We start from the raw sequence: 72,089 nt of genomic DNA on the forward strand, positions 1-72,089 counted from the left end.
ATATGCCTATAATTTTACAGAAAATAAGGGATAATTAACCTTTTTACTGATCACTGACTTTCAGCTGGGAGGATATGTATTTCCTCATGAACTGATTGTAGTTAGTCACAGAAAGAGTACAAAACTCCAACCCCTTTTGGAGTTCTAAAATAGCACACCTGATATGAAGGATATCTGACTTGTTGCCTGTTTTGGCTACCTGAGGCACAGGAAGCTGGTCTGAGGCAACCATCTAGGTGGCCTCTATGCTCACCATCCATCCCAGAACAATTAATCACATCTTAAAAATTATGTCTACAATTGAGACTTGAGGTACAAATGCATCTGTTTACTCCAGCAGGTGTCTACACAGCTTTAGCCTAGCATTTAAACGGATAAAATTAAGCGGGATGAATGCAACCCAACTAGCTATAGGATGTCATGATTAAGATACAAACTTCATTTGCACAACTGTATCAGCACTGTCACATCTTCTCAGTGAAAGAAGAACTTAATGTCTCAGACTGACAGCTCAGTAGTGCTGTCATACCTGCCTCTACACACCGTGTATCACAAATTCAGTGACAGTCAATGACAGTCATTCTGTCAAACGACCTGATTCTGTTTGACATGTAATGCCCTTTACCCCACTTTGGCGGTGGCAAGAAGCCACACAGATGATGTAAATAATATTTAAACAGACCTCAGGGCATCTAAACATTACCTGAATGGCATAACACTGGCCTTGTATAAGAGAGAATCAAGCCTGGAGAATTTTGTCCTTGAATTCAGAGGATGTAGGATGGATCACAGATTTTCTTACAGAGAGATTAGACCAGCTGAATAATAGCAGCATTTATTATTCATCACATTATATTTTGTTAGGACTAATAGATGTAACACAGTTCCCTGAATTCACACTTTAGGTTGCATTTTGTCTTTTCAATGTGCACAGCTTTAAAAAAAATTCCGTATGCATTGGAGCAGGAATATATTCTGCCATCCCAGTGGTCTCAATAGTGATTTAATTGTTCCTCACTTGATGTGGCAACATTGGCGTTTTTCTGCATGTGTTTAAAGCACTCAGGTTTCCAGGTTGCCATTGCTCATGCACAGGAGAAGCACAACTCATCTGAGCTGTTTTGGCTTTTCATGGCTGCATACATGACGGTGTACAAGAGCTATGTTATAAGGATAAATAACTGTGGGATTATACCCCCAGTAGGAAGAACAGGAGTGATATTTTTAAGTGTCTGAAAGGAACACAGCTAGGGCCCAAATGAAAGCATCTTTTATTTTTCAACTTAATCGATCAAAAGCTTCTGTGTGTAACATGCTAAATGACATCTGACATATCTGAAAAGCTGGGATAAAACACCAACAGCAAAAAAGCCCAACCAATAACAGGCAAGGTTTTACTGCTAGTAAAGCAGGTTCTCTGCTGAGGAGAAATGTTAAAACTGCGTGAATTACACCCAAGCAACTGACAACTTTACTTAGCTATTCCATACATTAGAGGATAAATCTCCATTCTAGGAAGTTTCAATGCCATTTTAGTTATCCATTTAATCCACCTATTCATTTAGCAGGAATGGTAATTACGGGAAAATTGCTGCCAAACTATGATGTGCAATTAAAATTCAGGCTATTTTGTGTGATGCAAAATCTCCCTTTTTTACTATCATCTTACAAATCCTCTGATAGAAAGTTGGTGCCTTTTTGAAACAGAGCTTGTAATAATAAGCCATCTGGCTTACTTAAACATGAAAGATTAAAATGATATACAGTATGAAGGCTTCCTATTCAATTGCTAATGTCCAAGAACTCAACTCCAGTGGTGAAAGCTGTCATTTGGGGGGAAGAGGTAATTAAAAGATTTCCTTGTAGAGATGGGTCCTAGAGCAGGGGACTGGCACATCCAACAAGCAAAACTAATTTTCCAAAAGAAAGCAATGCTGGCCAAATGTCTTGCAAGATAATCTGCTGTATCCTTTAGTTCGCTCACAACTGCTTGAGTGGGACTGAAAGGTGGGTTGATGACTGGTGGGACAAAAGCAACCAAACCTTGCTTTATTTACCATACTAAGCCAGCAGTGCTTTGTAACACAGGCTTGACTGAGGTGGACAACAATGAGGGAAAATGCATTGTGATTTAACAGCGACCCTTTCTTTTTAAAGAGATGTGGAAAGCGGTTGCAAATGTTTTAGGGAAACAGCAATGCAGAAATGGAAAATCTGGATTCTGAGAGGCGACACAGAAAGGCACTCTTCTGAGACGGACTTTTGAAAGAAATGCATGTAACTCCTTTATAATTGGCAAGAAGCTAATTGGGGGCATGGTACTTGGGCTTGAGCAGCATGCAGACCATCTGAAAAAATGGAGTTATTCTCAACCGGGTGAAGAGGGAAAACAAGGGACACCTCAGCTGTGACAGTGGTACGTCCTGTTGATTTCAGCCTCCCTCTGCCTTCCACCTCTGACTGATGAATTTCCAAAGGGGAAGCCACTGAAAATACTGTTGATCAGACGAAGGTCCCACCCTTGGGTCTGAGCCTTAAGTGGAAGCAGAGCTGGGTATGAATCGTTACCAGACAGTGCTCCATATGGTCTGGAGTACTTGTACGGAGTGCCGTACCTTCAACTTACAAAGAAAAGCCTAGATGTTATTACATGTATACTGTAACCCTCCCAGATGAAGAGATCATGTCTCATTCCTTATAGGAAGAAGAATTTAATATAGAATGTAAAACTCTCTAAATAATTTTGAGCTCCATGTATCATTTATAGCAGGGATCTACTTCTCAGTTGAGTTTTATAGAACTGCTTCACAAATCTGGAGAAACATAAATTTCCTTTTTTTAAAATTTTATCGCCACTGTTGTTCCTACAGAAGCCTACTCAATTACAACTGAACTGTATTATCTCTGTCTTTATCAGACTTTTTCAAAAGAGAGATGTTTTAAAGTGCCATGTGCAGGTACAGTACTCCATAAATAAAGAAAGAGTGCTAAAATGAGAACCCTCCCATTAAAGACACTATCCTCATCTGCTCCTTTTCAGAAGAGCCATTTTAACGAAGATCCGATTGCTATTAATTCTACTTTCAGGCTCCATTTAGGCTGAGAGGAGGAAATAATGAATCATGACATAATGGAAGTCCCTGTAAAACACTCAGCTTACCACACCGGAAACCAGACTTGCATGTGCATTTGTTTTTGTTTTTAAGACTAGTTCTAACAATAGCAGCCAATGGGAGCCTATTAACTTCATTGTGTCTTAACTTTCTCTTTGGTCTTTGGCTATCTTCCAGCTTAATTCCTCTGAGTCAGCAACACATTCAAATCAGGTTAAATGAACTCTTGGATAAGAACCTCAGCTAAAGGAATAATTGATCTTTCCACCCCAGCTCATCACTCCTTCCAAAAAAGCCAAAAAACCTCAATGAACCAACCAACCAAAAAATGCACTGCAAAGGCACCAGTTTAATACACAGTCCAATTCAGAGGTGGCAGGGTGGGCAAGAATGGGGTGTGGGTATGGGTGGGTTGGGGAAGCAACTGTGTTAGTGTTGTTAAGCAGCTGACATGAAAAGTAATGCACACTTTGGCAGAAGTGAGAAGAAAGGGCTGTAGGACTGTGGGAAGTGGATAGACTATATTTGTTTCTCTTAAGGAGCTCCCATTTGCCTTTAGCACAGTTTCTCATCATCTGATTTTCTGACACCCTTGCCTTTTTATTCTCTGTAAGTCCATCTCATAAAATGATGGAGATTGACATGAACCTTTCTTGTCAGAGGAGAGAGGGTCTCCCTCTGCTCAGGAGCACAGTTATAGGAAGAGGGGGCTAATCCACTCCTCTCTTGGCCTAGATCTTCACCCAGGAGGACAGAGTGAGGAGGGGAGCAGCTCACTGGCTGAGCATCTGCTGACCTTTCTGTAAGGGGAGGGGAGGGAGTACCCAGGCAAACAGATCATTAAGGACAGAGCATTGAAAACATGCAAAAGTAAAACGTGAGAATTTACTTTGGCCTTAACCAAACATCATGTCTGTTGCAGGCCTCATTTTTTCTGTATTTAATGGAGACAGATGCAAGGATAGATGAATGGACCAGCCAGGCAAGAATAGGCTCTATTTAAAACAAATCAGACCTAGAGAAAATTGGCTTAGTAGCTGTTATGCTGTGATCCCAGTTCATTAAACTTCAGTAGTGACCTTCTAAGACAACACATTTATTGTCCTCTGGCCTCCCCACTGCTTTATCCATATGTACATAGTGCATGAAGACTTAGGGTCACTACCTAAAAATCTGCACATATACTCCAGGGTGGTAGTTTTGTTGTCTAAAATTGAACTTTTCACTTTAAGGGTGAAGTGTGTCAATAAACTAAAACCAACTTTTTTGAGGACTTCTCTGCAATCCCCATGAAGAACTTAGAGACATCATAAACTTCAAGTTCCTCTCCAAAACTCAGGCACATCTGAAAGGAAGAATAAGCCATGTGCAATAGAGATGTGTCCATCATCAGATGACAGTTCTGCTGCTGAGGTCTCTGCTGAAAAGTGTGTAGGTTACATGGTGATGGGAACATTGAAAGAACCCGGAGAAGATACAACAGAATTATACAACACTTCCTTGTGATCTCCACCTTGGTTTGCTGCATCATATCAGAGGCTCTTTGAGGAAAGGACTGGTGCTTCCTTCTGTGTTTTCCTAGAGATGACACAATAAGGTTGCACTGTTGACTGGGATTTCAAGGTAGTACCAGAATAAAAATGTGGAGTGATGTGTTCCAAGGATGTAATTCTCACTCTAGAAAATTCCTGCTCTTTGCAGAGAACTTTCAGACACAGAATAATAATTTTTACTGAAAGTTTTATTTGTGAGAGATTATTTGCCTGTTGAAAGGCTGGTTGTGGGGGGAACGGGGTGACACTGTGTGTCTGACCTTTCTAGGCTTTTCTCTGCTAGCTATATGTATGGCTGTGTAGACCAAATGACTGACCAGACCTTAGTCCCTTCACTGCTTGACCTATCTATTCATCTCTTCAGTCTTCAGAAGAATTAGCAACTTGAGAACCTTTTAAGGTGTATAACACAGAATACACTGAATATTTTTTTCCAGGAGGTGATTGTTCACATTGTAAAACATGTGGTAAAACCCCAAAGAATTACTCTCTGAAGGGTATCTGTCTCCCATAACTCTCATTTGTGGAAGAACTGAGAGAAGTAATTTCTCCTCTGACACTCCTGTTTCCCCCCACTGTGTGGGTGGGGGGACACCTATTGGATCCCAGTGCAGGGACTCATTGGGAAGGAAATGATAAAGTCTAGTGACTTCAACTCTGATGTCTTTACAGAGGCTTGCATTTCCTTCGGGAGAAATCCAGTGTATCTGATACAGGCGAGAAGATTGTGAAGAATTATTTTTTTCACTCTCTTTTTGACCCAAATTATATGTCTGTCCCAGCAAGGCTAGAGGCTCGGGAAAGGAGTCATCAGTGGAAGTGGCACAGCTCGGCATCCTGAACGTCAACAAGTGCAGAAGCGTTGTAGGTCTTTCAGCAACGGCACTTGCAATTGTGGTTCACTCAGAGAGATCTGACACTACAGAGATGTTCCCATGGCAGCTGATTTGACTGATCACTGACACATGCCATAATGAATCTGTCAGGTTAGCTGAGGGACACAAAATGATCAAGACAGCAAGGAGAGGATGGAAGGAAGGCTTTCTGAGGCAAAAAGTGGTGGAGCTGAGAACCTGTTCTACTTTTAGAGAGATCTGAGAAGAAAAAGGTATATGAAGTAGTGTAGTAGAGCTGTTGCTGCTTCATCTGGAGGTAAGGGAAAACAATGGAGAATAGCTCTTACTTACAGAGTGGCTCAACAGGTAGGAAGGATACTTTGAAAGAAAGGTTTCCTTAAGGTTAATAAAATTCATTATGTGGCTTAAATGAAGAGGAATTTATCTTGATTTGATGACATAGCTTGAAAATGAGAAGAAAAACAACACCTGAAGGCTACTCATTAACTAATTTGCTGTCCAAAGCAAACCAAATATACTGCTATGCTGCCCACCCTTCACTTTCTTCTTCCAGCAGTGTCCGTTTTAATAGTTTATTTGGTTTATCTTTTTATTTTAGCATGTTCTGAATTGTTTGTATGCTCCTATAACGTTTGTGCCCACAATAAAAGCACCTAACAAACTACTGTTCTTCAAACCCCTCCTTAAGCTTCCCTTCTGTCACAGTCCTTTGAAGCACTGGGCAGTGGTTAGGCTGTCCTAATAGTGGTCTTGATGCTGATCCTTATCCTACTAGAGGAACTACTTTGTCTCCTCCTTTAGTCTCCTCTTGTCTCCTTGGCCCCCTCATTTTTTCCTCTTCCATCTTTAATTGCTACATCCAGCAGCTGCAAACTATGTGGGGCAATGACAGTCCCTAATTCTAGGAGCTATTGCAATTCAAAACTAATGAAAAGTGACTAATAGTTAATTCAGTAGACTGTCACTGCACAAGGTAAATGAGGGGGTCCGAACTGTGCTACCAGTTACAATTAAGCAACCCCAACAAAGTCAACACCTGCTCCATATCAACATTAAACTTCTAGAAGACTTCATGAAATGCTTCAAGCACAAATAAGGACAGTATGCTGGTGATGCATGCTGCTCTTATTTGAAGCAGACACTGACTCCAGTTATCACGGAAACAGAAAGATGTGTTTGAAGGGAAGCTGGTTCAAATGCAGCTCAGAGAAAATGGTTATGCCCTCCAGCACCAAGAAGTATTTCAAAGCCAGTTCCTGAGAGAGTCCTGAAGTTGGTGGGTTCCTCATAGTAGGTGTGGTGGCAGGCAAAGCCATACAGTTGCTTGATTTTGGTAGTCACGTTAATGAAATAAATGTTCTCGTCTATCACCTTGAGCAAAATACATAATCTCCTGTTCTCGAAGAAAAAGATCTGAGTGCAACCATGCACATTTTATGAGAGTTAATTATAGCAAAGCTTCATGGTCCAGACTGGCATTTGAAGATTTAAGGGCAGTCCACTGTATTGCATTGGTAGCTGACTTCCATTTCAAATTATGCAGAGGACTAGACCCTCACTAGATCAAGAGCTTTTTCTGTCCTCCTTTGGAGTTTACAAACCACTGATGCAAGTGGAGGACACAGCTGCTGTAGTAGGTCAAGCAACAGCAATAGGGCTTGTGCTGGTAAACTCCCACTTTCCCTCATAACGGCATCTCTAGAAAATTTTATAATGTGCCTAGGAAAGGACCTTAGTGGGACTGGGAGAGAGAGTCCACTGCTCTTCCACATTTCCACTGCTCTGGGGATCTACAAGGAAATCTGCATTATCCCACCTCATAGGTTTAGAGCTGAGCTTTAGCCAGGGCTGTTGGCTCTATCAAGGCTCAAGGCATCAGGCTTTTTCCAGTTTAAAAAGAGTCATTGCAATGAGTGGCAGCAGCAAAAGAGTCAAAATAGCAGATATTCATATGAAATGTATCTTGGATAAGATGCTTCTCCTTCTGCAGCCAATCTAATTACATGGAGGCTTTTTGTTACATCATTCTTTCTTGCTAACTTGCTTTATCACCACAGTGACTTCTGTCACCATGTGAAGCATTTGTTTTCTGAGGTAGGGCTTTTCTGAACCCAGAGCGTTCCCTGAGAACATGGCCATTTTAGTGGCATGAGAAATTCAAACCCAGATCTTGCTTTTTGCCCTATTTGTAGATATGCTGCATGCATGACACAATGCCACTTCGTGAAGAAAAGTGTAACTCACTGTCCTTGTGCTTTACGGCATTACCTGCTTCTGCTTTGAATTTATTTTGTTATTAATGCTGGCTGCTTTCCAATAGCTTCTGGCCACAATGACTGCTGCAATCTTTTGTCAGCTAAATCAGACACAACCTGCAGACAGAAACATATTATCGTGTACATCATTTTCAAATAAAGCAATGTGCATACAACACACTGTTGTTTTATGTGGAGGTGTACTGAATTAAATTGAGAATGCTGTCCATCTAAAAGAATAGCTGTAAAAAGGCATAATAAGATGATACATCATCTGAGTTTCAAATGGAATAAATATAGGAAAATAAGGCTTTAAAGTTATAATCTCTAAAAGAAGTCAGGTAATTAAATATGATTCTCTATTCCTCCACCTATAGAAGAATTTAAGGGAAATATAAGATTAGTAGATTAAAATAATAGACAAGTGCATATCTCTTTCAATGCTAAAAAGTAGAGTATGTAAAACAACAGAAATCTTATACCCTGTGAGAAACGTTTTGTGATTTGAGGGTTGATGCTATTTTTGTTAAAGTCAATGAGTATTTTTCCTTTATTTTTCATGGGAATAATGTTGTGTCTCCATTGCTTCAACAACATTTTCTCTGGCATTGGCAAATGCAATCTCTCTGCCCTTACATCCATTCCAAAAACTGCTGCAGAGATGATCATTCTCCTAGTCCATGGCTTTGAGTTCCCTCCTTGGACTCTCTCTGCTTTTTTACCTTCAATTTAAGCTACTTGTTCTCACTTTCTACACCCTCCATGGCCTACCACTGCCCATTCTACCATCACAGCTTTGACTTCTGCCAAACAGAAGGCAGCTTGGGGTAAACAGCAAAGGTATTTGGTCCAGAACCTAAACTTTCAAGCAAACTTCAACTGTTTGTTTCTAGGGAAGTTTTCTCAAGGCCAGTGGGTAGCATCCTTTGAGTTTTGAACAGCTCTGGAGAAGTTTATTCAATCTTTTGAAATTCTTGTCTTTTCTGTCAGCAGGCAGCTCTGAGAAGCCTTTTCCAGGCGGAGTATGGTGGCAGTTCACAAGCTGTGAGGGGGCAATGGCTCATAGCATCATAGAATGATTTTGGTTGGAAAAGACCTCTAAGATCATCAAGTCCAACCATAACCTAATGCTGGCACTAAACCATGTCCCTAAGAACCTCATCTACGTGCCTTTTAAACACCTCCAGGTATGGCGACTCAACCTCTTTCCTGGGCAGCCTGTTGCAATGCCTGGCAACCCTTTCTGAGAAGAAATATTTCCTACTATCCAATCTAAACCTCCCCTGGTGCAACTTGAGGCCATTTCCTCTGGTCCTGCTTCTTGCTATTTGGGACAAGAAATCAACCCCCTCCATGCTACACCCTCCTTTCAGGTGGTTGCAGACAGCGATAAGGTCTCCCCTCAGCCTCCTTTTCTCCAGGCTGAACAGCCCCAGCTCCCTCAGCTGCTCCTCATCAGACTTGTGCTCCAGGCCCCTCAGCAGCTTCATTGCTCTTCTCATGTGCACCTGGCTAACACTCACAGCCGTCAGTCCAGCCCCAGCACATGCCCGCCTGGCAGCCTGACCCTCCTGGACCCTTGTGCCCTCCCAGACTGTCAAGAAGGGGTCCTGCTTTGTGCATGAGGGAGGCTATTGCTGCTTCTGTCGGGAGCACAACAACACAGAGCAGCAATTGGGACCCATACAGAGGCCAGAGAGAGGCACAAACGAAGAAGCCTGGGTGAGCAAAAAAATCAGCGGATGTCTGTGATAGCATTGACATGAAGCAAACTGACCTGTGCTGGCGGATGAAAGTGAAGGAAAGGCAGAATCAATATTCTTGGAGCAAGGAGAGACAATGAGGGAGACGGGATGCCCGAGTGTTTAGCACAGGGCCCCAGACCTGGCCATCGCTCTGTGCGGCTGTAGCTTCAGCATGGTTGCTACATGCTTTCAGTATTTTTTGCTTAAAACATGCGGTCATTGCTCTCATCCTTTACAATTGCTTCAGAAGGATGATTCAGTACCGTAAACCACATAATCTGTGAGCAAAGCTGTGAGGGCTGTGTTTGGGTACAGCGGCTCAAGGAAGGTGCCACCTCACACACCCTCACTGAGGGCCACTGGCCACCACCCTATGTTTACCGGTTTGAAGTACCCCAGACTTCAGGGAAGCTCCAGAACTCGTGAACCTTTGATGGTACAAAGGGTGGGGGAAGGCAGGGGAGGAGATGCCAGGAATTACCAGATTTTGTCTGGATTTTCAAGGCACATGTGCTGACTGCTGGTAGGACGGCAGGTCAGCGCAATGGGATCAAAGGTCCCGGTTTAACAGAACACCTGTGTTTGTAGGAAATCTGTTACCCCTCACTTTTCTCTGGTCAGCTTCTAGTGATTTAGATGGAAGAAGAATAGCAAAATAACATCATTACTCTTATATCCCTTTTAAATTCTGCATGAGGGATCTCCCTCTCCCAGGCACGTCTCCATGTGGGAAACAAAGATATGGTCCTGACACGAAGCTTTTGCCTTTGTATAAAATTTTGCCTCCAGTTGACTGCTAACATTCTTTGGCTTTGCAAAAACCCAACAATCCTACCCCAAAAAGAGCAGGAATGAAAAACAACAGGGGTTCATGGTTTGCATCATTAACTAAAACTGTTGCTCAGTGCAGCATTACAGCCTCCTGCTGAAATGTGTGACCAGAAATGAGCCCATTACCTGCCACCACCAAGATATACATAATGGGCTCACATGAGAGAAAAAAGGCATGGAAATTGTTAAAAAAATGGTCTTGGTCAAAAAGGGGATGGGCGTTCATGTCACAGATCCACTGGGACTCAGTGGGAGCATCTCTACTGAGGCAGTGGCTGGCGAAAAGCCTCTTGAAGCTGGTTGAAAGTCTTCCATGGGTTTTGGCAGTGGATGGATCAGACCGTTATTGAATTCCCAACCTGTTTGCAGACCTGGAGCTGAAACAAATTGATGCTGTGAGCAGGAGAGGTCTGTGCTGCCATTGCCCAGGCTGTCCAGGTCCTGTGGATGAAGCCAGAACTTGCCAGTGCAAAATTTTTAGTTAATTTTAAACTTCCTCAACAAAATCCTCTTCCTTTCCAGACAAGATTCGTTTGTCTCAGTCGGTGCCTCCAACATGTTATCATAGTTCTTAGCCATTAAGACTATTTGCTTCAGCTCTCCTACTTTCTGTCCAGAATTGACAAGATATCCTTTAATTTATTCTCCCTAAAATGAAACAAACCATGAGTGACCAGTCTCCTGGGGCTGCGCCGTTCTGTAGGAAGCCTTATGTAAAAGATACAGGTTACATTTTCAGCACCGTGTGTTGTTATTAATGAAGGCTGTGTGAGCAACTCTTTGTCCATCACAATGAAAATTTACCCTCGTGTATCTTGTAAATCTCAGATGTAGATTTCACTCACAGCATTTTCAAATATTCTTTGATTATTTTTTTCATATTAGGAGACCATAACGATAAGTCTCCTCTCAAGTGAATATACAACTAGACCTCATCTGACACTAAAATTTGCCGGTTTTTCTCTTTGGGCTTAAAAAATTTGCCTTTCAGAGTTATTCAATAAGATAAATGTTAATGAGAAAAATTTTAACAAGGCAAGCCCTGGCGGTGACCCCCTCAGATCTAAGCAGTGCTACAAACTCAGGGCAAGCCTGATGCATGAGGAACATCTTGCAGAATTTCGCTGGCCTTCTGTTCTATCAGTGCTATAGCTCTAGAAACAAGGCCCTTAATGAGGAAAGATCAATCCCAACAGGAAAACCTGTGATATCTGACATCAGTAGACAAGCATCCATGCTGTACAAACCACCCCCCCCAATGTCAGCCCCTGCTTACAAAAAATAAAATAAAGTAAAATTGTGTCATTTTCTTTCAAAGTTTAAAGACTCAGGATCACTTCATGTAGCATTTAACTATCATTTCAGTCAGGCTTTTGAAGCTGTTTAAGTTCTTTTGTACCCGAGTTGTTTAATGTTACTCAGACAAGGTAAATCAAAGTCTAATAGAGTGGAAAAACAGTAAAGGCAAAAAATAGGTAAAAGATAAATCACACAGGAAGTTTTGCCTTTTTTTTTGTTATTATATTCATTGAGATCAAAGTCCTTGTTTCAGCTCTAATTAACAAAAGCTAATGCAGATTGGAGACCTTCTGGCACTGAGCAGAGCCTTGGAGGATACAGTTGAAATCTTCTGAAGATTTAAATAATTAATATGACACCTTGAGCTTCGGATGGGAAAATAAAAAAAATAAAAAAAAAAAGAAGAGGGGGAAAAAAAAGAGCCCCATGTTCAAGTTTAAGAACAATGCCATTGCCAAGTTTGATACCATTTGTTCTGATGAAAATGAGCTGAGTAGACTGCACAGACTTCATTGTCTGGCACATTGGCAGTTCAGTGGATTGTTTCACCTTTTGTCATGCTAAGGGAGCCTTTTGTGCAGTACTTTGTTACCCCCAAGTCTGCCCCAGTTGAAGGAGGATAGAAAAAGGCAAATCTGCTTTAGGGACTTGGAGGATGGTCATTTAATGGTTTTTAATCCTCTTAATCCACATAAGAATGGAGATCTCTGAGTGAAAATCCCATCCCAGAAGTCCTTATGATTCAAATGCCTGGCTCAGGAGACCGTCTTTTGGGAAAAAAAAAATCAGCAAAATATTCTCCACTACCGTGGCATTGTGGTTTATTTCTCTCTGGTTTTCCGAAGCTGTCCAATGCAATATAAACAAAACTAAATGGAAACCTACCTCAAACCCCATGAAGTACAAGAACAGAGAGTGCCTGGTGCCAGCCTGTGTATTTGGGGTACTCTGGTGATTCGGTTTGATTTCATAAATGTGATAAGGACCCTCTTTTCTAATTGTCTCAACTGTATGCAAATCCACCATAGATTTGGGTGTGCACTAGTGCCCTCAGCAAGCTGTTTTCCACTCAGATATTTTCTAGGTAAATTAAATCCTCTATTGAGTTTGGATATAGATTACTTCTAAACTGCTGACATAATCATAGCTAAGCCTTACTGCTGAGCTAATTATTACTTCGTAAGAGCACCATTTCTCTTCCCCACCACAAAAAAATTATTAAAACATCAATATATCTAATTAGATAAACCACTAAAGAACTGCTAAGATGCAATCTTCATAAGTAAACTTAAAGAGAATCTGAAGATGGAATGAGCTTGTCTTTCTGTCAATCTATAAACTTGCTATTTGCTACAACATGTTAACTTTAAAATAATTCTTCAATTGCATGCACAATGTGGCTTTTCATTTGTTTATGTAGTACATCACTTCACATTTTAGAACTGGTTTAAAAAGAAAAAATGCAGCTTCCAACCTGTAATTGACTATGTAACATATAAAAAAGAGCATGTTAAAAATGGTATGATTTCTTTAAAAAAGATGAATGAAAAAAATAAAGGTCCCACTGCAATAATTTTCATCTAGGTAGATAGCAAACAATTTTAACAAAATAGCGTGACAAAGCAAGTCAAGACATCTTAAAAAAATTACAGTTCATTAATGCAATGTTGTCTGTTCCAGTCAATTCACTGGCAGCCATTTCTCAGCATCTATTCCTACAGCCTCCCACTGCCTTCAAAACAACAACAGAAACAAGTCCAGCAACTGCTTTCTAGGATTTTAATACAGTTTTCCTGACAATTCAACCTGCATAAAACAACAAGCTCTCCAAAGTCATTCCAACTAAATGTTAATATTAACATACTCTAAGTCTGGGTATTATTTTACTTTCTTCCCCACAGTTAACAGAAAAAGGCTACTGATGCTGCCTGTTGCATCCCATAAAGACTTCGGCTGTCCCTTTGACGAGTTTTCTGTTTTTCCTTCTGGATCATGGTAACATCTTATTGGAGGTCAGAGGGAAAGTATCTCTTACGAGGGAGTCGCCAGTGCTGTGCACTTCCCTGTTTCTCCACCATCTATTTGTACAGCATCCATTTCAACCCCACTTTTACTGAGCCAAGCCCACATGGCATGTGCAGTCATTTTTGGATCTTCTCTGACCTTACCTTCGCCTGCAGTAGTTAACCCCCTAAAGCTACCATCATGCCTGCTAATGACAAATTTAGGAGGAAGATGTATGCATGAGAGTCCATTTGGAAAAAGCTGGGGGCTTGTATTCAGTGGTGAAGGGTCAGCTACTGGCGCACTGTGATTCCTTGGAAGTAGCGTAGTGAAAGACAAACCAGACCAACAGCAACAAAATTAAGGTTTGAGCTCAGGTGGGAAGATGACTTTATCCTCATGAGAAAACAGGATACGTGGAATTTATAGGCAAGAGGTTTTCATCACTATAAGAAGGAGTAATGAGTAGGTAGAGAAATATATTTTTAATAGGAAATGGACATAACGCAGATATGAGGGAGCTCCAGCACTACCTTTATGTGCAGGGAGTAATAAACATATGGAGTAAGTTAATGGTTAATAAAGGTTAATGAGGAAAAGAGTACAAATGACATTCAGAGACACCTAGCTTTTCTAGAGGGAGAGGGAGTTGTGGAGTAAGAAGGAAATACCTAGGGAGAAGATAGATGAACATTCAGGAGGCAGGTGTGCTGTGTAAGGGTAGACCTTCCTTGGAAATAAACCACTTTGTCTTTGCAAGAATTGACAGGCAGCAGCAGCAGTGCCAGCCTGCATGCCCTGAGGTGACTTTTGTGCCAAGTTCGCCTTGGAGCCAGTATTTCCAGGACAAGAGGTGCTCTGGCCACACATTATGGCAGAAAATAGCTCCTTGCACATTTGCCAGGCTCCTTGTAAACCTGATTATATAGCACTCACTTACATCAGCCGGCTTATGTCTCTCTGGCCTCTGCAGTTCTGTCAGTGGAACAGGTTGAAGAACACACCCAGGAGGGACCAAGCAGGGAATCAGGAGCTAAAATGAGCACAAGTTTCAAACAAAACCCTACACTTTAGACAAAAATGGGCTAATACTCTGGCTGTGTCCTCTCTTCTCCTCCCACTGGTGGTGGTGGTGTGACAGGTGCTGTGGGGTGGAGTTTCAGCATAATCCCCTGTGACCCATGGCTCTTCAATAGGCCGTGTTTATTCCTAAAATAAATGGTTGGAGTCTGCTGTACTGAGGCTTTCCTGCAGCATGGGCTGGTACCAATTTTTTTTTTTAATGCGATCTAACATCCCCAGTATAGTTACTGCAATGTTAGGAAAGCATAATATGACAACAATTGATCAACAGCCTGACTGAAAGCTACCTGCTCTAAAAAAAGTTTTCTAAACCATTCTGGAATATCCTGGAATACCCTTTGAAAGAGAGCCCTTTTGGAAAGGAATGATTTTTACCCTCTGTTTCCTCTATGACAGCCTTCATCTTGCGATGGTTACGTAAATTAATAACAATCCCTCTCGCCCCCCCAGGATGAGAACACATTTTTTGCAGACTCTCCTATTCTGCCTAGAAGCTGTCATTTTTAATGTGATTTCCCAAAGTTTTCTCAGCAATTCCCATTCCCTACACACTATTCACTTCATAGAAATGCACATACTCTTCTTTAGACCGTATATATATATTCAAACATGCGAATTGTAAATAACTTAGCTCTCATGAAGATTACATGTTTGTGACTATTTCTTATTCTATTTTTAACATTCTTACCTGACAGGATTCTTTAAAAAATGAACAAAATGCAGTATCAACAGAAACATCTTGACAGAGGCATATGTGGGAGGAGACAGAGACAATAAACAGACATCACACACACCACATTATAACGCAACAAATTAGTACCTGACCCAAATAACTTTAAAGTATGGACAGTAGCTCCTTATTACCAAACTACAAAGGTAGTAATAACTCCTTTCCCACAGGTACCACTGCGATCAAGGAAAAGACCCCTGGTAGTATTTTTATAGCCTTTGCTTGAAATGTTTTTGAAGGAAAATTCTGACTTCTAAAGAGTTTTGAAACAGTGTGGTGTCTCAAGATAGATCTTAATGAAATTTGCTGCTATCAAAACGAGACTGCCTAGAATATGGCAGAGCCTATTAGAACCGCAATAACAACATTGATTTTAGGGATTTCCCCCTCCCTCCAAATACACTGCACACTTTTTTGATGTGTGAAGAGACTGAAGCTTCTTAAAAGATATTTTCAATGGGATAGTTCTGAAGACTTCAGATGAAATATTTCAACACAGTACCTGCAGGGACAGGAGAAATTGCTTCAGTTCATTTTGCCTTAGTTAGAGTCATGTTAAATCAACTGCTCTTGGCGTTTGCAGGACTTTGTAGACATTCTTTCAAAAGTGTTTGAAAAGCTTCAAATAGATGAAGGTCTTCAAAAGGCGACTAGCACATGGGACTGACATCAGTAATGCTCCAAAGACTGTCCAAAAGGGCCCATACATGATATAAATGGGGCTTTATTACCTTTTTTTTCATCTCAGATACTAGGCATGTTCTGTCTTTGTTACACGATACATTTGCTGCCAAAAGGATACCTGATACATAGCCTGATTAGTAGGAGACACGAGGGCCTGATTCTTCACAGCCTTGAAGTGGCTATAGCTATTTGCATGTGACTTTGATACGCTGCCAGTTTAACCCGTAATTTGCAAAGTTTCTCTATCAGGAGTGGTGAGAACACAAAGTGCAATGTAAATCAGATGTGGTGACATCTGCTCCCTCTGCTGCCTTTCCTTTTGGTGGTGTGTAACATTGCACAGCCTGATATAAATTGAAAAGACCAGTGCTTCAGACTGAGCAACCACAATGTAAGCTACACTTCTTGAGATGTGTAGAAGCAGGGATCTTGCCAGCTCCATTTACATAGGCAGCTCGCTTTATGTTTTAGCATATCTGTTCATATAAATAAGGATTTAATGACCCAAATTCACAAACAGCAAGACATTTAAATGACTTTCCAGGGGAAACATAATGCTATACATTTATAGAATATAAATAAGAGGATCAATTTGCTCACCCATATTCGTGTGTGTGTAATTAAACCACATTTACTGTAACAGAGACAGGAAGACATCCAGCTATATTACTGTCTCTGTAAAGTGGGAAATTGTGTGATGCTTTCCTTGACACTGGAGATCATTGATGATCCAGTAGAAGTCCTTCTAAAAGATTGTCTGCCTGAATGCAGGATGAAAATCTTTTTTTCCTGTGGAAAGTGCCCTTGTGTTTGCATAGGGAAGATGGTGACTAGATTTGTATCCCAGGGTATTAAGAGCTCCTTTAGATACCCCGTTGCCTGGCCCTGAAATTTACCCCTAGAGCCTCACCCAGCCACTTCTGAGAAAAGCCCGTTTAAAAAGCAAGGAGGAACAATATGGTCACAGGAGTCTGTCTAACAGAGATGCTGCACCACAGTGCTGTGGATTTTCCTGATGGCTCAGCATGCCAAACCCAGGTTTATCATATCATTTTAGTCTTGTTACATTGCAGGAGAAATGTTTAAAACTGAAATAAGCTGGTGTGTACCCACTTGTCGTAAAGTTGCTCAGTAGTCTGGAAAGTCTGTTGCTTGTGATAAATAATCCTCAAAGTGGCATATTCTTATAAATATGCAGCCCTTGCCGTGCAACTTGAAAGAAAATCTTTTTGTCTCTTTGGTCATAGACTTAGAGACGTAGTTATTCTTGTTAGTGTGAGTCAGTAGATTTATACCAGGAGTGAGTGTGAATCATAGAGTTTTCCAACAGGGCAATAAAGAGCTTATATATAATAACAGCAAGAATGGCCTTTAAAATGAATTATAAGAGTAAGTTAAAAGATTCACCCAAGATGATATGCTTTCTTGTTAATGCTAATCATATTTACAGATTGTTGCTATAGAATCCAGAGAAGCCAGGTGTTTTTTTTCTATAGGAAAGCAATGACTTCTTCCTATTTTCCTGTCAAATTCCTCTTTTTGCATTTTGAGGCTTTGGAGCAGCTTTGTTGGAGTTGTTTTCAAAGGGAATAAAAGCAGAAGGTATTTTCCCTATGGTGAAGCTACCTGTTTGTAACCTTTAACCTAGGCACTTAGGAAAGTTTAAACTGAAGGGAAAGAGGCAGCAGGTATTGTTTATTGCTATTCACTTGTTTCTCCTTAGTATATTCACTTCAAAATGAATTTTACAATTATAGTCATGGAATGAGAAGCTAGTTCATTTTTTGAACTCAAGAGTTTTTTATTTTACATAATCTTTACTAAAACATTTTTATGTTTCTCAAGATGAAACTCTGGGATGATTCACTGGTCCTTCACCTTTGAAGAATCACAGAATAATTCAGGTTGGAATTTGGAGATCTCTACTCCCAACCTCTGCCCAAAGCAGGACTAGCTCTGGTGTCAGACCAGTCTGCTCAGGGCTGTCTCTCTTTGGGTCTTGAAAACCTCCAGAGACGGGGATGGCATAGCCTTTAGGGCCAACTTGCTCTGCTGCCTGGCAGTCCTCACGGGGAAAAAACTTCTCCTTATGCCCTGACTAAATCTCTCTTGTAATTTTGCCCATTGTCTCTTGTACTCTCCCCATGCATCACTATGAAGAACTCAGTTCCATCTTCTTGGTGACCCCTTGAAGTCAGTGGTACTATTAGGTGCCCCCAAAGCCACCCTTTCTCCAGGCTGACCCAGTCCAGCTCCTCATGAGACAAGTGCTACAGCCCACAGCACCCCCCGCTCTGAGCCCCCTCCATTTTTCTATGTTTGTCCTGTGCTGTGGGTCCCCAAACTGGATGCAGCTTGTAGGTGTGGTCTAATGAGTGCTCTGCAGAGGTGAATAATCCCTTTGCTCAATCTGTAGGACAGGCCCTGACCATATAGCCCAGGGTGCCATCAGCTTTCACGTCAGCTAAGGCGCACTGCAGACTCTGGCTGAGTATGCTGTCCACCAGGATCCTTCAGTTCTTTCCAACAGAGCTGCTTCTCAGTGGCCATTCCTGGTCCATTCGCTGATGTGTGAATAGTCCTGCCCGCCCACATTTTTCACTCCCAGCTTATGCTGAACTCTCCTTTTTCATCACATCTTGCAGGCCAATTGCCCACATTAATCCTTGTTTCTTCTTTCTCTTGAAGGTGAGCTATGTATTTTTGTGCTGCCGTAGGCCACAATGATTCAAAACACAAGCCTTCTTCTGAAGCTTTGGTGTCTCTGCCACAGTTTCGTCCTTACCTGCCTAGCTGAAGTACCTTATGACAAGGCTTTTATTCATTTGAGAGTTATGTTTGATATAGTCATCATCTCCATCTGACCTATCCACTGAATTTACTTCCAACAGCACAAGTATATATCTATGTTTTTTTTTTTTTCAAAAGTGCTGCATTTATAAATCTGGCTTGAGTTATTCATCCTCCATATGCATGTCACTGACCAAAAGACACTGTGATCTCCTCACAGACTGACTGGCCAGACAGAGTTATAGTCCCCTGAGAAAGGAGGGAGACTGCCAGCTCCCTGGCGCAGTGGAGTGTGCGGGACAGGCAAAGTAACCTGTTCAACACAGCAGCTCTGTCTTCCCCTTTCTTCAATGCTTGAAGCGTAGCATCAAAGATAGGAAAGAAAAAAAGGTTTATGTTCCTGCTCACCTCCCTTCCTAAGCTCACATTCTTATTATGACATCTGCCTAGACAATGCAGGGCAGGTGAGACAGGCTGCCTTTCCCCTCTGTCACAGAAGCTGTTGGTGCCCACAACCCGAAGGACAGACCCGAAGGAAGCTGGTGTCTACCAATGCTTTGTGTTGCTCTTCAGGAGGGACATCAGTATGTCTGGCATAACAAGTCAATGGCATTTGGTATTTCTGAACGGAGGGTTGATCTGGATAAGAAGCCATTGGACTTTTATGCTGAGACTCCAGCAGGTGGCCGTGAACCAGGTTTCAACTTTTTTTTTTTTAATAGCCTAAATATTAGAGGAAAAAAATGTCTAGTAACAAAAACTCTGATGTTCCTTAGTCACTTGGAAACTTTTAAAATGTGGTTTATTTTCACTGAAGATCATCTTTACCACTCTCATGACAGGTCTATTTGTTCAGAGGGTTTTAAACTGATGAATTTACATTCTTAGCAGCCAAAAAACCACTCTTCTTTTGTTAAAGGCTTCTCCCTGGAAAACGGCAACTTTCCAAGTAGAAAAACTTAGGAAAGAGGGTGCAATTCTGCTGACACTCTGTGTCTTGAATAAAAGCTCATTTTCTTAGCTCTTCATAGATTCCCAGAGTCAAGAGTTTCTTTGGCTTGCAAAATGCCATTAGGATTATCAACACAGAATTACTTCCAGCTCATCCATGTATCAGACCCTTCGCAGCTTCTGGCAATCAGGCTACTGCTGAAAAATGACTGGGATAAGAAGGACTGAGAGAAAAACATAGCTGGATTGGTGGTTCAGTCTTCAACAGAAATGCTGAGAGGTGAAACAATAATCAAGTCTCTACAATATTTTACAAGAGAACAAGTCTCTCTCTTGTACTTATGAATGTCAGTTGAAATGACCTTTTAAAAGTGGCAATATGTCATGGTTCAGGGAGAAACAGGAAAATGTATTATTTTGGATTGAGTATGTCATCAAAATGTTAGTTGGAATCTTTGAATTTGAAAAAATTTGTTATCTTTACTGTTTTTCTTCAATGATGAAGATGAGAAAGTGCTGCATTGTATAAGGTTTAGTGATTTGAAACAGAAGAAAAAAAACAGAGTTCAGGAGCTTGCTTGGATTATGGTTTGATTGATCACTTTTTCTCTGTAGCACACATTAATGACTGTACTATTGCCATAAATTCTTCCTTTGACCTTTCTGTCAAAGCATGTATGACAAAATGACAAGTGCATTTCTCACAGCTTTTGGACCAAGAACAGATTGTGTATTACCCCTTGAGAGCCTGGTCTAGCATTTCTCCAAATGTTTTTTCTTTCATGTGATAGCCTAAATCCTTTATTCTCCAGCTTTTCAAGATCCATGTTTAATATTGGTCCAATGGGTGTTTTTTGATAAATATTTATCTTGCATGTAAATGTTCAGGTATTTCATTTTTTGATTACATTATCTCATGAGTTCATGAATCTTTCTAAGTTAATTCTAAGCTTTATGAAGAAATCTCCTTGGTAGATAGCAAAAAGGTCCATCTAAGTTTCTATGTGCAAAATAAATTTATCTGAAACTACTATAATAGTTGTTCTTATGTTTTATGCTAAAAGGCAACTTAAAATCAATTTCAGTCATTTTCTTCCAAAGAGGAGAAGCCTGTGAGCTCACAGCTTCCACAAATTGTGGTACGCCTGATGGAAATGAAGACATGCTAAGAAATGACGGTACTGCTGCAGTTGTAAACTGTTGTTGCAAATGCCAATTCTTGTCCCAGTTGAACAGTGGATTAATTCTTTTTGTGCTTGCTGGATGAGGTTTTAGAGCAGTATTTGTGTTATGAACACTGCAGGCTTTAGACTAGGTGGCCTCAGCCATGTCTGTACATTCACATTAACACAGAATCACAGAATAGTTTGGGTTGGAAGGGACCTTCAAAGGCCACCTAGTCCAACCCCCCTGCAATGAGCAGGGACATCTTCAACTAGATCAGGTTGCTCAGAGCCCCGTCCAGCCTGGCCTGGAATGTCTCCAGGGATGGGGCATCTACCACCTCTCTGGGCAGCCTGGGCCAGTGTTTCACCACCCTCAGTGTAAAACATTTCTTCCTCATGTCTCACCTGAATCTCCCCTCTTTTAAATTAAAACCATTATCCCTTGTCCTACTGCAACAGGACCTGCAAAAGACTGCCCAATGCAGCCTGATTCACACAGCAAACACTTTGGGGCAGGGAGACTTGGAGCTTGGGAGAGCAGTGACTGGGCAGAGCAGGGCAGAAGGTGGGTCAATGTTCACCAGCTCAAGTGGAAACCAGCTACCCAACCCAGCAGGTCCGCTTGCTGGATGCCTTGCTGCATTAGTTGCTGTGGCACACTGATATCCACATCATTTTCTTCTGCTAAGAAGAAATGAACAAAGTATGGAAAGTTTACTGTCAGTCTTTGATTTACTGATAATTGAAAACCAGTTAATTTAGATTTTTCAGATATGAAGATACATTGGCCACATTAAAAGTTTCCAGATGGTGACTCATCACATGTGGTAACAGGATGATTTTTGGTATTACTTTAGTGTCTTTCTTTGGTGCTATAAACAGTACTGTATTAAGTAATGTAGGTAATGATATAGAGAGCAGATTTATTACAAGGAACTTCAAATAAAAGAGGGACAGATCTTCAGATGGATCTGTAGTTAGATTTGGCAATAGTGCTGTTAGTTCACATAAGCTGAGAGCTTCACTCCGATTTTTGTTGAGGAAAAACCTCAGTGCCAAGAGAATTAAATATTAACCTTAGAAAAGACTTCAGAAAAGTGATGTGTTGCCAGCTCATGCCTTTAATAGAGCTGTCAAGGGGGCACTGGACCAAAAGTGGTAACTGATCTTTTTAGGGTCTTAGTAACAATACTACTACTTTGATGTTGTTTCCTTCCATGGTGAAAATGGTATTTTCAAGGGTAAACTTAAACAATTCAGTAATGAGAACAAAGTGGTGTACACAAATGCTGGAGATTTCCTGTTGGAATGAAAATGAAATCACAGAACTTTCGGCTGGAAATTAAACATCCAGTGGTAGAGGTTTCTGAAGTCAACGCATTAGTTTTAGTTTGACTGATACCTAATTTCAAGAAACTAAAAAAGAGGCAAGAAAAACAGGTAGGAAGTCACAAGGATTTTTCTTATCTAGTGAACTCAGTTCTGCCTAGAATGCACCCCATATGATAAAAAGTGGCAGAAAAGCATTTGTTGTCATCTAAAATAAAGCTGGCAAGTCTTAAAAACTCTAAGCAGCCTGAGAGCTGTTTTGGATTTACATTTTACTTTCAGATATACATGGTAAATCGTGCACAAGACAGAGGATAGAACTTATAAACAAATTCAAATTATGGAGCGTAGTTTTAAAGAGCATGAATTCAAATTTTACTGCTGATGTAGATGTCTGAATGTGTTTGCATTCAAGGCACATCCATATTTGCAGAGCAAGGCAGCAACCTAATACTTGAAAGCGGTAAAGGTGCCTAATGAAGAAGGATGATATTTGAAAAGAGCAGCTCTGTTTCACTAAATGACAAACTGACACCTGGAAGCTAAGTATGTCTCTGGTTTGACTTCTGATTTCTGCTAAATAAAGATCTGATTCCTGTCCAATATTACCATTGGGTGAACAATAATCAAGAAAGAAACAATATCTGCACAGAATGAATGGAGAGTAACTATTTTTTTTCTAAAAGAAAAGCAGGCACTTCCAAGATGAATGAAGGCTCTAAACGACGGCAAAGATACTTCACTGCTGCAGCACATACGATGGGAATCAAGTGGGACAACGAAGAGACACTTAAAGCGGGAGAAAACTGAATCCTTGCAGCCTCACAAGTCAGTGTCCTGGGATATTTCTCCTGTCTCTTGAACTTACATGCTTATATACAACATGTTGCTGCACAGATAATTCAAAGAAGATGAAGAATAGTAGAATTGATTGGTACTAGGGACAAAGAATATTTTTTAAAAGAGAGAAGCTTCAGTTTACACTGCTGACTCCAGGAATAATAAAAGCAAGACTGCTGCAGAACAAAATGTGGTGGGTTTGACTTCTGGTTTTGGTTAATAAACACCTTAGGGCATTGATAACAATTTTACAAATGCAAAAACAGGTGAGTGCATTATTCAAAGCAATGCCTTTAATAGCAGACACAGAGTATCCTGGAAGATAGTGAGCGACAGCTTCCAGCATGAACATTCTTCCAGATGTCGCCTACCAAGACCCCTAAAATCAAGAGACTGACTTAAACATAATATGTTTTTTTAAAGTAATCATTCATGGACATTTATTTTTGCCTTATGATATCTAAGCCTTTTTTTTTGTTTTGATTTCAAGCTTTTCCTACAATCTTGAGGGCTAGACACTTCCTTTCTTTAAATTAAAATTAAAATTTCCATATAAGTATTTAATTCCTGGAACTGAAGCTTTAAGAAAAGCGTTAACTGCCAGAAGCCTTGGAGTAAACTCTCAAGAGCTGATAACATTGGGATTTATATGAGCAAGTGCCATTCATTGCTTGAGGATTCACTTAGTGATGGAATTTTAGGAGCATGGAAAGATGCTCCTTAGAAGTCAAATTCAGTCAAGAAGAGTTCAGATGGTAGAGAGTAATAATAACAGTAATGACACACATTTAAAGTCAAAGAGAGCTGCCAGTGATACTGAGGATAATTAATTCACAGTGTGAATTAATTTGCTGTTTTGACTGTGTTGATAATTACTTGCATACTCCACACTATATTTTCTTGACTGAGAACTTCATAATTTGGTCTCCTAGCATGGTGGGTCCACTATAGAAATGAGTCTTGCAAGTTTTAAGAGGATTTAAGGATGAGGTCCCAGAGAAAGGTATTTTCTGTGATTGATGTTGCTATTAAATAAGCTTTTGAACATGTATTTTTTATGGACGTGTTTGTTAAAAAAAGCATTCAACTTTTCCTTGAAACAGACCCCTAAAAATTCTTTAGTTCTTACTGGCAGGAAAACATTCAGCATCTTCAATAAATGGATTTTCTATTTTTTTCAGCTAAAATATAAAATAATCAGCAAAATTAATATTTTTTCCATAAAATTGTGAAAAATAAAACCACAGACTCTCCTTTAAGACAAACTCAGACTTAAGAAACTTTCTCTGTCTCCTCAAATGCAGTGTATCAAAATCTAGTCCAACTCAGATCACCAACATCATGTTATGGCCTTACCTCAAATACCATAAAGCTCTAGCCTACGTTGCTATTCTGGTCATGTGTCGGCTCCAGGGGAATTTCTCCACAGAATCACAGAATGTCCTGAGCTGGAAGGGACCCACAAGGATCATCGAGTCCAACTCGTGTCCCTGCACGGGACAACCCCACAGTTCACACCATGTGTCTGAGGCCTTGTCCAGTCTCTGCTTGAACACTGTCAGGCCTGGGGCCGTGACACCTCCCTGGGGAGCCTGTTCCAGTGTCCACCACCCTCTGGGGGAAGAACCTTTTCCTAATGTCCAACCTGAACCTCCCCTGGCACATCTTCCTGCCATTCCCTGGGGTTCTGTCGTTGGTCACCAGAGAGAAGAGCTCAGCGCCTGCCCCTCCTCCTCCCCTTGTGAGGCAGCTGCAGCCCCATGAGGTCTCCCCTCAGGCTCCTCTTCTCCAGCCTGAACAAACCAGAAATGAGAGCATTGTATGGGATGTGCTTGTCAGAGGAACTGCGGTGAGAAGCACATCTTACCCTGGACACTGAACAGCAAAGCAGCTGGAAGTGCCACGGGAGAGGATGAAAACAGCAGCCAGGGATCAGTGTGATTCCAGCCAGGTTGCGGTGGTCAAGGTGACAAGCTGTCATATCGTGTTGCAGCCAACGAAACATTTCACAGTTAGGAGGAAAAAGTTAACTTAGCCATCAATACCTGCATTTCAAACTTTTGAACTGATTGTTTATGGTTATTCTTAGCCTTTAAGACTTTAGAAATAACCTCTACATATTATTTGTGCTCTTCAACTGGAAAAGGAAAACAAAGTTTCCTGGTTTTTAGCTCACTATCATTTCTCAAGTTTGCATGAGCCAGTTATTTGGAACTGACGTTGAAGTAAACCAAAATGAAGAAACTCTCCTTTTGGCACCTGCAGAAGAGACTAACCCTGCCAAGAGCTGATTTACTGCTTCAGCAACAGCTGGGATTTGGTGCTCACACAATGAGTTCCTCAATTTCACCCATTTGACTTTACAACAGCAACAAGTGCGTATTTGTTTAAGGACTACTTTAATTAAATTTGATTGTTTGCATATATTATATTTAGGGCTAAATGTAACTCCTGATAATTTCAAATTTAATTGTAAACAGGTTGATTGAGAAGAAGAAAATGTTGAGTCCTTTAAATGCAATTTAAAAAAGAGTGCTTTGCTTCGTTTTGTTTTGTTTTCCTACATATTTTAAAATCAATCTTGCTACCAGGCAGGAGATAAGTAGTGTGTACATGATGTAGCATTTTTACAGTGGACTGGGTAGAAAAACATGCCCCCAAACACCTGGGTTTAAGAGCTAGATTGATTTTTTTCCACTCTTGAAGACAGAGGAATACTTCAAGTTAGCAAGGTCTGTGTTTGTGGGTCAGGGACTAAACGTCTGGTCGACAGTGTACCCGGAGTGGTGAAAGGCTCTCTGGGATGCTTCTTTGGTTCTGAGAAAAGAAGAAAACTGTTATTCTCTCTCTAATGGTGAAAACATGAGAGAACATGATCAGATTTTGGAAGGTGAACAGTCTGGGCGACCCTGAGGTCTTGCCCAGTACAAGAAAGACTTGCTGTAGACCAGCATGGAGAAGATGAACAAGGGTGGGGGCAGGTAAGAAAACAACAGGCTAAACCAGCAGTTTGCTTCGCAGCAAGAAGAAGCCCTGAGGAGCAGCCCTGGAGGCAGCTGCTGGTTAAGAGCCCAAGGAGAGGACCAAAAGCTGCAGTCCCACCTTTTGTGGGATGTAGGTGATATCAGGTAACAACAGGACAGCCGTAGAACTAAAACCAAGCACAAATGAAGGGGAATGGAAAGCAAGCAGCACCCCAAAAATATCAAGGTGCTGATGTGGTGCAAGTGGCTTGAACGTGTGCTCATGGCCAGCACTAAAGACAGGAGCAACACCAAGTCCCAGGGAAATCTCCCCAGTCTGCAAGGATGAATTTTGCAAAAAGGCAGAAACAAATTCCCCATTGTCAGCTCAAGCTCGGTAGAGCCAGGGAAAGGGCTAAGGGACCAGCATATTGGAAGTGCTGTGGCCACATCTGTTATTGCATCTGGGGATGCTTTGATTTCCAGGGAAAGAAAGGGGATCTGTGGCAGCTCCACAACACATGCCAAGCCTCACGGGTCTGCCAGGGCCACCATGGCAGGTGTTATGGACACACCTTAGATTAAGCTATGTGCTAACCAGCTCTGTCTGTGGTAAGTCGGTAGGTGGTGGCACACAAATCAAGCCAATAAAAGTTGTTAGAAGAAAATATTCAGCAATTTGCATCAAGCTGGGAGAGGTCTGCAGGGAGGAAGTGTTTGGAGGAGGTGTGGTGTAATCAGTCTGTAGGTACCTGGGTATGGTGCTAGCTGCAGTTGAAGTGCTATATTTGTTTTCTTACTAGGAAACCAGCTCTGCTTTACAAGCTCAGAACCTTTTCTGTTATTTCCCCAGTGTGCAGTACAGGACATAGCAATCACCTCGGTACCTCCCTCGTGCAAGTTGCTGCAAATGTCCCATTACGTTTCTCCTGTACTTTTCAAGGTAGTGCCAGTAATTTCTTCAGCTGGAACAGGCCTCCCCTCTATTAGAGTGAGATGAAGAAATTTCCTTTCTGCGTGTTTTTGCTAGTCCGGTATTGGGGAGCACCCAGGCTTGAAATGAGGTGAAAGCTTTAACAAGTGCTAGAGCTGTCTGGCTGATTTCAAGAGCTTTGCAAAGCTTTAATCCTTCAGCTAGAGACTTAAGGCATACTTCTGTCATACTCTATAAGCTGTGAACTGAGGGAGTTTGATGGGTGGGAAAGGAGCAAAGACAGCTGAAGCTCCCACACTCACATCTGGCCTCACAAAACCAAGCCCACCAGGACTGGTATGGCTGTGTGCCTGCTGATTAAGGGCTTACCCTTTCTGGATGCTGGGCACTCAGAGAATATGAAGCCTATTGCAGGCCCTTTAGTTACCCCAGGAGCTCCACTGAGGTTACCTGCATGCCTGATGCTGCTGGGGCAGACAGCCATTGTAGTATTTGTTGAAAGAAATGTGCCAGCTAGGTTGGGATAAATTTCAAACTCACCAGTTGTCTAAGTCAAGCACTTTTTTCTTCCAGACTTACTTCTTTGCGGAATAACAGAACTTCTGTTTTTGCAGAAATGTTGACCATGCTGGTGCAGATCTCCTTTTCCCATGTGTTTCTTCATACACACTGTGTGCTGCCCATGGCCTTTTTTCTTTCTGTTTTAGCTCTGCTACTGCTGTTTCATTCGAAACATCTTTTGCTGGACTTCAGGAAGGGAAGCCTGCTGCCAACAGTGCCATCAAGGTGAAACAAACAATTGTTAAATGCACAGAGTAAGGAAGCTGGGAAAATGGGGGGGAAAAAAAGTGTTTTCTTTTGATCTTTCACTGTGATCTTTTAAGATAGTCATATTAATAGTAAGCCCTACCTGTGAACTTGATAGGGTTCTTTTAATTACATAGGATATACTTGGCTCTGTGCAGTATTGAAGTGAAGCTCCAAGAGCTTACAAATTTTCATGGTCCAGCTACCAAAAAGCTGCATGGATCAATAGCAAAACACAACTCAGCAAGCTGCATGGCAGACGTAGCTTAGAAATGCTGTGAAGACAAACATAACAGATACGGAAAGAGAAAGTAACTTAGTTGTTCAAGAATGGGAAAAACTTGTGTCCCTGAAGTTTTGATTTCCTTCCGCTGATAAATACTTACTCAACCCTTTTAATTCTCATTTTTTCTTTTATTCTATAATCAAAAGAATCAAGGGGAAAAAAAGACAGAAGAAAAGATAAAGAAGAAAAAATGGAGACAGGAGGAATAAAATTACAAATGACCTGTTTAACCTTAATTTTGAATACTGTTCAAATTATTAAAATATGAGTAATATATTTCCCTGAAGAATATTTTTCAAAGTATTTTTTCATAGTTTTACAGGCTTCTTTTTCATGGAAAAATTTTTAGCTTTCATACAATATTGATGACCTTTCTGAGGAAGTGCATTTTCTTCTCTCCTCATTGTTTTTGCAAAAATAGTACAAACAATTAAATAGCACGTGGAAGGCTATCTGAATATTTCTGCTTTTTGAGTCACTGCTATTGCAACCTAACAATGTCTTTGTGATGGAGAATCCAATCTGCCTTTCCCTCAGTTCTTGCAGTGAACTGTGGCTTGTCCAATCTGCTTTATGGAAGTTAAAAATGAATAATCATATTCTAACTGGCTGGCTGCACACCCTTCACAGGAGGATTTACGGGCAGCCTCTGGGCTGACTGTGTAGATGCACCCAGACTGGGACGGACACACATCTCAGATGGGGTAGCCTGTGTGTGAATCCATGCTCCTCAGTGCATGACCATAGCTGGCCGAGGACCTGGTCTGGGAAGCAGAAACAGTGCGTGGGCTGCATCGTCAATAAAATCTGAAGTGTAGCCTTTTCTTCTTGTTTCCCGAGAATAAAGCATAGATGTGCCAGAGTGACCTATCTGTCCCGAGATCTGTTGCCTTCTACTTTTTCATCTTCAACCCTTGGTGTCACTGGATTTGCAGTATTATGCACTGCAAATGTTCTTTCCTGTTCCTCTGTTACTTTCACACCCTCCTTCAGTGAAATAATTTTGTCACGTAAAAGCTTGATAACTGACAAGCCATCTTTTTTTTTTTTTTCCCCTCCCCTACTATTGCTTCTAAGTCCTAGGACTTTGTATTTTGAGTACCTTTGGAGGATCACACCTGGTACTACCTCATGACTGTCAGGATTTAATTGTAGAATCATAGAGATGTGAGATTGGATGTAACCTCACCTCCTGCATTAGTCCCTTAGGTCTCACTGATAATATTAATTGAGTTACACATCTACGGTGTCCACCTTGATGTCTGTTTGCAGCACCAGTAATTTAGAGAAAGATCAAATAATATTTTTCTTCCAAGGATGGAGCATATAGATTTCCTAGGAACATTTTTGGAAAGATTGAAAATATATTAAACATGCAGCACATATTTTTATATTTTTTCATCCATCAATTTTATTCTTATCCAGTGTGAAAACTGTCAGACTGATACTTAGATTAATCTTCCAGGCTGCACACATCACCTGTAAATCACTCTGCTTCAATAGGGAAACCATTGGCTTGTGGAGCACTGGCGAGTATTTTTTATGGGCTGCCTTTTCCCTAGATGCAATAATCTGCCTGTCTCATCAGAGACACACTGGCATAAGTGACACACACTGAAGTGGCTGATCAAGAAAGACCTGCTATGAGGCAGGGTGAAGACGGGAGCGCGCACACTCTCTGTCAGCTGACGTGTGATGAGGAGGTTTCTACTTCCTGTTGCCATGTCTAATTACATATAAAAGCAAAGAGAAATGATAATTCACAAACCACTTGAAACAGGGGAGAGCCACAAGTTGGTGACAAGCACAGCAGATCTTTGCTTTCAAAGAACATTACAGAACGAATTAATTGATCTCCATGTTTTGAAAAGATACTGTGCGAGCCATACAACTTTGACCACAAAGCTTGAGTGTTGTGTATAGGAAAAAGATCAGCCTGTTTAATTCATCCTTTAGAGAAGAGGAGTTGTTCTCATGCCTTTACTTGATATGTTTTGCTTTGTTTTTATTATTCATCTGAAAAGCTATCCACAGTCTCAGTGCTTTCAACTCAAGTCCTCACTTTAAGTGTCTGTTTCTATCCTATTAGAAAACACACCTCACTGAAGTAGCCCGTATATAATTTCATCCTTGGTATTTACAGCCTGCAGAGGTTTGTATACCCATTATATTCCTGCTCCTGCAACCACTTTCCAACAAAATTCTCGAATTTCCATATCTGGCTCTGTCGATCTTCCTCTAAGACCATCGATTTCCATGAGGTTTGAGCTATTGCTTTTGCAAGGGAAAATGCTTTCAGTGGTCATCTCATGCATTTGCTGTAGGATGTATTCAAGTCTCAGATTTCATAGGTATTAAATATCATCACTAATATGGAACAGTTGATATTTAGGTCCTTGTATTTAATGGTGGAGGTCTGTGGAGGGGCAGTCCCCAAAAGTCAACTAGGCCAATTTCTGGCCTAACTATTCAAGCTGCATGGCAAAGTCAGGACCCCAGTGCATTGCTGGAAGTGGGGACCATCTTCATCTGCGAGTATATCCTAGGGTGAGTAACTCAGAGATATATTTGACTTGGCTGGTTTTGGTTCACCAGTTTTGGATCAAGGTTCATGCAGAATTAGTGAAAATCCTCAACATTTTAGATTCATATATTAGTAACATTTGGGGACAAAATAAACAAGACAAAATAACAAATAGCAAAGATCGTGAGGAAAGGGATGTTGAATGAGCATGAGAACATGTGTAGGTATTTATTTCTATGTTGGGACTTCAATCTCATGAATAAACCCTTGACAGGATGTCATCAGAGGTGGGTTTGCCTGCTGCTGCTCAGACAGATGATACTTGCCCAGGTGAAGCACCACACCAAGAGACTTCCTCCCTTTTCCTGGTTCCTGAGCTCCATTAGGTGCTGTGAGACCCCAGCCAGTCCCCCCACACATGATGTGAATACCCAGTAATGGCAAAAACATTCTCCAACCACACACTTCTTTTCCTTTGGGAGGTTTTGGGGTTTTTTTGTTACACAGAAAGATAAGAAAACTGTTCTGCTAATATTTTCTCTTAGGTAATTAACTCAGTTCACATATTGTCAAAAAACAGTTAAATAACCACAGCCCTGTCTCCCTGCCTGTGATGTGAAGACAAAGAATTCTTAAGGTTAAAAGCAGTGAAAAGGTCAGAGCAGAAACTAACTCGAATACTGTTAGGGGTTTTTTTCTGGTTAGACAGAGCCTACATCAAAGAGGCCCTTAAATTAGAATTAGAGTTCATTTACATATCTCCCTGAGAGGGGAATGAATGGATGAGCGGCAAAAGGAGGAACAGGGAGAAGGACTTCAGTGATGGGAAGGGGAGAGAAAGCAGATAATGGGTATGAATTCAGAAGTGGGAAAGGGGAGCAGAAAAGGAAAACAGAATGGTTTTGTGACTATACACTTATCCTTGTTAAATAGGTAAGAAGATTTTGTGGGAAAGTCACCTCCACCAACCGACGTGAGATTTTACAGCAAAGAGGTAGGCAGATGCTGGTGTTTCTGAATGTACAATGGTCTCTGAGCAAGAGGAAAACATATGATTTTCCATAGGTCTATGTGTTGGCTGGGGATTGTCTGTATAGCAAATATCCACATAATGCAGAATTGTCAGGGAGAGTCAGGAGTCTAGAGAAGCATGGGACTGGCATGAGAGTGGATGGGATTTCCATGAAGTTGTAGAAACACCTTCAGGACTGGGGTGAAGGAAATGCATAACAGAAGAAAGAGGTGATCCTCTGGGCTTCATGTCATTTGAGAAGGGAAGCAAGATTTTCATTAAACACTCAGCATAGGAAGAATGGGTTTTGATTACTTCTATTTTAGCAAGAATTTTTGACTCAGTGAGATTCTCTTAGTCATGATGAGCTGAAGGTCTTATAACTGAGTTTATAGCTGAGCTCTGGGAGGGCACGTAATGAGATAGGGGTAGGAGGAGTAAGTCAGGTCTGGTCTGCAGGAGCTGGGCTCATACATCTGCACACACACACACAACACCACAAAAAGCTGTGAAACGCAGCTGAGGGCAATGCAAGAACATGCAGAGGCTCCTGGGGGATGGGAGGTGCAGTTCAGCTGAGCAGGGTTTGCTGGAGTAGGGTGGGTGCTTTAGAGCATACGTGCTGCCATCATGAATATTTATTGAATCAACCCCCTCATACCTAGGCGTGCTGGCAATCATCTTCTCTAGATCCACAATTTACACCCTCCTGCCACTGACTGCACATGAGCTGAGACCCTATTTGACAAATTTCTTTTGAAATTTTGATTTATATGCTCCTAAAAAATCTTTATTACACTTCTCCCTTCCAGACAATTTACTTTGTTCAATATGTTTGGTTGTTGGGGTTTTTTTTAAGTTTAATTCCTACTTTCCATTTTTCAGTATTTATTATGCCACATTCCCATGAGGCTGTGACTGGCAGGCGGGTCACAATATACATAACTGATAGGCCCATCTGTCTTCCTTTCACTGCATGCTCGCTCTTTCCTTCCTTCTTTCCTTCCTTCTTTCCTTCCTTCTTTCCTTCTTTCTTTCCTTCTTTCTTTCCTTCTTTCTTTCCTTCTTTCTTTCCTTCTTTCTTTCCTTCTTTGTTTCCTTCTTTGTTTCCTTCTTTCCTTCTTTGTTTCCTTCTTTCCTTCTTTGTTTCCTTCTTTCTTTTTTCTTCCTTCCTTCTTTCCTTCCTTCTTTCCTTCCTTCTCTTCCTCCCTTCCTCCCTTTCCTTCTTTCTCTCTTTCCTTCTCTCTTTCTCTTCTCTCTTTCTCTCTTCTCTTTCTTTCTTTCTTTTTCTTTTCTTTCTCTTTCATAAACTGTCAACTATAGGCACAGTCCTGCATGAGGACTAACAGACAGGTAACAGCAGCCTGAGAGAAGGCTATCAGTATATAAAGAGGATTTAGTCACTTCACAGTGATGAAAGCAAATGGTTTCAAAATTACTTGCATTATTTCTCCTCAATATTTACAATTTCTATCTTCCATAACACATGCAATCAAATAGAAACAGAATGGTGCTTTTGAGAAAAATGAGAGAAACATCTTCAGTTTCTGTTTCTCTTCTGTTCTTTGTGCTGGCTCCTCATCCTCCAGCATGAGCTCCTTCTTAGGCTCCCAATACCCAAGGATTCCTAATACAGAGTGCTAATACACTCTGAAAAAGCAATCAGCCACTGAAAGACAGTCTGCCTGGCTTCTGCTCTCAGTAATGCATCCCACCTGAGATTTTGGGAGCTCTCAGCTTGGTCATGTGCCTGGTTTTTGATTTTAGTAAAGGCAAAGTGAAAGTTCAAAGTGCTGCAACAGCTGTTTGTGATGGAATGCAACTGAGGGCTGACGGGGACCAGGGGCCAGCAGGGTACCGAGGGACCTGATCCTGCAGCCTACCAAGCACATGGGCTGACACCATGGCCAAACATTGTGGCAGAATGTAAAGCTCCCAATAAGGAAAATGCAGCAAACTGCCTCTGTCCTGCCAGGCCAGATGCTCGCAGAGTGAGCGACGATGACACAGTGACATTGATATTTGCGTCTCCCAGCATCAGTGTGAGAAACCAAAGTATGGCATGGTTGGGTGGGAATCCGGCCTCTGAGGCTCTGTGCCTCTGTCCAGAACCCCTTGAAGGCACTGGCTCAACGGGACGATGCTCAAACCCTGCAAGTGACATCAGAGCTGGGGGCAACGCTTAGCAACATCAGCTGAATGGCAGCCAGCCATTTCTCACACTCACCTTTTTTTCTCTGTATATTATGCTTTGTGGCACATTCTGCCTTTTGGTTTTTACCTTGCTGTTGCTTTTAACTTGCATCATTTATTACCATTTTACTCAACAGCCCCCAAAAACTGAAAATGGAAAGAGTAGTCCCACATTTTTTCAGCTCATGCTAAAAAAAAAAAAGCAACAAAAAAATCCAGCGGCCTGTCTTTAACCTTTGGTAACCCTGACATTCTTTGCACTAAAGTGTCTGATATTAAAGCAGATTTCTTTCATGCCTACATAAGTAATATCATATGCTTCACATCAGCCTATGCTCAGGCTAGCTGAATTCCCACTGTATTATTGCCTGTGAACGTACACTCCGTGCATACTAATAACGGCCTATCTGAACCAGCTTGCCTTTCAACTTTTTGAAAAGGAGTTTTATTGGTTTGTTGGATGGCTATGGCATAAGAATATAGTTTAATGAATGATGGTCATGCTTGTGTCTATTAGTGCTTGGCAAGTCGCATCAGACAGGCAGAGCTGAGAATCGAAACAGCCTTGAAAGCTTGCTAGCATTACTGAAGAAATGGTGTCCTCCCTCCCCCCACAGCTGCTAACCAAGATCATGTCCAATCTTGATGTAGTTAAAGAGGCACTTAAAAGGACTTCTCAATTTTGTTTTGTAATCAATATATTTTGACCTTTTTATGGTTGTGGGTTTTTTTTTTCTTTTCCTTTTTCTTTCCTTTTTTTTTTCCTCTTTAGGCAGTAGGTGTTAAAGGGAAATCCATCAGAAAGCAGAACTTAAATACCAGTGGGATTTGTTGGGATTGTCAGGTGGTCTGTATTTGTGCGAGAGAATTATTTTCAGTCCTGTCAGTATTGCCTCTCAGCTCTTCATCCTGCCCCAAATGCTTCTCCTTGAGATCTTTCTCTGCTTCTGTTTTGCTCTAATACACCCATTCCAGTGTTAGAGTCTACTCTCTTTCCCAGGAGACATAGCTCAGGTTTCTGCACTGTGGAGCAATAATCTTGTACATAAACACAGAACCTGTCCCTGTGCTGTTATTATTGGGTTTCGCTGTTGTTTTGGGTTTTGAGGGAGGTTTTTGCTTGTGTGTTATTTTGTTTGTTTGTTTGTTTGTTTTTTCTACCTTCTAAAGCCTGTGCATGCTGATTATAATCTTGCAAACCACCTTTTGGGGAGCATCAAGATGGTTTTGTTGTTGTCCCAGTATGCAAAACCAAGTGTTTTTTTTCACATTGGAGGTGCTCTGCCAAGTAAACTGAGGCCTCTCTCCTACCCAACACATCAGGAATTCACCTGTGTGTAAGATGATGTATGAAGATGCTTTACCTTTGACCTTCTTTCTATATACAGGGTTTACCTTAACTTCTATAGCACATTACAAATTTGCCAGGCTTCATCATATTCATTTATACATACATATATATGTGTGTATGATATACATAAGGTACATATATAACCTTGCAAAAATATTTCCTGCTTGAGATATAAGTTTAGAACCAGGGAGGTATAAGAGGTTGGACCAAACATCCACCTAGGTCCTCTCTTAGGCAGTACCCAGTAAACGGCTTTTTTGGGAAAAGATGGAGAAGTAGGACAATCACAAGACAATCTTTTTCCTGATGTTTTTCCAGGTTCCAGCAATCTGTGGTTTGGAGGCTTCCTGGGCTTCTTTGACAGAGTTAACCTTGTTCTGTAGCTACCAGTAGACCTACCTTCCATAAATTGTCAAATTCCTTTTTTAATCTATTCATTTAGGATTAGCCTATTTTATTATCATAATCACTAAGTAGGGGAAGAAAAAAAAAAACAAACACGAAAAAAACCCCAAAACCCACAAACAAACAAACAAAACCACTGAAGAGTTAAACATGATCATAATATCCCATAGCATAGCCTCTGGTCACTCTCAGCATATGGGTGTACTGACGAAAAGGCAATGTGCCAGGTCTTGATCCTCGCTGTAAACTGTAGGTAAAATGCCTGTACTATCAGCTCAAGTAAGACTCTTGATGTGTTTTCTTGTCTTCTTTTCCCTAAAGTGTCAAAGACACAGTGCTAGAGGTAGAATATTAGCTTTGTTTGACAAATTTCAAGTCCAATATTGTTTGTTGTGGTGGCCTTTTAAGAACTGATAGACTTTGGCAAGGGAGGGGGAAGAGATGGTAAATGAATGGGCCATAAGATTGCTTTCTGATGTTGAAAAAGGAGTGAGTGCAATTTTTTTTTGTTTCCTCTACATGAGCCAAATGCTAACTGCTGTTCATTCTGTGCTGAAGTTTCTATTGTGTAAGTAATCATATGGGCATATTTAAGTACTGGGCCTTTTTGAGTTAAACCCCATTCAGACTGTTATGACTGTATTTAATCTTTGAAAGACGAGTGGGGAGGGGGAAATCTGTTCTTCAGAAAAGAATCCTTTTTATATAGAAAACTATAGGGTTCTTATCTTTGATCTGAGTAAGCACAACTGTACCATGTCAGCAGCATATTAGTGCCAACGCATGTGTGTTGTACTTTTAAAATGCTGTTTCAACATGTGTCATTGGATCTATGTTCCTACAGGCTCACAACAACCTGCACCCTGGTAACTACATGTTGATTGAAGCACCCTTATGAAAAAAAGATATAAATGTTTGTGGTTAAGGTGATAACCCTTTTGTTTTCTCTGTAATCCATCACAGGGCTTGTCAGCCCTGACAGCTCGAGTGGATTTTTTTGAACACCTCTTTATCTGACAGCTTCATGCATCACAAAGCAGCAAATAGAATTAGATCAAAGTCTAAGAGTCACTGTAGGCTTGGTAAGGTATGCAATCCTGTTTGTATCTTTATCCAGGCTCTGACAGTTCATTTTAACTGGCAACAGGGGGAAGGAAGGAGAAGAAGGAAAGTTTCTCTTTCTTTTAAGAAGGTACAGTAGTGCTGCATTTTTAAACGTGCACTGCTTTCACATATCATTTCCCCTTGACATCTGTGCTTCCCTGTGTACTGTAGCACACTATATATATTTTCAGAATGCTCAACAAGAGCAGTCACGTTCTCAAAGCAAAGGCTTAACCAGTGTATGAGGCCATGTAACCATATGCTTTAATAATCCTGACTTTTGTTTAATATCAATGGCAAAGATTGACAGAGCTCACTTTAAACAATGGAGTATTGTCCATCTGGTACATGCCAGATTCTATGAATTACTGTGATAGATAACAGGTTTACCAACAGTCCACCCTAAACTCACAGGATACAGCCAGCATTTACTTTTTAAAGCAGCAGCATAAGGTGAAGAGAAAGAGAAAGAGAAAGAGAAAGAGAAAGAGAAAGAGAGGAGAGAGAAGGGAAGGGAAGGGAAGGGAAGGGAAGGGAAGGGAAGGGAAGGGAAGGGAAGGGAAGGGAAGGGAAGGGAAGGGAAGGGAAGGGAAGGGAAGGGAAGGGAAGGGAAGGGAAGGGAAGGGAAGGGAAGGGAAGGGAAGGGGGGAAAAGGAAAAGGGAAAAAGGAAAAGCCTAGTTCAGTAAAAATCTCAAGGGAACAAACTGAATACATGATTTGAAAAACTGAGTATCTAAAGTTATCTACTTTGGTCTGTGCTGGTGTATCATGTTTTCCAAAACTGCTGAGTAAATAGTGACTCTTGATGAATAATATAGGCAAACCCAAAGATTTATGTCAAAGCTTTTAGAAAAGTTATATTCCTTGTGAGTCTATGGTGGAAGAGAGCGGGAGAACTTTCAGATCTTTTTACTCTCTAGCATATGGTGCATAAATATGAAATCAGGTAGCCTCCTTTGCTTCCATCTGAGACCTGCACCTGAATGCTATTTTTTTCTTTCATCATACCATTTGCTGAAATGCCACATTAACATGGAAACGATAAGCTGTATTTGTTTAATGGAACATGGAAACGATCTCCAAACACAATGGTCCCATGCAGGGGAGAAGCAGGAACAGGTGGATGCTGCCTTTGGCTCAGCGGAGGAAGATGTGCCAGCTCTGTAATACAGGCTGCTATGCAGAAGCTGCTCTGAGGGTGCTTGTTAGGGAGGAAAGGGTCAGAGTGGTAAACGATGCTCCTCCTGGCTCTTTCCCCTCTGAAGGCAATGGCTTTCAGAGCAGGTGTTCGTGCTGCCACAGAAGGTGGCCATTCTTCTGCTTTTACTCCTCCAGGCTGGCTGTGAGCAGGACGTGCTGCAGAGGTGCAGGGAAAGCACTTGTGGGAGCTCCTTCTGACTGACTTCTGCGAGAGCCATGTAGCCAGAGCAGAGGAGCATGGGGCAGTGAGGAGAACAACTCCAGCAGTAGGGAGCCGTGCTTTTCCTCTCCCATCGTGCAGCAGCATAGCTAGAGCTGGACACAAGGAGAGGCCACCCATCTGCCAGCACCTCCCTCCTCCCAGCAAGCTGCATCAGCTCAGCACACCTCAGCGAATCCTAGCAAGCTCAATCACACATCTCAGTGTTGCGTCTCTTGGGCATCCAAGCCCTTTCTTCTGTCAAGAGCTGAGAGAAAACTTGGAGTCAACACCTGGCCTTACTGAGCCAAATGTTGTTGTATGGCTGCCCTGAGGAGGAGTGAACTTTTGTCAGTCTGTTTTTCCATCAGCTGGTCTTTCCTAAAACTGTTGTAGCAAACCTTTTAGAAGAAGTTGAAACTCCAGAAATGTGGGGAAGCCTCTTTCAAAGAGGTGCAGGAGGTTGCTGACTTCTCTGAACTAAAAAGAGTCCATTCATTGAGCAAAATGTCCTCTGGGGTTCTACAGTTACACATGTTTGTCTGGTGTTGGAGCAGTGGTTTCTGTCAATGGTTAGTGGCCAGCAAGACTTCACTCATGACCAGTCTCAAATTGATGTAAACAGGAAAGCTTTTCTTTTGAGAGCACACAATTATTTTTACCATATTGTGGGATACCATGAGCACCTATTCTGTAGTGTCCCAGAAGCTCTGTGTGCCAAGGGCACCTTCCAGTTTTTCTGTGTAAAATGCTTAAGCCCCTGCATCAGGTGGCAGAGACCATCCATTTCAGCGATCCTCATGTAGGTGCCTGAGTCTTTCAGGTGTTGTACTGTGGCACAAGGGATGCAGAGCAGGACAGAAATGGGACGGCATCTAGAACTTCTGAAGTGGTTCCTGACCAGGTGGCATGGTCCCTGACTGTCTGCAATGCCTAACTGAACAGCAAGGAACTCAAAACATTGGCCCAACTTCCTCCTGCTGGTCCAGCAGAGCTGTATCTATCTCATCTGACAATCAGAGACCCAACTACATTTTAAATTACCTTTCCTTAGTCTAAAGCCTACCTCAAACAGCTGAGAACCACATACACTACAGCTACTGCCATAGCTCGTTAGAGGAAGGCCACAAACATTGGCTCCTGCTCAGATTTTTCACCACTGGCACTACTGGGTTATAGCCATTTGAAGTGACTTCACCAAGATGATGTGGGCAGCAGGAATGGGTGGCCACTCAGATCCACTGGACCTGGCATCAGTCCACAATATCTCTCCTGCTTCAACATCTATAAGCAAGTTGTCTGAAAACTCTTCTCACTGGTTTGTTGTGCCTTCCCTGCCTTGTCCCAACTAAGCCAGCTGAGCTACACCCACAGATCAAGAGGCAAGGTGGTCAATGGTTTTGTCATTGGTGTCACTATGACCACAATGAACAGTCATGGTTGAACTGCCTCTGGCTTTAATCACAAACAACGATTGCTAATGAACTTTGACAGGACCATCTGATTTTTCCAAGTGTGCATTATTTCCTGAGTTTAGACTGAAAAATTTTAAGCATGTGTATAAGCTGGGAGGCTTGCAGCTCTTCACATCTTACTTCAAAAGGCCCTTGGGAACACGAGATATGCTAAGGGGGATTTCTTAAGTGTTTCTGACTTTTTTTTGGTAATTTTAACTCAAACTAATTAAGATATTTGCCTTTGCCTTAGAAAAATGAGTTTTGACTCAAAGGGTAGACACTGTGGAAAGGGGAAGGATGCCCTCAGTGTTAAAAAGACATGACCAATAGCACCTCCAGCCTGTGAATATGAAAGTCCTTCAAAAATCATTACTTCCAGTTCTATGGAATACTTAGACTTTCATCTTATTAAGTAGGTCCCAGTGGAAATATTTAGGAATTGCGGGGAAAAAATGAAAATAAATTCTCTTTCTATACAGTTTCAAACATTAGTTTTCTTCCACTTGGAGTCTGTTAAAATACAAACTTTTCCATGGCTCTTCTACCTCCTGCAAAATCTCTTTTAACTTTTATTTGTTATTTAAAAAGCCACAGGGTATATTCTCTTCTTAATACATAGGGATTTACGTGTGAAACTCCCTGTGCATCGAGGTGATAATATACCCCTTAATTGGAAGCTGTTTAATGCTCTCGATTTAACATTTTAATAGAAAAGTTACAAGCAGTCTGGCTGTGAGTGCAGCACTATTAAAATTCCCAGCCAGGACAGTAGTGTTTTTTTCTTTAAGTGGCTTTTTATTTGCTAAAATTCGTTGCAGCTTTCATTACAACTAGGGGCCACTTTTAAGTTTTGCTCAACATTATGAAACAGAAAATGGAGAACTTTAAAGCAATCCTAAGTCTCAAATAAAAGGAGAACTTAAAAGCATCTTTGCCATGTCTGTCCCTCTATAGGTTGTGCTTGCTCAGGTCATTCAGCACTGAGGCAACTTTATTGAGTGTCTTATTGTGCAGACACAGTAGGAGGAACGTTACCCTCTAAGCTCTCCCAGACCACTTATGTAGCTGGAGTTTATTTACTTGCATTTTTTCAGACCCTTATAATCATATGGGATCAGAGGCAACGTGGGACCTTTACAACTCGGATCTTAAAGCCACTATGCCGCGCAAAGCAACCTGTGCAGAAATGGGGTCCAAAGCTCGACCCTGTGACTAGTGTGTGTTTCACAGTCTTCCAGGTTTTTGTTTTTAAAACGCCGCTGGGAGGCAGGAAAGTGCCTCCACTGCCATGTCAAAGGCGCAGAAAGATATAGGGCCATATTCATAAAAGGATTAAAGCCTCAGGTACGACTTGTAGCACCTGAATTCTGCCTCAAAACCACAGAACGTAAGCCTGAACTCTCCTCTCTCCTCCAAGCTCTAGAAATATCCCACGACATCAGGCAGCTACGTTTTTACAGCAAAATTCTTGAGGTGCTAAAGCTTTCTTCTGCCAATGCCCTCAGTCCTCTGTAGGCGGAGTAGCTCTGCACAAGGCTCCCATCTAAGTCTAATTTGCTTTGTTACAAAGACGTGTCTGTAGCTGTGAATCTTATGATATGTTCTTGCAAACCCTTTGGGTATTCTGGCATCAAAACATCAGTCTACCCAAGCAGGTTAGTGATGCAGACAAGAAGGAGTAAATTTTCAGTGGCTAAATAAAGGCTGAGTTTATCCCCTATGGGTAAATGATGTCTGAGTTTGTTGCTTTATCTGTTTTAATTTGATGTATATGAAACTTTCAGCAAACAAGTCTGTGTGTATGCATGAAAACATAGTTTGTATATCTGTATTCCTGCATCAGACTTCTGCTCTGTGCCTTTTCCCTTCTTACTCGTTTTGCACTACAGAGAAATGTGCGGGTAAAACAGAGTTTACTCAGCTGAACATGCACTCCTTTAAGGAAAAATCCTGCCTATTTTACTGCCAGCACATAAAGCTTTAGCTGCGGGAGGGAAGCGTGTGCTGCTGTTGAGAAGGAGGGTTTCTGTACAGGTGTGGGGTACCTTCAGTGCAGGAGGGTGGATGTGGGGCAGGGTGGGGTGGGGTGGGGTGGGGTGGGAGAAATGACTGGTCTGGCTCCTGTACCTCCCTTGGGCACAACACTTTTCCTCCTGGGGCCAGCACTGGTTTCTGCAGACAAACTCTCAGTCTGCTTGTGCCCTGCTGTGCCCACCTGGCCAGGATGTCGCGCTGCTCACGTTTATGTATTGTGTCCAGTTCTGGGCCCCTCAGTTCAAGAAAGACAAGGAAATGCTGGAGAGAGTCCAGTGCAGGGCTACAAAGATGATTAGGGCTCTGGAGCGTCTTTCTTACAAGGAAAGACTGAGAGAGCTGGGTCTGTTCAGCCTGGAGAAGAGAAGAAAGAGAGGCAAGAGGAGAGGAGAGGAGAGGAGAGGAGAGGAGAGGAGAGGAGAGGAGAGGAGAGGAGAGGAGAGGAGAGGAGAGGAGGGGAGAGGAGAGGAGGGGAGAGGAGAGGAGAGGAGGTGAGGATCTTATTTATACCTACAAATATCTTAAGGGCAAGTGTCAAGAGGATGGGACCAGACTCTTTTCAGTGGTGCCCAATGACAGGATAAGAGGCGATGGGCACAAACTGAAACACAGAAGGTTCCATCTGAATATGAGGAGAAACTTCTTCATTTTGAGGCTGCCAGAGCACTGGAACAGGCTGCCTAGGGAGATCTTGGAGTCTCCTTCTCTGGAAACATTCAAAACCCATGTGGATGCATTCCTGTGTGATCTCCTCTATGTGAACGTGCTTTAGCAGGTGGGTTGGAGAAGGTGATCTCCAGAGGTCCCTTCCAACCCCAGCCATTCTGTGATTCTATGGTATCTCTGTGAGTAGACCAGACCACATGCCTGCTACAAGTCTAGCCATCCATTGTCTTATGGGGCAGGGGATGAGCTTAGAGCCTGACTTTCTAAAGTTGTATTTTCATGTTTTTATACTTGTTAACCCACCAGAGAGGGCATGCAAGAGGACTGGGTACTTATATCAATACATTCATGTGATTTAACCTACTAGCACATCATACCAGACTGTGATAGAGTCAGATTTCAACTTGGTGCATGAATCCCCAGGAGTGTTGATAACCCGCTTGAAAGAATGACTGGTTCCCATGACTGTTCACTCCTTGTGAAAGAAGCTGAAAACAGACTCACTTGTTAGTGTGTTTTTGTGATGTGGCCACTGGGAATGGTACTTAGGCAGCTACTCACTTTACAAAGGCTTTAATAGCCTTTAGATGGTATCAACTTCTAGTTGTTCCTCATCTGGGCTGGAACTGAACCAGCATCGTGTTAGCTGAAAGGCTTCATATCCCCATTAAAAAAATATTTTACTGGCCTTGTCTACCTAAAATACATCAAAAAGTTTCTGTTTGTGTTTGTTTTTCTGCTGAAATATAGAAGCTAAAAGTGGTCCTGGAAGAGCAGCTTAAACTGAAAAATATGAAGGGACAAAGCTATGGGTTGTTGAGGGCCTTTCAAGGGCAGGATGGAGTGAGCAAGGCACAGCAAGAGCTCAAAGCTTGAAAAACAGAAACACCTAGAGAGGCTTAAGTTCCTCCACTCTACGGCATAGTTGAAAAGTCTCATTAGCGTTTGTGGAGAAAGAAAAACTTTCTCTTTTCTTCCCTCCTTTCACTGTACATTTATAGCAAAAGGCACAGAGCTATTATCTAAATGAGGGGATCACAGAAATGTGTATTTTTGGTGAGAATTTAACTCTGAGTACAGCATTCCTGAAAAGGTCACTGCAGGCCATTTAGTTCGGAGATTTAAACAACCAAGAGCTATGCAAAAATTAGGTTTTCACAGAAATTAACTCCATGCTATTTCTCCTGATTTTTTTTTTTTTTTTAGAAAAAGCTGTGGTCTTAGAGCAAATAGATTTTTCTCCAACATACAGTATATATTGTCTTTCAGTACAGCTTCCGACTAAAATTTATCTCTTACTAAATGCAGACTAAATGAATAGTGTAGAACTAATACATTTTGTGCCAAGAAAATAAATGGGCACAGTGCTAGATGCTTAAGAGTGTCACTAATTATTCATGTGATTTGTGGCATCCCTTCTCAGAAAAGGTATGGGGGCTACAACTGGGAAACTCTTTCACATTTCTCTCTTGGAAAACATATAGCGAGGAACTCGGCAGGCTCACAAACATGCCTAACCCTCCTAATTTTGATATACCCAGAATGCTGTTCCAGCTCGCAGAAATACTGTAGTATATCTAGTGTTTGCGTGCTAAGGACAAACTGTAAGGCTTAGGCGTTCCCAAATGGGAACCATGTTTTTTGTTTTGGTTGGGTTTTTTGGTGTTTTTTTTGTTTGTTTTGGGTTTTTTGGGGGGGTTCTTTTTGTGTATTTTGCAAGCCAGAATTGTGGAAGGCCAGTCCCACTTTTAGCCTCCATACCTTGAATTCAAGGGCGTACCCAGAAGAGTTTTTTTAGCGGGCAGCGAATAGTTTCCAACCGCACAACTCTCAATCTGGCACAACGTGTCTGCAGCTTCCAAGTAGCACAAACAGACGTACAGGGGCTTCCATGGTTTTACAAAGAACTTAGAACTTTTTCTCACTTTTTTCCCAATTCCTCTTTCTTTTTGGTTATTGTTGGTCAGCAATTTAAATGAACAAAGGAGAAGGAAGAAACAAGAGGAGGTAGCAATGTCGAGGATAAGCGTCGTGTTGACGAGAGGTATTTTTTTTAACCTTCAGACATTACTGATGAATGTAGAAATTACTGCATGAGGTACATTGAGATAAGAGCGGGAAACATTCTGCCTGTGTGACTTCTTTTAAAGGAGAAGCAGATTGTCATATACACAAAGAAAAACACTGGCACACTGGAGGACATAGTCACTGATGATAACTGCAGAAAAAAAAAAATCAATGTAAAACATTGTAAATAAAAAGTCACCTTGTTTAGCCCTTAGGTGACTTTTTCATTTTCTGGGCAAGTTACAATTTAATTTGTTTTTGTGATAGTCCTTGATGAACATATCAAGCTTTGTCATTGTTAGTATCTCCATTTTTGTGAGAAGGAAAGAATTGTCCTGGGCAGCCTGTATTTTAGAATTGGTTTTCTCTTGAGGTAGTTGTTTTATTTTTGTGATAGTTTGTAGATTACTTCCACATACTGTTACCAGCCTGGTCTCCAAAATTAAAGTCCGCATGGCCAAAACTGGCTGAGTGATAGCAGCTTAGGATATTTTTGCCCTTTCTCATAAGTGTGTCTGGGCAGTGTAAATTCATATTTTTAAGCGGGGAGGGGGGGGGCAGTGTTCTTTGCTTTTTCTGTATTCCCGCTGCAAGGACAGGAAGTCTGCAACTATCGTCAAAAGAAACCAGAATTAGTAGGAATACAGCTATTATGCTTTTGTCTTTTATTAGACAAAAAAAAAAATGTTTGGCACCAACATAATGAGATGGAGTGTGCCTATTTCTGCAAAGCATTGAAAACATATTACCAGAAAAATAACTGATGTGTGTAAAATACAACACATATTTAGATATTTAAGTGAAAACATGCTGAAAGACAGAGATTAAGCTCTACCTTTAGGAGCCAGCCTGCCCAGCAAAGGCTCCTGAACCAGAGCCAGAGGGAAGCAGCTCAGATGGTGAAGGGATTCAGAATTCGGCTCAGAAGGGGTGTGAGCACAGAAGGAATAAGCAGGCTGAATATTGATGTATCAAAAGTCCTAGAAACTGTTCACATTTTGCAAGCTCTTGTGGGGGAAAAGTCCAAGTTATATTGAAAATGCTTAAATGAGCAGGATTAATTTGGACTCAGAGTCACCAATTAGAAAACCTCTCTCTTGTAAACACCAACCTCTTAATTAGACAATCTTGCCTTTTTGTTTTCTAACATCAACAAAATGGATACATTAGTGCCATATGAAGCTGCCTTAGGAGGATTAGCTAAAGGAAACTGCATATTGAACTTCACCTTTTAATTAACTTTTAATGAATTGCTCTCACAGTAGAAAGCAGTCACAGAGGGACTCAAAGATTCAGGACTTACCTAAGGTCTATAACAGTTTTTAGGCGAGTGAAAAAGAGACCGATTTCATTGCTCTGCATCTCTTTCAGCTTCACTCGTAGCCTGGGCTGCAGAGTCATTGTGTGATATTTGAAAGGAAGAAAAGCTGAAAAAAAAAAAAAAAGTTAGATGTGTAACTAATTATATAAACATGTCATCTTTGTTTTTGTCAGTGTTGGTTACTGGGAAGCATATTTTCCTTATTTAGTGTTGCCTTTGTGCAGTTATATTAAGCCAAAGGGAAAAAAAAAGAAGAAGGAGAAGCAGGGAGGAAAGGGGCTGGCGGGATGCTCCAGCTGCCAGCAGCCCGGCCCAGCCGTCCCCACAACGATGGCATTCCCTGAGCACAACCATCGGGTGGAGGTGAGGATCTCTAGCAGGGGCGAGTAATCGCACTTGGCATTCACTGTCAGGAAGACAACTTTGGTACTGAGCCTAGAGATCATTAGGAATGAAACATCAAATGCTGGAAAACAAATGGAGGCTTAATCTTCAATGAAAGAGAACATCAGCAAAACGCGGCTTTCATGGGTTTGGGTACCTGACGTGCTGGGAATTGGCAGATTTTTGCCTGTGCTGCATTCCCCATCCCTCGGACCCACAGCGCTCTGGAGCTGCCGTAAAAGGCAGAAAATCTCTCCTGCTGTGTGAAGAGAAAGCAGGCAGCAGGGCCAAATTTGGCACAAATCCATGCCCATCCAGCTTTGCTTGAAATCAGAGGTAGATCTAGATGCACATCGGAGGCAAGGTTTGGCCTGCTGCTTTTAATTTAAGGGGCCTTGGTGGTGGGATGCAGGATGGGAACGTACTCCCTGCATCCCACAGACTGTACATCTGACACCCCAGGGCTCCACGGGGCTGGGGCCACCCTCTCACCACCTGCACCCCACATCTCTGGAGAGCACCTGGGCAGTGTGGAGTCACACTGCCACTACGAGAACCAGTTCAGTGTGGTAAAATCAGAAGAGAGCAAACTCGCAGGAAATGGTGGTGTTCCTGAAAACCCTCCCAGTGCTGGGGGACCCTTCCCTTTGCTGTTTGCCTGCCCTCCTCTAGTCATTTTGTGTAAACATTTGCTCACACACATTTTTGTCAGCACAATAGCCTTTCTTACTGCAAACTTCCGTGTTAGCAGCCAAGACAAAGGCATCTGCAAGCAAACTGAAATATTCATTGTTGTCTTTTTCTTGGCTGAGTGTTCGCCTTCCAACATTTGTCTTTGTGACACTCAGGGACTGCCCTGAGCTGTGGGATGTCCTTCTGCAGCCCGCCCCGGGCTGGGCGATGCCCACCAGAGGGACCTCCTACCCAGCCACTCAACTGCTGCCTTGGCAGCAGACGCCCAAGCTGCCCCAATTTGGGGTCCCCTGGCAAGCTCACACACACGACATTAGGCTGGCTGCTGCAGTTGGCAGCTGTGTCCTGACTCCCTTCGCCCACCGCAGCCAGACCACCTGAGAGTTTGGCAAGCGGGACCTCAAGGAAGGGTCGGCCACTGTTCTTCACGGACTGCCCGGGAATCTGGTGCATGCTGGGGTGCATGCCGGGCCCTTGCAGAGGGGTTCCGCTGAGCCCCACCAGCGCCAGCGGGTGTTACATCCCGGCAGGGATAGCTGGGGATGGAGGCACGCTGGGTCCCCGCAAGCCCTGTGGCTCTCTGACGTCTGGACCCTCGTGTCCTTCTGCTCCTCATCCTCATATCCTTGTTTATGGGGTTAGGTCTTTGGTTATGGGAGTCACTTCATCTGGAGCTGCAGGTATTTATGGGCTCTGCCTAAATAGCCAGCAAGTTTGTGAGCTGACTAAACACCCACGTCAACTCCGCGAGGGACTTGGCACCCAGGGTGCTGCTGGGACATTGTCTTTTCACTCCGAATCCACTTGCCGTGAAGGGCTCTCGTCCCATCTTAATTGTTCATTTCATCCCTCTTGTCCCCAGGTGGGGCTCCTCATTCACTCATTGAAGATTTTATAAGCTATTAATTATACATTGATTCCGTTAAGCTCATGATCCCTGTCGCATTATCAGCTTTCTAGGGAGACTGCACATGACATGCTGTGAAGGCAGATGACAGGCTGGGTGAGACGCGATGGAGGTGTAGCTCTGAGAGAGGTGCCTCGATGCCTTTGCAATGCCCAGCCGCCTCCCCAAATCCTTGGGACGCTCTTCCAACCCACCAGTCACTCAACCAGAACCAGGCTCACGTGACTGGCACTTCCACGTCTCGCAAATAATCACACATAATCAAATCAGGAGCAATCTAGACGAGCAGTTTGCAGTCCTTGGCTTAATATCCTACATTATTCAAAAAAACATGCAAGAAGGAATATATTCAGAGAAGACAAGATTGCTCATAAACAAGTCACAAGTAGAGAAAAAGCCTGTATTTGTCAGATAATTTATCCTCAATGAATAATTCAACCAAGTCTAATAATAATTATTTATTATTTATATGATACACACTGACATAGGTGTACACGGTGCTTCAATGAAAGTAATTAAAATAATTTTGCATATACTTATTGGATTAATGGGATAAGCACAAAATGTACTTTTTCTGCTTAGTGTGTTATAGAAATGATCTTTGCAACACATCATGGGCTAAGAAGTGTTTATCCAAAAGTTTAGATGGATTCTCTATGGCTCTCAATGGTGTAAAATGGCTTTAAATAATGAAAAAATGCATCCCTTGACTCAGCCTAGATATCAATTCTGATATTTCTCTCTTTTAAGTGAGTTCAGACAGAACTGCTCAAATGATAGTCCATCTTTCCGTGGGTTACATATTTTAATCACAATGATGTGGCAGCTAATGATAAAGACATATATTAGATCTGATTTTACAAATTCTTCATACAGGATCCAGTATTCATTTTGCTTAAAACAGAGAAGAAATAGTATGGTTTCAAAATGGAGGTTTAATGGGAACTAAAATATGAAGATTTTGATTTAGAAAATCAAATCTAAAAAAAGAAACTTGAACTTCCAGTGCACAATTGTTTAAAAATCATGCAAAGAGTGTCTAGAAAAAGGTTTACCCCAATATTTAATCAAGTGATTTGTATCCCTTTATGAAAAAACACTTGGATATTTTTTTTCTCCCTGAAAGAGTCTGAATATTATGCTGGCTTTTGCAGACAAGCGAAATGACACACGACCTGAAAAGGTCCTTGGAATTTGCTTCCACGGCATAGCCCAAGCCACGCTCTGAGAGATGCCCTGGATATTTCAGGGAAAGAATGCCTATTAACTGTTTTCAGGGCCTGATGCATTTCACCTAAAAATGTGCTGGCAATATGCTGTCAAGCAGATCAGCTACATATTGTTTTTCCAGCTTCGCCAAGCATTTGTACAGTCCCAGAATTTCCAAAGTAAGAATAGTTCTTATAAAAAGCACGGTTCATTTGTAAGTACGGTACTCTGTGTAATGACCTCTGCAAAATGTACAATTCCTAGCAATGTGCCTGGCAGGAGGAGTCCTGACTTAGCCTCTCGCTCCGCAGAGCTCTGAAGCTTGTGCTCGCTTTCAAAATGAGAACAGGCACATTTAAGTCGGTGAGATAACTCACGCGCTTAACATTTAAAGCATGCTTACATACTGTAGTGAATCAGCCTTGGCAATAAAATATATCCACAGCAACCGTTAAAGAATTCCTTAACCTAACTTCCAAAAAACCAAAAATACTGATTGCGTGATTGCACAGTGTTGATTTTTTTTGTTTTGCTGTTGGTTTTATTTGGTTGGTTTTTAACTCCTTTAGTAAGAAATATCTACTTTTTTTTTTTTAAATCCTTACGTTTTTCAACTTGGCTTCGGTACGTTAAAAAGTGACAACAAACCCACAAATGTTTAGCTCTTATTAATTATGGGGAGGGAAAATTTAATTTCCTGACTGCATTTCCCGTGTACACACGAGCCCCAGGAGTTTGTGGCAATCTCCATCGCTGCTCAGGGGAAGCTGTTAGCTGAGCACACAGCACCAGCGCAGATCTGCCAGCCCAGGGAGCTGAAAGAGCAATATTGGAGGCTGGCTGAGGCAGCTTTTATAGCTAAAAATCCTACAGGCACAAAGCATAGGGGTTTGTTTAATTTGTTCTCAAGAAATTAGGATGGGATGAATTTCCAGGAATCCAGGAAATACCAGGCTGTGAAACTTGCAGTCCGTGCAGGGAAGGGGAACCCTCCGGTCGGTGAAGACATCAGCCGTGTTTCAAAAGCCCCAGGTCCACTGCTGAGCTTCTCAAGGCTCGTGAGAAACGTGCTGGCTGGGGCCTGCCAGGAAGGGTGGTAGGTGACGACAGGTTCAGCGTGAATTTTCCTCCTTCTGTCTTACATCTTTTATTTTCTTAGTGATGTGTAACCTACAATGCGAAAATTGTTTCTGAAATTAATGATTAACCTGCATTTAACTTGCTTGTGTTCACATTGCTTTTTAACAGACTTACACTCAACTATATTAGAAAAGCTGCAGTGCTGTCAACTAAAATGGTTTTAAATCCAGCTGGTGGCACTGGTGCAAATCCTAGGCATATGTAAACTGGTTTAAACCTCGCTTAAATTAGTTTATCGTGATTTGGTGATTTACCAGTTTCAGATAAACCTAAATAAATCCCACCCTGAGGCCTTAGGTCCTTGGGCAGCTCTTCACCCACAGTGACTGGGACTTTCAGTTGTACTTTGTAAACTCCACGGATTCTCCAGATGAAATAGTTTCCTCTTATATTTGCCCTCTTTGTTACTCACACAGTCTGTGGTACTTGGCCTCCCAAGCAGGCAGGGTTTAAAACTATTCCTTGTCCCTACAATACTGATCCCCAATGAGAATTTTAAAAGACTAAATTGAAAAAGTAAAAGATCATGAAGGCTTGCAGATTCTTATGTTTGGTTTTAGAAAAAATGAAAGAGGGCTGGCTGTATGACTTGAGTTGGGCAAAGCCAAGATGCTGGAAGGAATGGAAATGGGAAGGTGAAAGGGAAGAGGAAGGGAAAAAGAGAGAGGGAGGGAGAGAGGGAAGAAAGGAGGGAAAAAAGTCCATCTGCCTGCTACTGAAATACCAGGGAATTAAAGAATCTACCCAAGAGAATATCTGCAAAACTTATTGTTCTTTTATTGTTTGTTGGAAATGCCACTCAGAATAACGGTTACTTTTCTATTGGGAGGTCTTCTAAATTTGATCCATTTCTTGCGTCACTGTATCTAACTTTTTTCATAGATTTTGAAGTACTTATTTCAGTTTGCAAAACGTCATCTATCACAGTTCTTCACTTAAGAAGTTGTTCATATCAAGGAAATGAGAATTTTCTCCGTATTTTTTACTGGAAATAGGCATGTCACTGTCATGGGACACAAATTGTTTATTGGCAGGTACAACTGCAGCACAAGTGACATTAACTGGCTCATTTAAAAGGAAAAAAAAATTCCTCATCCACTGCAGAGTCCCCATTATCCTAAGACTGGGGGTGGGAATCTTTTAAAAATTATTCCAGGAAGTGAGACTATGTAAAGTTAAGAACATCTTATTCTGAAGAAAAATAAACTAGTCTACAGAAATGAAGAAACAGCTTGCTTCTGTTACAGTCAAACCCTTCCATTGCTGCTGAAGTTGATGTAAATGAGAATGATCTGATGAATAAATGTTAGCTTTTTTTTTCTTTCTTTCTTTTTAATTTTTGGATACATAACATTCTGCAGTCAAAATGCACATGCCCTTAGGACTTGGGCTGGTTTACAGTGTGGCTATGGAGATCCCTCAGAAATAACTTCCATGGACTCCCAACAGCAGGTAGTCCCAGCTGGGGGTTTATTATGCTACTGATCCCACCAACTCATTCTTGCAATTTCCTGGCAAAATTCTCCCCCATCTGTGACTCTCACCACACCACGCCTGCAGGTGAGAATTTTATAGAGGAGCTTTCAGGCAAGTGAGTGAGGTAGAAAGTAGGAGCAAGATTGCAAGTGCTATGTTCACCTTTTCTGAGCTGCTGCATCTGCTTGTCCCCCACCTGCAGGCTTGGGAGAGACCACAGCTTGGCCCCTGATGGGACACCCTGAGATCATTAGGAAGCTGACACTGAAAACGTACTGTCTGCTCTCAGCATCATTTGGTTTGGGCTCTACTGGCACCCAAGAATCCTCCAAACCCATAGAGCACCATGAGATCTGCACGTCTGCTTTAAACGTCTCCTCTGCTCATCTTGCACAGTGTATAACCCTTCTCCAGAAAGGGTGGGCCTTCTGCTTGATATGTCCAGTGTGGGGAGGAGATGCCCTAACATCATGGAGGAGTATGCGATCCCTGATACACAGGAATACACTTGCAAGAAATCAAAGGGCCAAAACCTCTCTGCATTCAAATCGATGCCAACCTGTCCTGGAATAACTTGCTGTTTCCAGCCTCTGCACAGAGGGAGGCTCTAGGGAAGGTCTGGATGAACATGTATTTTCACATCCACCAGTTGAACATGGTGCCAGGACCAAATCTGGTTGTGAGCGGCAGGACACCCCACGTGCTGTGGGACGTGGACACTAAGAATGACACCTCCATCTCCCCACTGGCTCCCCAGGTGTAGATGGGTCTTTGGAGACACTCCAACGGTGCTCCAGGGTTTTGGCAACATGAAGGACAGGGACAAGAGCCCCGTGACGCTGGGCTTGCTCACAGCATGGAAGTAGGGAGGACAGAAGACCCCCAGAAAAATCCCGGAGGCAGTGGGAGTGGGTGTCGGTGTTGCTGTTGGGTTGGTAGCAACCACCCGCAATGGGGAGGCCCCTCCTCGTGGGCAGTCACCCCAGGCCTTGGCTGGGCCTCCACTGCAGCCACCTCAGGGATGGGTGGACATGTAAGGGGAAGGGACCTGAAAAACCACCGGTGGTGGGAAGGGCTGACCTTCGTGTGCCCACATAGCACATCCTCCAGCAGGGCTGCCGACCTCAGTGAGAATTTGCACGAGCCAGTCTCAGGTTTGGCTTTTTTTTTTTTTTTTCCCATGGAGTTGCTGAAGTCCCGTTGGAAAAAAAAAAAAAAGCCACATCATGGTGCTATACATATTAATGTGCGAAGATTTTTTTTCTATTGTCTGTACCTTTCAGTCTAAGTCTGACTGACAGCCTTATCTATGATATCCAAGCCTTAGGATGGTCTGATTTTTAGAGAGGTCACTCTTCTTCCTCTTCAGCATCATCCCTTTTTATTTTTTTTGCTTTGCATTACTGAATGTCCAGTTTTAGCGATGTTTATGTTATACAATGTAAAGCTGACAAATTGTACTTGTTGTCTTGGCTATTAAATGTTTATATTTCCTAGATGCAAAAGCCAGAATACACTTGATTGATGCAAAAGCCAGAAATGTTGCTATTTTAGACAGATGGATTTGTCACAATGGAAAAGACATATGGCTTTTAATTTTAGTATTTAATATCTCTATCATTTCAACCTAAGGTCAACATACTAGTTAATGTTTTTTTTCTAGTAAAATCTAATGTCACTGAAATGTACAAAAATGCGATTTTTTTTTTTTGGTATTTTCTTTTTGGTTTTTTTTATACTATGACACTGTGCAAATCTCTTTCCCTCACCTACAGAGGGGTTATTGTTGGGGTAGTTTTCTTATTTGATAGTCAAAACAAATAAATAAGACCAAAACCATACATAAGAGAAAAAAAAGCCTGTTTGGTGGTTTGGTGTTTGATTTTTTTTTCCCCTCTCCCCTAGTAGCCATGTTTGTAGCCATATTTATTTTAAGTAGCCTTGGGCAAAAAGTTATGTGCCTCATTAATCTAAATCAACCTTGCAGGATTTTTATGGCAACTGTTGTTGCTGTTGCCACATTATGTATGCTTTTTCCTTTTGTTCTTCAATATAGTGCTTATGAAGCTAAGGAACAATTGTCACTTCCTATTATGTGAACTAAATGTACAAGAATTGATGGGGCTTTCTACCTAATGTTGTTAGCCTGAACCTGGTTTGTTTATTTAATGAACAAAATGTCACAGTGTATCTGCATCCTCCTGACATCTGAAACAGTGGCAGCTGCTGGTGGCAGATTTCCTGAAACTGGGGTGCAGAATTAACCAATTCAATTTGCATGTTCTCCAAAAAAAGGAGGGGCGGGGGGCAGGGAGAGAGAGAGAGAGACAAGACTCTCTTTTGAAAACATTCTTTTAAAAAGCACGTATTTTGTGCACAGATGTCCTGAGGACTATTGTATTGTGGGGGGCGGGGAGGAGCTGGTATAATCCTGACACATAACCTACTTCAGGGCGAGTAGATTTAGAGAAGTTCATTGAGATTCAGGGTTTAAATATGATACCATTACCAGATAGATGCCGGGCTGGTAAATAAAAACTCGTACCTACAGTAACATTTTAAAAACTCGGTTTCAGTTTTGCTTCCATTCTACTACAACGGGCTCTGTTAAAGAGGAGTTGCTGATTTTGCAGCCATGCCACCTAAATAAAAGATACATTTTATGCCTTTTCTAAGTTGGAATTTATAGTCCTTAAAAAATGGTGATAATGAACTCTTTAGAAAGTGACAAAATCCATGGGAATTACTGAAGATGTTCACACACTGCAACTGCTAACCCTAATAATAATAATTGCTAAATCGCAGTGTTTTGGCATAAGCAACCAGAAGCTACAGCCACCTTTTTAGCTTGGAGTGGTTGATGGCACATAATGTTTACTGGGCACTGGAAGTTTTCAAATAAAGGTAAAACCTCCTCGAGATTTGTCTAGTTTTAACTGCTCAGTGGGAAGGCGATGCTGAGTCTCCACAGGCTCCAATCAAAGGAAGAGCAAAGGCAACCGCTCCGGTTCCTTGTTTAGGGTGTTATGCACGTCCCTCATTGCGGCCAACGCTACCGCCGCGCTTCATATGCAAAGAAAAGAAAACACAATCTTTGGGTATATTACATGACAGTGCAGGGATCTGAACTACTTGGTAAAAGGCCCAGTTATGAGTATGTCTGGCAATTAAAAATAATTGGGAAGCAGGTTTGCCACTAACTCTTCCAAGAATGCCAGTTATGATATAATGATGTTTCATTAGACATGCTGAAAGCTGTGAGCTCCGTATGGCAATGGCAATTAGGAAGGATCATAAAGAAGAAAAAAAAAGAAGAAGAAGAAACATTAAAAATATCCCAGCTAAGATTAGCATAGCATTTAATGGCCACTTCATTAGCTAATTGATTTCTTATTAGTTACAGGGAAAAGCCCAGTTAGGGGCTCTGCACAGCTAATTAACAGCATTTACACAATTAGTCAGTTGCTCATTTTGTAACCAAACATTCTTGGAATCAACTGTGGCTCTGATGCTTTGGGCCATTTGATTAATTTTATTTTATTTTTTGCTAATATTGGCTTAACCTTCAAATAAAAAATTCATTCCCTGGGGTCCTACCATATTTAATCACAACATTATACAAACAGAAAAAAAAAAAGCACTACGTCACACAGTCTTAGGACATGAATAGGTTCCTCTTTCTTTTATTTGCAAGTTGTTTTATTTGCCCCATGAAGTCAATAGCATTCAATAAGCAAAATCATCCATCTTCTCTCCCGACAGCTGAGATTTTTGCCCATCAAATGTTATTATTATTTTACAATTGGTAAATGGAACAATGTAGGTTTGACCACAACATATTTTCTTGCTTATGAATTGGGAGAAGTATGCAGGAGGTCTGGCCAAGATATCTATTTCTAATGCAGTTGCTTCCTACTGCAGAAGAAATGTGTTTAGTAGAAAACTTGCCATTTAATAAAATGCATGTTTTCACATTAGCTGATACCTGGAATTAAGAGTGAATGGGAAAATTGGATGACGTTATAAGGGTCAGAAAGGGACAGGCTGGATTTATGTGGCACTTTGTTAGCGACTCCGAGAAAATTGACGACCGAGAACATAATAAATAACAATAATAGCATTTAATAAAACAAACAAAAAGAAACTTGTCTGTTCATTTTCAGTTTATGGCAGCAATCCACAATCTCATAGCAACCAATTATTATTCTGGCGAAAACCGACGTCCCTTTCGCTCCCCAGACTCCGATGCACCAAGAGGAGCCAAACTCTGATCTCGCTGTAGGCAGTAATGATATGCCCCCGATACAGAGGCTCTCCTGTGAGACGGCAGCCTTTTAGCATTGATGCATATAGGCTGTTAGCACTGTAAGAAGACATTGCATATGTGAGCAGAAGGTCAATGTTTTCACTTGCAGTTTTCATCGGTACACTGGGATTCTGTATGAAATTACCATACACTAATTAAATCAAACCAAAACCTCATGATGATCGATCAGGTCAGAGATGATACCAGGTCATCAATATATTAATTGTTATACTTTGTTTCTCTCTCATTTCATGTCTCTTTTTTTTTTTTTCTCTTTAATGTTTCCTCACAATGAGTGCAAAATGGGAAATTATTTTCATTTACCATTACTGTATTAATTGCAGCTAATGGAAAAACACTCCCTCAGATGCATAATGGCAATTATTCCACTTCTCCTTCCTTTTTTTTTTTCTTTTAATGAGAATTTATTCTGTAAGTGTATTTTCAAATAGTGAACTATAATGGATGGTCATTTCTGTGTTCTATTCTCTTTTTTTTAAAAATTGTTTACACAGATAATATCTTTTCTTTCCTCCCACATTGTTTCTTTTCTTGTTGATAATGCACATCTTGCTGAGTTGCTTCAAAGGATTGTGTGAATCAAGAAAACCTCCAAATTACCTCATTTTAAAGTGGCATATTGGCAATTTGGGACTATTTTTTTTTTCTCCTGAGGAAATCTACCATAACTGATAGCTCTTTCTAAACTCTGAGCAACATCTACAGCACTCATGCTGAGCTTCTTTGTGCTCCTATTAAATACAGCAGAAAAGACATGGATCTGTGAGGCTTTCCCAGATTCCAGATTACTGAATCAGTTAAGTGAGCCCTTAGGTGTCTGTGGGGTTCTGGCATTAACCTCTACAGGCTCAGACAGTGCATCAAAAGGAGAGGAGGGACTAGAAACCAGTAGCCTTGGTTCCAACTCTTATTCTCCAGCTTCTGCTGGAGATAGGTTTCTACTGTGTTCATTCAGTTCCTGCGCAGTTTCCTTCTCTGGGTTACCTGGGTGTCTAGAAGTGTAGCAGCTACTCATGTATTTCATATGAGGACAAAAGGTAGTCTGCAATTTTTGCAGCTGACTTCTATTCTTCTCTTGCTTTTCCTTTGCAGGTGCAAATGCTGCCCACTTCTCTCCTTCTTTCCACTTCAGTTGATGAGCGAAATCTTCTCAAGGTCTACCAGCTAGAAAAGAAGACAAAACAAAATCAGTTTCTGAAATTCTTCCCTGCCACCAGGATAACTATCCTGTAGGCAGCTTCCCCCACACGTGCTTGTGCGGATTCAGGCAACAGAAGCTGCATAGCAACACCTGACTGATGCCACTTTTTTTGTCTAAATTGCAAAGGAAAAAAGAATCATGGCTTTTCTTCTTTTAGTCCATTTCTGAAAGGAACAAACATACTTTCTCTGCCAATGATGGCTTGCAAACCAGTCTCTTACATGATGTCTGTTGAGGTGTCTTCCCCCAGTCAATGGCTTTCCACTGGGACACTGTAAGTAAAGTAGAAGCAACTTGTCTGAATTTCAGTCTCATATGGTAATTCTGTGAGCTGCATCACCCAGCAGTTTCTTGTTGCTTTAATTTTACTGGGTTTGAAACACTCAGCCCCTTAGGGATAAACATATTTTTTTCAGTTAGTTCCAAAAAAATTCAAAAAAATCCTTGTACTTATCTGGTCAAACTAAGTTCCCCCCACCATTTGTTTTCCTAATGCCTGCCCTGTTATCCAGGGACTGGAGTGTGTTTCTGTTGCCTGGACTGGGCATAGAAACAGACATTTAACAGTGGTGTCTGGGCTGCTGCTCTTATGATAACCTGTGCAGCTCTATCCCATTGCCCAAGTGCAGAGCTGACAGCTCGTTTTAGTATCTGAATAACACAAATATTAAGGAGAGCAATTTGACCATTTTATAGGGAACTTAGGAAATTAAAGTTATATTTTTGGCTCTGTCATGTAAAGCGTAGGAAATCCCATAGGTTCACCTTGCCTCAGTTTCTCCATCTGTAAAATGATTACATTGAAACTCTGATTAGACTGCCTTAAAAAAGGCAGGTGAAAGTGTACACAACACACAGGTCTTACAGAATTGCTGTCAGTCTCTGTGTGAGGGGGTCTAAGCCCCGATGGCCGTGGGTTGGTGCATGCCGGCTTTAAAGGTCATAGTTCTGGCAGCTTGGAGGGTTGGCTCTGGTCACGCAAGAATATTTGCCATTGCTAGTAGAGGTCAGCAAGGCATCTTAATGAGTTATGCTCTGATTATTTTTGTCCCAGTAATACCTATTGTTATTCTTCAAACAGTTGGAGGAGGAAAAGGTCTTTCTTTTTTTCCCCAATGTATTTTTGCTGAGGATTTAACATTATTTGGGGAAGAACCACTTTCATGGTTTCACTTCCTGAAGCCTCCTCCTGTCCCAGTCCTCATTCCCTGTTTAAAAAGAGACAGAGCAGCAGTTTTTAATGACTAAAGGGATCTGCCTGTGTGTGTGAGGAGTAGGGTTTGTCAGTTGTTAGGCTGCAAATTCCCCCCTTCTCTGCTCTGGAGCTGGTTATGCTGTGCAGTTTCTGGAAAGAAATTACTAAGCACAATTAGAAAGGTGAAACAACATTATTATGGTCATCTCATTTAATCCTATAGAAAAAGTCCTGTTGGGAGAAAGAATTAGCCACTTCATAGACCCCCTGAAATTGTCAAAACTGGGAAACTAGTATCCATCCCAAGAACCAAAGAAAGGAGTCCAAACCCAGTAAAGAACATGAAACACTAACATCCCAATTGCAGGATAAAACAGAGGATGGACAAGATATGCATAAACTATTTCTGGACCACATAAAATATACAGATTCAACAAATGATATATTAAAACTGACAGCACAAATATATGCTGACTTCCCTTCCAATGCCTCTCTTACCACACTGTCTCTCCCTGTAATACTTTCCTTCACTCTACTGATATAATCAATGTATGGGAAAAAAAATAAAAATAACAAACCAGAGAGGGTAAAAAAAGTCTGGGATTGAACTCTGCTTGACAGGCAAGTCAATGACGACCAGCAAAGCCCAGAGATTCTCAGAGTGGTACATAGAAGCTGGTATGGGATGATGCTAAATGGATAAATAGCAGAATGAAAAAAAAATGTGGAATAATGATCTTAGGGTACAGGCTGATTGTTGTGTAGGTGAACGAACAGGGAAGAAAACTTCTTGCACACTAAGGAAGGTCTCACTTGGATTTGCTGTGTTCCATACAAACTTACGAAGGAACAGCCATCGCTCCAGTGTGATCTGTCAGGCTGCAAAAACAGCAGGACTTCAACCTTTCATTCTGCACGATCTGGGCCATAAAGCTGCCTGGACACCACAAACCCTTCTGTCTTTCTGCTGAATCAATCTCTTCTACAACCCTGTGAGGAAAGTAAGGGAGTTGAGCGAATTTTCTAGCTGTGTTTGTCCAAACTTGCAGTATATATTTCAGGGAGGACTTGGGCTGCCTAAATCCTAGAGAGTAACCCAGCATCCCTGCATGTGATGTTCCCAGAGACCCCCACTGAGGAGCTGTGGATCCCTCTGGTGAGCAACCGGACAGGGAGTGTGCTTGGGAAGAAATGAGCCTGAGGTCCCTTACCTGCTCTCTGAGGACTCTCAGAAGCCCAGTGCCCAGCCGAGCCCTGGTTACCCCCCAAATCCTCATCTTCCAGCGTGTGTGTGGTCCAGCACAATAGGTGATGTAGGCAACCTGAAATGGCAGTAGTTCTTGGTGGCCAGGGCACTGAGTCTTACCCTTATACTTCTATGAAATCAGAGGGTAGAAAACTTCATTTTAAAAAGAGCCAGGTTGGATTGAGGTTAGATGGATTGGATGTCAGTGGGGGAGAACGTGCTGCCAGGGAAGGTTCTTACCCCCTCAACCCTGCTGCCTGTGCCGTGGCTAGCACTCGTGATCCAGGGCTACGTGGTGTCCCACCAGTTGGCAGCATCTCCAGAGACCGTGGACATACTGAAGATGCACCCAAGTGGTGTTCAGAAGCAAGCTGCTGGTGAGGCAAATGGTAGAGTGTTTTGGTTCAGGGGAAGTTTTGCCTCTCTTGTGGAGAGGGGAGGAAAGGCAGGTTAACTAGTCTCAGAAAAAGTAATCACAGCAGATGGAAACTAGTTTTCTGAGATACAGGCTACTTAGACTGGTCTGAAAGGTATTAAACTAAACAACAACAAAAGGACATGGTGGCAAAGGAAAGAGAAAGCAGAAAAATCAAGATACCCAGAACAAAATTAATCAAGGTGCCGAAGACCTGAAGAAAAGTCTCTAATTGCCTTCAAGGATCGCAAGGAGCTCTCTAATAAGCAAAAGGAATGGGACTTGCCCACTGACTAGTGCACACACACTCCACTCGGTATTGTAAGCCACCACAAAGAAAATTGGCATGACTGGAATGGTAAAATCAATGGTACAAAACGTGTTTTTCCAAAGACTGATCAAATTAGTATAAAAGGACAGAGAATGGCAGTCTACATTGCAGACGGCATCAGCTGTCTCTGAATCACTGCCAAGTGCTCTTAAATTCTTATGGGCTGCTGTTCCAAAACAGAGAGCAGAAGATGAGGGGTTACTGGTACCTATTGCTGTGACCAAATCACACTAGAGAACAGAACGACTGTCTGCTTAAACACCCATCTATCGGGTGTAGAAAAAGAAAAACTGTGCTATCATGGAGGATTTCAGTCCAAATGGCATGTGTTGGAAGATTCGTGCTGCCAAGTATTAAAATACCCTTGGAATTTTGCAAAATTATAGATGACAGTTTTCTAGCTCAGAAAGGATGGCAACCAACACAGGACAATTCTGAACTGGGCCTCGTCTTGACAGACAGATAGAAGCTGAGCTGAGAACTAGAAGTTAGTGGTTGTTTAGGCTCAGATTGAATATGTCTGTTTATGCAAACCACATAAAATTCATGTCCGTAATATATTTACTTAGAGTTTATAAGTCCAGTTTTACAAAACTGGAATGATTAAGATATGAGATAGCTTGGAAGAACTGAAATGGTAAAATATGAAAGGTTGAGCTCTTTTATAATGTTTTATAAATTATCCAAGAGCTAAAAATGTGAAGTCAAGAAAGAAGGCTTAAAAACAACCAGGCATATGTGAGAAGACCAAGCAGGTATAACAATTAAAAACCAGTATATGGAAAAAAGAAAAGTGGATAGCAGTAAGGATAAATTATGAAATCAAGAAAATTGTTAAGGGAAGAAAAAAGGATGCAAAGGGAAAGCTATAGCCAGCAGAATGTTAGGCAGTGGAAGGAGTTTTTGAGTATCTAAAGAGCAAAAGGAATCTCAATGAAAATGTTGTTTCGCTAAGTAGTTAGACATGGCAGAACTGTCGATAAGAGGCTGAAATATTCAATAAACCTTTCTATACCCTGACTGGAGGAAGAGAGTAGGAGAAAACAGGTAGTGTATTTAAGTCATGCAATAATGATGAAATATGTCCCACTTCCACAGTGACTAAAGATGGTGTTAAATTACAGATACTAAAATAGGATCTTTTCAAATCATCGTGTCCAAGAGTTTCAGGCTGTGAGCTGAGAAACATGTTGGATCATTAATGTTGAGTTTCAGTAAATTCCGGGAAGCAGGAAGACTTCAGAAAAAAAAATCAGACGTACCCATTTTTAGGAAAAGCAGAAGAGACACCTCAAGTAACCAAAATCAGCTGAGAGCATCCCCTGACAGAGTAGCCAGATAGCAGATATAGGACCAGATTAATAATGATTTAAAGGAAGGAAATATCATAAATAATTATTTATAGAAGAATCTTGTCAGACTAGCTCAGTATAAATTTTAATGTGATTACAACTTTGGTTCATAGAAGTAATAGTATTTGCAATGTAATAAACTTCCAACATTATTGCATATGGGACCATACATCTGAATAACAAAGCAGAATGTTATAAAATCAATGTCCCACATTATATAGACTGAAACTGTATTCAATAGTGTGTCCAAGTCTGATTGTAGACAGGAAAATTTCATCAAGAAAACGCATTCCTTGTGTTTTGGTTTTCTTGCTGTTTTCCATTTTTAACAATGATTTAAGGATCAAAGATGGAGTTCCTCACAGCTGAGACAACAATTTGGGGATAGTCACTGATACAAAGAGAAAATACTGGACCTGGTCAAATAAGTGTTTTGGGATGGCTGAATGTGAAATGACCGGTCTGGGAACAACACGTGCAGGTGGCACTTCCAGAGGAGCTCTGCTTGGGGAAGCAGAAAATTTTGAAATGGTATTTGTGGTCAGGATGAAAATCACCTAAGCACAAGCTCCCAGCACAGCACCACAGCCAGAAGGGTTAAATCAGTTCCTGCTGGTATAAAAAAAGAGGAATAGAGAGTGTGACTATTTCCACTGTTCTTGGTACCGGTACTGTGCTTGCTAGGGTCCTGTGTCCAGATCCAGTGCCTAAATTCAAGAAGGATGTAAAAAAAAATGCTGTGGGTTCAGAGAGGAGCTCTCCGAATAAATAAAGGATAACTAATAGGAAAAGATTTAAGTAACTTCCAAGAGAGAAAGTTAATGGTGACTTGATCATAGCCCATAAGTACCTCCACAAGGAAAAGATTTAGGTAATACAGAGCTTTTCATTCCATCAGACAAAGGTACAATGACTAATAAGACCAATGGCTGGATACTGAAATGAGGCAAATTCAGACCAAAAAAGAAGGTGCATATTCTTAACAGCAAGGATAATTAATCATTTGGAATGATTTACACAGGATTGTGCTGGATTCTCCATTAATGGAGATTTTTAAATCAAAATGAAACACTTTTTTAAAAGAGCTGCTCTGCTGCAAGCACAGCTTTTAATCTTGCAGCATGAATTAGTATAGGGAAATTCTAGGGCCTCGATTGTATTGGAAAGTAGTGAGACAATCACAACAATCCCTCTTAGTTCTGAAATTGGTCAGTTTAGGAAATCTACATCAATCATAGGTGTATAAATTTCTTTGTACAACACTTGGAGGATTTCATTTTGGTTTTGTGATGAAATTTGGTTTCCTACATATTCACAGGACTCCAGGTGTCAGGGTTTAAAAAAACACAGTGCAACAAAGGCAAACGTAAGTATTGTCAAAAGCAAGAAAAGTCAGGATTAGTCACAGGATGAGGTTCCGTTTTAAAAACATAGCTATCAAGAGATGAAGCGCTTGTTACAGCTTTTCATTTTACAATTTTATTAGCTCAAACCCCTTAGGAATTAATATTCCACACTGGCCTGATAAAAATTCATAGCAACGAAGTTAATAAAATGTCTCGTCACCTGACAAATCTAGTAGGAAGTATTTTTAAAAATCTGTTTTACAAAGTAATCCCCCAAGGCCTTGTGGCATAGTCAAAGAGTTAACTTTAAATAGTCAGAGGTAGCGAACTGTCATCCTTTGTGCCAAAAGATGACCTGATGGCCTCCAGAAGGAAGTCAGGAAAAAGCAGTAAAATGGTTGTTGAGAAACACAATTACAAGAGAAGCTCCATGCCTCCAGTTCTCCCAATATATGCATTGTTATTTCCTAGAAATCTCTTGGTTTTCACCAGCGCTTATTAGACCAAGTATCTCCTAATTTTAATGCTGTCACCAAAGACCAGATGCTACTGTCAGATCCACATTATCTGTCTTCAGAATTTGCCTGAAGTTAAGTCTGTCCTCTCTTTTGGTGTTTGCATCCAAGCATCTTTACCATCAATGGCAGACGACAGCACATTCCAGCATGGGAATTGTTCCCTCTCTGCTCTGGTGGGTATTTAGAGACTTGCATAGTTGAGATCTTTGTGGAAGAGAATTGGCCGTGTGCTACAGCCAGAAATCTGTGTGCAGTGTAGCCCAAACCAGGATGACTGATCACCTTTCAACAGGCACACTGTTTTCTTTAAAGTAAATAAGGTGGCGTCTGATCTCTTTGGTCTCTGCCCACCAGCATACTCTTTCCAATGAGGAAGTGGACCAGAATATTTTTGGATATTTTCTGAAGAAGTGGCTAAGGAGCTTGATTTGTATTTTGAAGTCAGCTCTAAGTACTTTGAAAAAACTTTTAATGGATCACATTTTTAAAAAGATGAGGAAGGTCTGAACCTGCACGTCTATATTTACATGTGCAAATCCTGCAGATTTGCAGTCGCACTGAGTCACTCAGCACCTCACCAGCACCAGGCTGATGGCACAGCTATGCACTGCAGAGATAGGTTACACGAGCACCAATGGTACTTAAGTGTTTGTGTTTACCAAAACAAGCAGGCTTTAAAGAACATGGCTCCTTCGTCTTGCCTTCCATGTGGGACAACAAAGCACAGTGAACAGAGGTTTCATGACATGCTGGTCTGCAAAAGACTTTGCTCTAGATGTGTTTGTATTTATACCACCCTTCACTGGCAAGCGCTATTTTCCAGCTGGGGATGTGCTGTTCTTGCAGTTTGTGCACAGAGGAGGGTCCCAGCAATTTTCAGCCTGATCTGAAAATTTCTCCCTTGCAAAAGCAGCGTCTGGCTGAAGAATACTGAAGGATTTCAGCTCTAGTACTATGTATGAATTGTTTTTTTCCAAAGACTATTTTCCTTCATTCTGTGCTGCACTGTAGTGACTCATGGGTATCCAGTATTCTTTATTCTTTCTTTTTTTTTCTTCAATACACAAGTGATTGTGTAATTACCTTTACAACATCTGTGAGTAAAAAAAAGAAAAAATATACCAAGAAAATTATTGCAAATGGGAAATAACCATGAGCATGAGATCATCTCTATATCACTGCAGACTTTTATTAATGCTTGACTCAAAGGGATCGTTTTCCCTACATTCCTTGGAATCCACTTCTTCATTTTCATGGATATTCTGGCAATATATTAAACATTTTCATGCATTTAATTCTAAAGCTTGCTATTTTCTTTTTCCCCTTGATTTGTGACCCTTACTTAAACTAAAAGAGCAGATTTTTTTTACTTTCACCTCTGTACAGACCGTCTTGGATGTGACCCCTGGGTCCATTAACTAGGGCTTGGCATAATTCTCAGCTGGTGCAGAGCATTGCTGCCGGCTCCCTCCCACATCTGCTTTGCCTTGGGTGGAAAGAAGAATAGGAAAAGGCATTTTGGGACAGGGTGGGGCACACCTGTACTTGGCTAGCCCTCAGCTGGCACAGGGTTTCTTGCAGTCTAAAGCCATCTGGTATAGATTAGAGATGTCCTTCCTTGGGTTCAGGAGGGAATCTGTGTCAAGAGGTCTAGATTTTGTGTTATATTAAATTATATTATCTGATGGCTGATGGAGATCATCACAAGAAGAAGGGGGAGGGAGAACGTGTCCTAGAGTAGCATAAAGTGTTGATTTGTATCAGCTTGGGACAGCCACTTCAGTCTCGAGTGGTGAAATCATGGTAAAGCTATGAAGCTCATCTCACCAAGTGTTTATACCATATGAGGACATGTTTTGCCCATGCCACAATCTCAGAAAGGACATTAATCTATTTTTCTAATGAGGTGTTGAAATTTCTCCTTGTATATTTGGTACGTCTGTAGATAGAGCCACGTTCTCCTGATTTACAAGGCTTTGTCAACATATGAAAATCTGCTTTGCCACATAATCAAACACATTTGTTAGCCATTTGAAGGGATGAGGAATTCAGAGCTTTTCGATAGGCAGGCATACCATGCGCTTTGGATCGTGGAGGAGATGGTGGCTTGATAGCAGGGCCTGTGCTTCTCCACGAGGTCTCTGCTGACTCAAGCAGCCTTTTCAGCTTTGGGTTATTCAGCCCCAGACCCTCATCAAACAGCAAAGGGCCTCTCCGGCTGCCTCTGGAGATTCCTGGACCTCTCTGGCTTTACACACCCACTGCCATCTTTATCCCCCTCTACAGGAGGAAGGCCACAAAGGAGCAAGGAGGGGAGATGCAAGGGACCAGGTGTGTCTTGGCACAGCCATGGCCAGACCCCAGCAGAGTCCCCCTGTCCCAGGAACTAGCGTTGCCGTTGCCTTTGCTCAGCAGTGTCTACAGTTTCGGCAAGGGCAGCTGTTTGCCACAAAAGGTGTCGCTCGTACTGGGTCCTCCTGTTGTACCCAAAGGACACAGGTTTTTTCTGCTTCCTGAGCCCTTTCCTGCAGGGGCAGACCTAAAAATGAGCAGATGTCGAGATGCTGTAACAACACTGAAAACCAGAAGTTTTTTCTACTTGGCTGCTATGTCATTGGAATAACTGAGAAGTGGTGGGCCAGCTCGTGCATCTGGGCTAGCTGTGGTGGACAGGCACCAGCTCTCCAGGAGACACCATCAGGAGAGATGAGGGAGCAAGGGCCTTCCTATCTCTGTGAAGGAGCAGCTGGGGTACAAGGAGCTCTTCATTGGGATCGATGATGTGCTGGTGGAGAGGCTGTGGGTCTGGGGAGAGGCCTGTGAGGGGGATATCATGACGGGAGGGTATTGCACACATCCTATCGGGCTGAGTGGATGGAGCCTTCTTTGAAGCACCGGAGGAAGCCTCTGAAGCACAGACCCTAGTTCTCATGGAGGAGTTTAACCTCCCTGACATCTGCTGGAAGGGCAGTGTGACAGGACACCAGCAGTCCAGGAGGCTTCAGGAGGGCATCATCTTAAAACAGCTATGGGGTGGGCCAAGCAGGGGTGACCCATAGCTGCATCTGCTGTTCACTGTCAAGGAAGAACGGGTTGGGAATGCAGGAATCAGTAACAGCCTTGGCTGTAGTCACCATGAAGTGGTGGGGTATGAGATCCTAGGAGAAGAGAAGAAGGAGACTAGCAGAAGGCAGACCCTGAATTCTAGGAGAGCAGATTTCAGCATATTTAGGAAACTGGTAGGTGGGATCCCGAGGAAGCAGCGCTGATGGGAAAAGGAGCTCAGGTAAGCTGACAGGCCTTCAAGGACAGCACGGTCCAAGCACAAGAGCAGCGTGGCACTCATGAAGACAAACAGAAGTGTCAGGAGAATGTTTTGGGTATGCAGGGAGCTCGTGGTCGAGCTCTGATGTAAAAAGGAGTCATACAGGAGGTGGAAGTGGGGATGTACTACAAAAGAGGACTTTAGAAATATTAACCGGGCATCTAGGGATGGTGTCTGCCTAGAGGTAACGCTTCCAAGTGACATCTGGGGTAATAGGAAGGTTTTCTATGGCTACATTGATAGTAAAAGGTTGAACAAGGAAAATGTGGGCCCATCGCTGAATGGGAGGAGTGGCTTAAATGACAGTGGACAAAGACATGGCTGAGGTAGGGACCTTCTTTGTCTTTTTGCTGAATCTGACCCTTGTGCTACTATCTGTAAGCTAATAAAATAGGTTGCTATGAAGTAATCTGTCACATTCATGAATTGGTTTATTGTAAAATTGCTCATGTTTACAATTTTTTAAAAGTCTTATGTAATCAGAACTGCAACATCTGGAAGTATGAGGATAAGAAGAGGAAAAAAATTAAAGATTTGTTGGTTTTGTTTTTACTACAGTTCTCATTCTCTCAACACAGTTAATAGTAGGAGTGGACTTAAGTTCAAGTTGCATTTCTATACCAGTAGAAAAAGCACAAGCACACAGGAGCTTCCCAGTGATCAATATGAACCTCTCCTGCTCATGGAGATCTATTTTCCACTGAAATGTTTCATCAGAGGCAGAACTCTTTTACACAACAGCACCTCATTATTTCTCTGCTGAGATTTAACCCCACAGCCACAGGCAACCAAAACCCCACTGAATTCCTTAAACAGAGTTCAGTGGACTCCAGAGCAGGACCTGGATCTCTCAGAAATTGAAGTTGGCCCTCCTGAAAAGTTGGATGCTGCTTTTCCCCTCTCTGAGCCTCTGACTTCTCCCATGCAAGCACTGGAGGATCTCAGTTCAAGTACTGTGGGCCAGTCCTGAAAAAACGAGAGTCATGCTCCAGCAAAATGCGAGGTGCTCCTGTTCTGACTGCAGGGAATCATCTGCCCAGCCACTGTGCATCTGTGCACATCTCCTGGGCTCCGCAGAACAACCGTAGGGCATGCGTACTGGCCGTCCGGCTTTCTCCCCCAAGTGAGGGAGCTTCTCCATGGGAGAGCAGAGACCCCAGGTCCAAGAAGTCAGGAAATGAGTTAGTGAGTTAAGGAGGAATTCGAAATGGAGAAGGGAAAAAAATTGGCAGGTAGGAAGAGGCCAAAGTGTTCCAGGTGTAAGGCACAGTATAAGAGGCAATGCAGAAATGAGCAGGAGGGGAAGAAGTCTGAGAGGCCGGGAGCCTTGTAAGCTGCTCGCTTTGAATTCCCAGGGATGTGCCTTGCTTTTAAATCTCCCACTGCCTTTTTGAGGAGTGAGGTCACTTTCTGAGAAAATGTCCTAGGACTATGGCCCAACACGTGAAAATCCTGTTAAAATGTACAGGCTTGCCACAGTAAGCCTGTAATTTTAACAGGTCGGTTGTTTTAACAAGACCTATTTCAGAGTGCAGACCTATTTTCTGAAATATGTTTTGGATTAGCACGATGGAAATGTGTTGGTTTTATAGATCAATTCTCTACTGTAAATTGCTTCTCACTTGTAATGAATTTTTATCCCCTAGCAGATTTAGTCTTTTAACAGGAATTCATTGGACAGACACACAAATAGTTCAGTCTCAAAATATAAGTTGTTTCATGATGTTAGCAATAACAGTGGACCTAGCTCCAGTGGCTGGATCCTCAGCATCAGTGGGCTGGTTATTCATGCATCATTGCCACCCCACCTCCAGTCCTGAGCCAAGTCAGTGGCCGGTAGAACCTTATGGCTGTTCTAAAATACAGTTATTTGGAGAAGTCCTCAGAAGAGGTGGTCTGCATTGGGAGATAGGAAGAATACCATTGTCCATGCCATTTTCTTCCCAATACAGCCGTAGTCAGACCCTGTATATCCCTGGGAGCCTTCCCTGTGAACAGCGAGGTGGGCTCCCCACTCCACTGTTCATGGCAGCTCTGGGCTGCAGGAACTGGGAGAAGCAAGCTTGAGGGAGCTTCATCCTCAGTATTTAGGTCTGGGCTAACATGGTCATTGCTAATGTTTCCCAGGATGCAAGTGGATGGGGTTCCCCTCACCTGATTTGTATCACCTGCATGTGACATGTTTGGTCTGGGCACATTGCCTGGGCTCCCGCTGCAGCAGGGACAGCAGCAGGGACCCCGCAGGTGTCACCCTTCCCACCAGCCACTGGCTCCTGCCCTGAAGGATGGGGTGACTCCATCTCAGGTGGAGCTTTATCTTTCTTCCTTGGCTACCAAAAGGGTAGTTTTGTCTGGACATCCATCTTTAAGAAGCCTAATATTAGGAAATTAACCCAGTCAGCCAATAGCGCCTCGCTACTCTTTTTTTGCCAGGGACAGAGGCATCTGCCATACAGTGGGTGGATTTTCATGGCTGTGGCAGAAATGCACCTGGGAATCAGCTGAGGGACAATGTTATATAGACATGTGGTTCACAGACTTGTCCTTTACCTCTCAAAAACTCCTGCAACATGTATGTTTTGAAAACAGTGTATTTTATGCAAATACCTTTCGATTATGCCTTTAGTCCTCTACATTCTGCTTGCTACATGCCACTAATATTTTCCTTAAAATACAGATACTCAGTGCAAGTGGAATGTTTTCATGGACTGGTGAATTTTTTCCCTAAGTCCAGAGACAGGAGATAGAAGATATTTACTAAATTAAGACAAAGCAAACAACCTCCCCACCCCACAAAGATAAAGTGCTAGTTTCTATTCCTTTGGAAGTAAAACATTTTAGCTTCCTATTAGGCAATTATATTTTGAATATTAGCTAATATTTTTTAAGAATGAAAGAAAAAAACAGCTTAAGAATCAAGGAAAAACTTTTAATTACAGGTTAAATGAAGCATTCTGCACTCATGCAAAATAAGCTTTTTGTTCTGGTTAGAAGATTTTTTTTTTTTGCCTTGTTTGTTTGTTTGGCCACTGAACAACAACAAAAAATTCAACTGTGCCCTGAGCTTAAGTTCATATGTTTTGAATGCTAATGGCCACAGGAAGAAAAGCTCAATGTAAATAAGTTACATTTTCAAAATTAATGATGTTTGCTAATTGAGTTTATCCAGGTAATAAAATCCATCTAATAAAATGTATCCATCAAATATAATTCTTCCAGTTCTATAAAAAATGTATGTTTCTTTGCCTGTATATCATCTGTGTGGAGATAATGAATACCTTGTGACATTGGGGTCACAGGTCAAATCCCAGACCTTATTACAAATCTAGGGAAAATTACTTTTTCACTGACCTATAGTACGACCTAATAGTCTAGGAGGAGTTAAAGGCCAATTGTTCATTCAGCATCACCAAATAATATATATATAAGTGTATATATATATTTAATAACACTGATGCAATGAAAACTTACTCCTGTAGATGTGGATTTACAGCACGTCCACAGGGATTTCTCATGCAGATCTCAAGATGTCAAAAAACAACATAACCGCAACACTCTGAAGTGCATGTTTGAAATGAATGATGACAGACCTTGGTGTGTGCGGTAGGGTTTTATCGTTCCTCCAGTGATTTGCCGTAGCCCCGGACAGAGCATATTTAACAACTGTAGACGACAAGCCTTTCTCACACTTTTAAGGATGTGGGCTACTTGCAGCTACTTTTGCTGGCTACAAGGAGACAGGTTGTTCCATGATGTCGCTCCATGCAGCAGCACTGCCAGTGCCAAAACCCTTTGGTGAGGTGCCAGCCCTTCATTGCTGCAGCTTCAGCTGGTGCCACAGTGTGTGGGGTTGGGCTGCAAAACTGAGCCAGGGAAATGATCCAGGCCCTTAGAAAAGCCTTTGGAAAGGGGCACCTGGCGTTGTTAGGAGTTTTTCTTGCTCGGCTCTACAGCACAGCCCCTCACACGACTGCAGCGGGAGGGAAGGATGGGTGACCAACATGGTGCACAAGACCAGGACCAGGGAGCAGGGCTGGGGGAGTGATGTGGTCACTGAGGACCTTGTAACATCTTGAAAAGACACCCTAAAAGGTTACATCAGCCAAAGGTGCTAGCATTCCTAAAAGAGCAGTTTTGATATGAAGAGGAGGCTGCTGCCTTTTCCGTGGCTGAAGATATTGTCCAGCGCCAGTTATTATCAGGCCATTCATAAGAGCCCCATGTGGTCAGAATGGGGGAGCCTTAAATAATCACACATGTTTTCCACATTCATTTGCTCCCTTCTTTCAAGGCTTAGCCACATTCTCAGCACACAGGTCATTCACATGTGTCTTTCTCGGCAAACTTTTCTCCCGATTCCCTTCCAGCCTGCTGCACAATAACATCTCCCGTGTTTCCTTCAATGGCCGTGTTGAACAGGATCTTGTGTGTTTGAGCTTGCCTTGATTTGCAGGTCTGCTGCCCTATAATGACTGACAAACAGGCCACAGATTACTTCCATTTTATGACTGGAGTTTAGGGAAATTGAACATCCTAATTAAGCACAGATGTAAGGTTAAAGTGTAGAACAATCTGGACTGGTTTTCATTTAAGTCCCTTTCTGATTCATTTGGTTCCATAAGAGAGTCAGAATTAGAAAAAAATATTTTGCAAATGTTGAAAGACATGTGATGTAGAACTGATTGGATTAAATCTGAGTTCATGTGAATTTTGGCAAATTCAATTAGGAGAGGCCCTTGCAAGTACTCTGTGGAAAACCTCCAATGGCTTTGCAAACTGTATTTGGATTTTCCAGTCCATAACGCTGCATGTGTTGACAGAGCGCCATCCCAGCATAAAGTGAGAGCATTACAAACAAGTTTCTTTGTTTTGCAGGAACCGTAAGGTCAGACACAGAGTGAAACTGCAAATCTAGGCTCATTTGAAGATTCCAGACCATGGAAAAGACCAGGTGAGTGCGGGTTAAGGGGCGACCTGAGGAAAGACCTCAGTAAACTGCTTCAAACAGCTTTTGGTGGTACAGAAGTCATAGGCTAGGTGGGAGAGCTTTCTGAAGGAGTGGTGGCTTTTTGTGCAATTGTTTGTCTCATGACTGGACAAAAGTACCCTAATTTCTGCTTGCAATGTCCATGTGCCACCACCATGCAAAGCTTTTAATACCTGATATTAAAATGTCTTAGGAAATGTTTCTGGGTCTGAAGATGGTGGGTCTGACCCTGCTACTTTGACAGTCATCTAGTTGTTCTCTTTGGTTCATAACCTTTTTGTGG

The sequence above is a fragment of the Caloenas nicobarica genome, chromosome 1 (assembly GCF_036013445.1).
Source record: "Caloenas nicobarica isolate bCalNic1 chromosome 1, bCalNic1.hap1, whole genome shotgun sequence".
Lineage (NCBI taxonomy): Eukaryota > Metazoa > Chordata > Aves > Columbiformes > Columbidae > Caloenas > Caloenas nicobarica.